Source organism: Populus nigra, chromosome 18 (genome assembly GCF_951802175.1).
Source record: "Populus nigra chromosome 18, ddPopNigr1.1, whole genome shotgun sequence".
Lineage (NCBI taxonomy): Eukaryota > Viridiplantae > Streptophyta > Magnoliopsida > Malpighiales > Salicaceae > Populus > Populus nigra.
Window position 1 is genome coordinate 10,649,476 of NC_084869.1, and position 64,077 is coordinate 10,713,552.

Genomic DNA, 64,077 nt, shown 5'->3' on the forward strand with positions numbered 1-64,077 from the left:
TTTAATCAAATTATATTTTTATCGGTAATATAAATTATCTTAATAGGTTAAAACTTGCATGGTTTGATTTTTTTTTTAACTAGAAGTTAGCAACATTTAAATACATTTTTTTTTTATTATGTTGAAAAGTTTTTGGATCCAACCACAGCAGGCAACGATATTGGAAAACTACTAAATTTGCTTGGTTTCGACACAAGTACAATAGTTAAACATGAAGAAGAATGATTAGTGAAAAAAATTAAAAACTAGAATGCCCCTGGTGAGGTTCGAACTCACGACTTCTTGCTTAAAAGGCAAATGCACTACCACTGTGCTACAGAAGCTTTTCTATTATATCTCTCTAGCAAACATTATATATAATGTTTTTAAACTCAAGCCGTTGAAAAGCACCGCCACCAATATACTTCGGTAAACAAGATCGCCTGGTGGGTGCGTGCATTGAATATCTTAATTCTTTCCTTTTATTTTTCAAGTCCCACCATTTATTTTTCCCCTGCTAACTGAGCACAAGGCAGACACCAGAACAACTGTTCTGTTGAAAGCTAAAATCTTGTAAGATGGAACAAAACATGATCTTTACAAAGTTTTCCCATTAAATTATGTTAATGTATACTTCAATATTAGATTGTTAGAAATTATGGAAATGTATCAGGAAGACAACTACAGAACAATCAGGAATCAGATTCAAAAAATTTCCAGGTGTGTACAGAATCATATGCAGATTTGAATAAAATGAATTTGTAATTTAAACCACTCCCCCCTCCCTCTCACAACCTGCAATATATATATTGCATCATATCAATGAATTCCTCACCAGATTTTTATGCTGAACGATGCAGTCCCAGCGAGTTAAATTTCAGATAAATAGCTGAAATTTCAAATAATTTTTATTCAATAAACTATGTTACCAATAAGAAAACAAAATAGAAAAAAATTAAAAAAATAAGGATCATATTGTGTAAATAAAACAATGAAAAAACGCTTATATAATTTGCTCAAGAGGAGAAAGAAAAGGAGGACAGGAGAAAAAATTCTATTGCAGCCACACCGTCTAAAACAACGCCTATATATCAAAAGACTCAATCACCCTTTAACAATTACAGAAAAGCCAAATAGAAATGAAGAAAACACTCCTAAACCCAAGTAAAAAACAAAATTGCAAGTGTATTTAAATAATCATATTGTTCAAAAAAATTTAAAAAACCAAAAACACCCCTTGCCCTTGTGTTATGTTTTTAGTTTTTAAATGGTAGATTAGTAATTTAACCGTTCAATAAAAATATGAAGAAACCCGTTTACCCCCAAATAGATTGGTAATGTCAATTGAATCCCGTAAAAAAACTATTTTACATTTTTACCCCCCAAAACTCAGCCTTTTCCAGTTTTCCCCACAAACATGTAGGGCAAAATTGGTAGTACATTGTTGCGATCCACTGTATACTTAGTCTTGCTCCGTAGTGAAAGGTTGATGGAATTTAGTTTTCTTTCTTTTTAATTAAGACTTACTTTTCTAATCATAATAAATTTTTCTTTAAAAAACATTATTACTTATAATATAAAATATATTTATGTGAAATACATGAATTATTGGAAGTTTTTATGAATATTTATTTTAATTGTTTTTAATATTTATTCAATAAACTATGTTGCCAATAAAAAAAATAATGTTAAAAAAAAGAGAGCTTTTATAAATAAAATATATTTTTTCTTCAACATTTAAATTATTGTCTTTTTTTAATATTTATTATAATTATCATATAATTAAATAAATAAATAAAAACTCGGAAAGCGCCCCTCAGCATCCCGCAATCGTAACCAGTTCTAACGAAGATATCACGTATCGAAGCAGTATCTATGTCTGAAAGGAAGATGTTATTACCCAGAATGAAAAACAGTATACCATAGGTTCATGAACAATGAACATCAATATTATTATCAGATGTCTGAATTAACAGCATAGTGTCTGCCAAAAAATACCCTGGGGGTGGAACTGTTATTTTACAAGGATGGAAAACCTCATGGGGCCTGAGGTGGGTTCGGACAACATGATATTCAACGAAGAGATCAGCAGACTCCGCCAGAAATCTCCTCAGGTCGAGCCTGGATCTATGACTAGCTGATGATGATTGATCCTAGCTTTGGATAGATTATTAGAATGTTGACCTGTATTTCCCTGCTAGACATCTGGCCTTCATGCAATTATTGTTTTCAATAAATGGATCATAATTTGGACGAAGCACCAGAGAGAGCATGATTGACCAGCTCCCGCCTTAGGATCTTTCCTGCGGGAGATTTTGGAATGGCACTGATGAAGGCCACTCGTCTTATCTTCTTGTATGGTGCAACCTGCAAGAAGAAATGATTAGTTTTGAGCATGACATGGTACCATCATAGGGAATCATCCTTAAATGAGAGAGCATACGTTTGACTGTAATTGTTTGCTATCTGGCTGCTCATTTAAAGGCTGTTAACAGCAAAGTTCTATTTTTGGGGAAAAAGTCACTCAATGGTTATAATTTACTTCTATCAGGTAACCTGGCTAGAAGTGGGGAAGTGATCAGACAACTGAAAAATAAACTGAGAAGGACATCCTACGCCCCAGGGAGGAGAAAATTAAAACATGCCATCTCAAGTCAAATTCAGAATTCAGAATTCTGCAAGTTGTTCTGTAGCCAACCAAGGAAATCAACCAATAGATCTGAATTCCAGAAGCAGAATGTCCTATTCCAAAGGATCTCTATATTTTAATGGGGATATTGTTCTCTCACATGGCAAATACAAAAATAAGTGATCCCACAAGGCATATTATAAGAGACACCACCTAACCAATTTGTCATTTTATGCAACAACAGGGCAAGATTTAATATGGTAGTGATCCATAGATGCGTGCAAGTATCTGCATCTTAAATTAAGAGGTGCCAAATCATCATGGTTTATCCAGAAGCTTACCTGTTTTGCAATGGAATCCATGATTTGAGCCTCAGTAATATTGCTTCCAGGTTTCCTCACCACATAGGCCATAGGTATTTCCCCTGCCTCTTCATCAGGGTACCTGCTCCGAAATAACAACAACCAAATGATAAGTGGATCAGGATCTTCAGTAGAATCAAACATAAATAAATAAATAAATAAGTAGATTCTGAAAGCAAGAAATTCACTGGAAGAATCTGATACTAAATACATTTCCATAAACATTTACCCTTAAAAATAACTAGAACAATACAACTGGTAAGTAAAATGATCACCTTATACATTTTAACGGTATCTGTCAAAAGAAAAAAGTTGGATTTCCCCAAGAAAAAAGCACCAGAAGAGGAAATTCACAGTTTTCATGAATTGAGATATCTTATCTAATCCATGCAGCAAGTTATCAACAAGTACACTCTTTTTGATTGTCATCCTCAACAGAAGAATCTCTCTTGCTTCCTCAATAAATAAAACAAGCTAGGATAAACTTACAAAACCAGCAAAAAGAATTTGAAGCAAGAGCAAAAGTACTATATTGCGAAAAATATACACATAGGATCAAATTTTAAGAAATAGAAAAATAGCATGTGATCCATCATGTTTCAGGAATGAGCTAATGAATCAAAGAGAACTTCAGACTCGTGTCTGTGTGAAATAGCCAGCTGTTTGGTGTTAGAAATTGATGCTGAAATCAATGAAACAAAAGCAACGCCCTGCATACACAAGTATAAATATACCAGCATGACATTGCGGCATGAGTAGCAGATGAAACAGCTAGACAACTTACGGAATCACAGCAGCATCAGCAATTTCAGGATTAGACTGAAGTAACTTTTCCAACTCAGCAGGGGGCACCTGAAAATAATCAATCAGATGGTGAGATAACAACATTCCTGATAGTTCAAATTAGATTTGCAATCCTAATGTCCATTGCAGTCAAGACCATGCTAATATAATCCAATCACCTGAAATGCCTTGTATTTAATCAACTCCTTTAGCCTATCAACAATGTAAAGGAACCCGTCCGAGTCAAAATAACAAAGATCCCCAGTCTTTAACCAACCTTCTGGATGTAAGGTTTCCGCAGTTGCCTTCTCATCTCCTACATAACCTGCACTAACACCATTGCTCTGCTCGTTAAAGAACAAGCTTATTAGAATGGTAATTTATTTGTCTGTCTTTCAATTAACCAGCATATTCAGTGAATACCATGGTGTATATGAACTTCTATCTGTCCCAGATTAGCATCTAAAAAGGGGTAAAATATTTGAACTCTATCCTACACTATGTCCAAAAATTCCACATAAATGCTTGTCAGGTGAGATGCATTTTTCTGTGTCAGGTGGCCTGAAAAAAAGAGTAACAAGGACCGGTTGAAATGCATTAAAAATTAACAGCCAATATGTCCATGATCTCTACCTTTCATGACAGTTGGCCCTCGTAACCAAAGCTCCCCTCTCTGGCCAGGAACCAAGGCCTCTCCAGTTTCAGGATCAACAATTTTAGCTTCCATATTTTCAGACAGGCGACCGACAGAAGCATGCTGGCTAGTCTCTTCAGGTCCTAGAGTCCTTGTTGCCCCTCCTCCAGTCTCAGTCAACCCATATCCCTATAATTCCAAATACAACGCACAATCCTTACTCAACAACATTTTCAAAATGCATTAATCGTCAAACACTCACACGATCATTTTATTAAACAACGTAGTCAAAACGCAATAACTTTTCTAAAAAACACCACATTCAACGTCAGTAACTGCTCCACTTGGCTTACCATTCAAACTAGCCTCAAACGGGGTCAATAGGTGCATGAATTGTAAATGCTGACCAGTACTATTCAACTTCAATGATTCAATAAACTAACAAGATGTTGAAAATTGACCAAATCCACCATCAATAATAGAACAACATAAACATTGTTGATGAGTGTCCCCACTAAATTTAATTTACAGAGTTCTAAAATTATGTGTTAGTTGGTGCCATCGAAAAAGTGCTTTCTCAGGCTGAAAAAGCTTTCATACCAAAAAGCATTGCATTTAAGTAAAGCCATCAACTGCTTTTTTCCACCCATATATTACTTTGCTCAGCACATGAAATGAAAGTAGCAAACACACCGATGACACTAGTGATCAGGACAATAACATATAGACAGTTATTATTAATTTTAGCAAATATAAGGTTTCCCTTTAGCAATTTAAATCAAAATCTATTGATTGAAGTCTCAAAAAGGGATCACCTGTACTATTTCAACGTGTGGAAATTTCTCTTTAAACTTATCAGCAACCTCCTTCCCTAGCGGTGCGCCACCGCAGCCAAGTGATCTTAGCGAACTCAAATCATACTTCTCAGTCAGATCCGATTTCACAAACGCCACAATAAGCGGTGGCGACACCGGCATGTAAGTAACTCTATATTTTTCTACATGCTTCAACATTTGTAAGAAATCAAATCTCTCCATCAAGACCAAAGTCTCCCCTCTCGAGAACGCATTTATTGACATAAAGAACCCAAAAACATGAAACAAAGGCAATATAAACAGAGAAACTGGAGGTTGCTCAGGTTGATTCGGTTCGGGTTCTTTCATGTTGTGATGAAAACCGGAGATTAAAGCGATTAAGTTCCGGTGAGTCAATGCCACTCCTTTGACTCGCCCTGTTGTGCCTGAGGAGTAAAGAATAGCCGCAATGTCAGACTGACTCACTTCAACCCGGGGTTGTTTGGCTTGTGGTTTGGGCTGAGTCAACAAGGAGGTGAACTCGGGGGAGTCAATGAGGATGGTGCCAAGAGGGAGGGAGGGAAGCTTGTGAGCAGTTTGGGAGGTGGCAAAGGCGATCTTGGGTTTACAGAGTTGGATTTGGTGAGCCAATTCGGAGTCTGAACTCAGCGGATTGGCGGGAGAGATGATGACACCGAGGTACATAAGAGATAAATAAAGAACGGGGACGTGGAGGGAAGGTGGGCAGAGGACAAAAGCAACGTCCTTGTTGTTTAAAGAGTAGTGGTTCTTGAGAGATGAAGAAAGAGAGTGAATTTGGTCGATGGCTTGAGAGTAAGTTATAGACTCGCCTGTGGAGGGGATGGTGAGGTAGGTGGTGGTAGTGGTGGGGACGGTGGAGGATTGGAGGAGAGAGAGGATGAAATGGGTGATGGAGAGAGGCTGATGGGGTGGTGGAAATGGAGTAGGTGGCCTGAGACTGTGAAAGGTTTTGGTTTGTTGGCAGAAACCAGTTCTTGGGTTGATTGACTCCATTGCCATCTTGATATGGAAGACGAGCAAAATGGACGAGGAAGAAGAGTTTCAATGCTTGTGTCTCTGTTTCTGTTTCAGTCTGTGCGTGTGTGGTCTTGGTTGAAGGAGAAGAGGGAAACTGTCAGAGATATATTTGGGAGCAGATCTGTCGTTTTCTGTTTTGTATTTGTTTGACTAATGGGTTGATTATTATTATTATTATTACTACTATTCAAATGAAAGATTCTTTTAAGTTTGTAATGAATATTTTAGGTAGAATTTGCTAACGTGACTCAAATGCTATTCAATACAAATTTATACTTTCAAAATTATTTTCATATATTAATATCAAAAATAAATTTTTAAAAAATAATATTTTAAAAAATAATCACTATTTTATATATATATATATATATGTATATTATTTTATTTTTATAACCCGGGATGTCCGTGTCAGTTTACGCGCATCACAATTAATCCCCGGACCCACTGAATACCCTGCAAGCCCAGTAAATAGATAAAACATCATGGGGATGACAAACATATACGCTAAGGCTCAAACCTAACCTCTATCGCTGAGCTACAAGCCTCGATATTATTTTTTTATATATTTTCTTAATAACTTGTATGGTGGCTGCCTTTCAAGGAAGGGAAGACATTTCTTTTTTCTATTATTTTTTTTTTCTTGTCAATGTCATAACTGTTGTTCATGGAGAGTATAAAGGTTTCTTTTTTTAACGTGACTGTGAAAATTAGTTTTCATAAAAATATTTTTAAAAAATAAAATATTTTTTAATATTTAATAATATTATAGAAAATAAATTAAAAAATATTTTTTAGTATTTGATTATATAACAGAAAATAAATAAAAAAATAACTTATTATTTTTTATGTTTATTAAAAAAACATAAATCAAATCTGATAAATAAAAAAATTTAAGAAGAATAAAATTGAAAAAATAATAATCTAGTTTTATAAATTATTTTAAATAAAATAAATAGCACCCAAACAAAGATCAAATCTAACAAATTAAAAAATTAAAAAATGATGAAATTAAAAAAATTATTTTCATAAATTATTTTAAGTAAAATAAATAACAATAAAAAAATAGGAACCAAATCTGATAGATAAATAATTTCAATAAAAAAAATAACAATAAAAAAATTAAAATTAAAATTGATATGATAATCAAATTAAATTAAATTCTAAGAGACAAAATTGAAAAAAAAAATTAACTAAATATATAATAATAAAAAGATTGAGGACCAAATCTGATATAATTAATAAATAATAAGATATTTTTAAATTTTTCATAACTTATAGAAAGTGTTTTCCATTCAAAATTAAAAAATTTTCTTCAAAAACAAGCTTAATTTTCTTTAACTAAAAAATATTTTTCATTTACAAACTTTTCTTTTGATAACAAGCACACAAAAATTTAAAAATAGTTTTCAGGAAATTAATTTTCACTAAACAAATGGGTCTTTAGAGTGTGTTTAACAAATGTAGAGTATTTTTGAAAAAATATTTTTTAAATAAAAATATATTAAAATAATATTTTTTTAATTTTTTATATTAGAAATTCAAAACCATTAAAAAAAAACTAGAAAAGTATTATTTTTATATATCTTTAGACAAAAAAAAAGCAGTTTGAAATTTAAATGTTGCTTTCTCTAAATATTTTTGCAATATTATTGTTTTTTTTTTCAATAATCTCTTGAATGTTTTTATAATAAGATCATATGAATTGGTCCGAGGCTTTTGTGTTTTGTTTTTGATGCATTTTTTGTGTGCAAACATCTCTTTTATTTTGAGTAGTTTTTGATTTCTATCATTTTATTTTTATCCCTGATAGCATGAAGATGTTTTTGTTTTTATAATTTGATAATTTAGTGCTTTTTATAGTTTTTTTAATATTTATTTTGTACTCAGTTTTTCATATATTTTTTAGATTAGGTTTCATAAATTTTTATTTATAGTTTCATACATTTTTATACGTTATATATATTTCATTATTTACAATCATTGTTGTTAGATTTGCATGCATTTTTTCTTCAATAAATATGCCATATTAATTTTTTAGGTTGATTGAGTTGAAACTTATGATGTTTTATGTATTTGTGTGAGTTTACTTTTTGGCAGTTCTATACTTTTACTATTTATTTTGGATTTGTTTTTGCTGTGCATGCAATATTTTGACTATTACTATGCATTTCTTTTTATTTTACTTCATTTAACTTAATTAAAATTATTGTCTTGTGTTTTCGTGTGCTCGTACTTTATAATAGATTTATATTTGAAATATAAAATTTGGCAAAATTTTCATTATAAGTCTATATATACCCAAATTAATTATTGATTAATTTTTTGAAATATTTGTTTATCTTTATTTGGTAAGATAATATTATGTTGATATATTATGTTAAAGACAATCATTTGCATAGTTATTGCTACCTTTTGTTATTCTTTTATATATATATATATATATATATATATATATATATATATATATATATATATATATATAATACGTTTTAGGTTTCAAAATGTTGTAAAAAACGAAAAAAAAAAAAGCCAAACACACTATACATACATTGTATAAAGGAAGAACACATTTTTTTAAATTTTTGTCTAATAACTCTATTGACCGCAATTAATTAAATAAATCTTTTCTTATTAAGTCATCTATATTCATGTATCGTCAAGTTCTTATCACACACGTTAACCAAAATAAAAATATTATTATCAACAATTCATATATCATTCGATATAATAAATTAAATTTAAAAATTTACTAAAATTATTTAAAAATTTTCAAGGTCAAACTAGCTCTAATAGAACTGTGATATCATGTAAAGTAAGTGTTAAGTGAATATAAAAACAAAATAAAAGTATTGTTATGAAACTCAATATAGTTGTTTAAATTTGAAAAATCTTAACTTGATTATTTGCTTGGCCTGAGTTTTAAATTAAATCATATGAGAGTTACTATAATATTATTTTCTTTCACTAGATAGGTTTAAAGAAAGAAATCAACTCAATGCTGGAGAATAAAATTAAATAAATACTCTATATTAAATGATGAAATGAAAAAAAAAAACAATAAATAAAAAAAAGGGTCAAAAAACTCAAAGAAAATAAAAACCCCATAATAAAGGATGAGATTGGAAAAAAAAACCAAAAGATAAAAAAAAAAGCCACAATTTTTTTATTATATTATAAACAATACAAAACCTTATTTACCATCAACCCAATATTAAAATGTAAAATTAAATAAAAACCCTATATCAAAAGATAGAATTAAAAAATATAGGACAAATAACCCAAAGAAAAAAAAACCCACATTAATGGATAAAAAACCCCAAAGATAAAAAAAAAAACCAAAAAAACATAAATAGCCAATATAAAAACTCAGAAAGGCTTGTTACAACATAGCCTAAGCATGTGGGCTGAGGGAGGCCAATAAGCCAAGTTTTTTTTTTTTTTTAAAAAGACAAATAAGCAAAATTAATAATGCTACAATCCAGGGGTTTTGTGTCTTTTCATCATAGTTTTTTTTGTTTTATTTCAACTTAATCTAGAGGAATTTTTGTATTTTAATAATTGTTAAATATTAAAAAGAAAACCTTGCTAGCAGGCGTCATGCATGCACGAAAAGGTAGGCAACTCTCGTGCCATTCAAGAAAGAGTCGTTTGGTCACTAAATACCGTATTTTCACAATGGTATTTGAAATGTCTTGATGCCTTCTATATAATGGGACATGGTGTGTGCTAAACTTACTTTTGGTTTGGTAGCACTTGCCAGACCCAGATGATGCCTGGATCTGACAGGCCAACGGGGTGGACCAACACTAGATGCAACAACTTTTGGGTCTGGCGAGCGCGCCTCTATGGAGGTGTATTTGGTGTAGGCGCATGCCAACCTAACGCATTCAAAAATACGAGAAACTTATATCTATATATTTTTTTCTTGATCCAATATTTTTTAAAATATATATATACAAAAAAAAATAGATACATAAAAATATAATGATAAAATCTGATTCATCAATCACCATGGTCAATTTTCCCAGATATCCCTGGCATTTGACAAACATTTTGAGGAAATCCCCACCAAGCAAAGGATGATCAGTTGACCCATGTTCATAATAGAACTCTACCTTATCTATTAACTTCAACAAACCAACAATGCTAGTGTCATTATGCACTATTATGAAAAGTAAGGTCTTATTACATCATTACAAAGCAAAAGAATCATTATAATACATAAAATACACATCTTTTTTACCAAATTCAACATTAATATTCAGTAATTAAGGTTCTAAAACACAGTAAATCTAAATTAGTATCATGTTCTTCATACATAGCCCCATCCATATACTCAACCAACAGACCCAATTGACCTTTTCACAATTCCACCAATGTGGAATATAAATGTCTTCTTCGACATATATATGCTAGAAAAAACATATTTAAAAAATAAGAAACCTAAGACCAGTCACATGTTTTTGAAGGTCATCAGAATATAATATCTTGTAAAGTTAATAATAACTATTGCTATGCTTATGGAAGATGTGACCTTTCACATTCGAGACCACTGGTTATTTGATAAACAAATGTAAGCAAATTAACAATGGAGGGCGAATTAGATTATCACCTTTTCACGAATATTCATTCATTGTTTCTATTCTCACGATTCACAACATAGTAAATGAGAGTAATGGAGCTCACAACTTTAAGCTAACCTTCATTTCTCGTGTTTCAATTGATATTCTCAAAGTTTTTCTCCCAGGGTTAGGTTTTCTTCTTCATGATCTTGAGTGTGAGACATGAGAGAATGTGAGAAGATTTTGGGTGCTGTGAGTTATATATGATGGTGTAGAGAGAGTAATGAGTTAAACGCTTCCACATCTAATGGAGCTCTCCAGCTATAATTATAGAGAGCATGGATATATATTTTCACCTGGAGCATTCTTTCCTCAAATGCCTCTCTACGTACTCAAGCTTTGTGAACACTACTCGCTATACACATAGCGAATACTATCGCACTATCTGGAATTCATAAAAAATCATGCATCGCAAGGAAGTGAAAGGAAAAACAATTAGTATTGAAGTTCAGTCTTGGCACAACATAGCAAGATGTAACGAGTCTGTAGTTAATGTTCTGGAGATCGAGCAATCTGGAGTAGGTCATGGCCCAAAGTGCTATGCGTGCTTGGCAAGGAATATCATGGGAACAGTGAAGTTGATACTGCAACAGGCCTCGTATGCTAACCAAAACCATATACATAATATGGACAACTCTGCAACTTCAGTCTCTTTGAAAAAGCAGATGACTTACTGAGCTTGCAATATCAATGAAGCTTCTGTTTTATTATTTCCATGCAGACACTTAAGCCAATACAGAGTTTGTGAAGGGTTCATAAATGTGTACCCTAACTATTGTGTAATAAAGACTTCAAAGTATTGAAGTTTTTGTGCCCCAAGTGCACTTTTCATTAAGCTCTATCTCAAAGGTATGGGTTAAAATGATTATAGTTTGATGGTTAGTGAATATGTATTTTGCAAAAACACAATTTTACATATCATCTAAACACATAAAAAGAAAACACGACCGAGCAACTATAGAAGAAATGAAGAAAATATTTTTCTTGTAGAGACATTTATCAATTATCAACAGTAATATGGGTTAAGTATGCCAAAATAAACAAATAAAAAATGTACTAAAAAAAACCTATGACAACTATAATGAAAATAAAAAGAAATTGTATTTGAGCATTCATTAAGTTTAATGCATCTTTGATCAACCATTCAACCGGTGATCAATTAATTTTTAAAATCTTTTTACTAAATAAAATAGTTAATTTTCAATATTCCTTTAAATGCATAGCTTTTTTAATTTCTATTATAATAAAATAATTAATTAAAAAAATAAATTTTAAAAATGATTAAAAGTAATTTATTTTAAAAAAATACATTAAGGACTCTTACTTCAGAGAATATGGATTTTGTTTTTGAGAGTTTAATTTCTAAAATGACTTTCTAGCTATTTTAGTTATATAAAAAATAAAAAACATGAATGTGAATGATCGCAAGGGAGGTTTTATACCTATAAAAAATATTTTCCTTTTCCTGTTTATGATTTATTTTTTTAAGGATTAGTAATTATTTTCTTTAAATTTAGATGAAATCTAAATAAAAAATTCACATGGCAAAATAATTTCCACATGTTAATTAGGTAAGAGACATGGTAATTCTAACAAGATATTATTTTGATAAATTTCTAAGTAAAAAATACTTTGAAAAACAACCACTATTACAACACCAAACGGGCTCTAAATTGACTAGAATCACAATACAATGTTTTTTTTAAATATCCTTTCAAAATATTTTTCACTTGAGAATTGATCAAAATAATTTTTTTTTTAAAAAATTATTTTTAACATAAAAAATCAATATTTTTTAAAAATATTTTTGAAACGCAAAAACAAAATTATATTGTTAATTCATTTATGAAGCCTTAATTTAAACTAATCAATGAAATAAGAAATTAAATCCTTTAAAATCTAGCTTGGAGTTAATCCGGAATAAAACTTAGGTTATAGATTAGAAGAGTTGATCCAGATCATTCGAAGTCGACTTTAATTTTTTTTAAATGATTTAAATGATATTATATCAACTAATTTTCTTTAAAAAAAAAAACCCTCAATGGCTTAAGGGTCAAGTTTTGATTCGTCGATCTTGGATTAACTGTACTACACAGTTAACTCAAGTTTTTCCTTCAATCAACTAGATATTTTTTATATTTTTTATTTATATTAAATCAGTCTGAATTGATCGCAGAACTGGTCAGTACTTCCACTTCCAATTATGCTCACCGATGGTAGTGGCGTCCCAATCCCTAGGTGGCATAATAATGCATTCTTTGATCTATAACTCAACAAATGAGGCATGAGATGTTCATAGCGAAGATTTGATCTTTAAATAAATGAAATGTAAATCACTTAAATTCATCCATTTTTATTTAATTTTTTATTTATTGAAAGTGGTCCACCCACCCTTTCAACAATTGATGTTAAGACTGACTTTATCAGTGTGTGATATTATGCTTTTGAAAATTTAAATTAATTGTTTTTGAATTTTTTTAAATTATTTTAATATGCTGATTTTAAAAGTAAAATTTTAAAAATAAAGAAATTATTTTAATATATTTTTAAATATAAAATATTTTAAAAGTAACCAATTTATCTCACTGTTTTACATATTATTATGTAAGTAACTGTTACGAAATCAACATAGAAAATTTTTTACAGCTCCCAAAAGTAATAACAGAACAACTCATACCCTTTTTTTTAAACAAATAAATTATGATTTACAGAGAGCACCGGAGAGAGCATGATTGATGAGCTCCCGCCTCAAGATCTTTCCGGCGGGAGATCTGGGGATCCCATCGGTAAAAGCCACTCGTCTTATCTTCTTGTATGGTGCAACCTGTGGAAATAAATTACAGGCCTCTAGTGAGTGCATGTTCCTCATGACTAGACAAAATTTGTCATTTTATGCAGCATGAGGACAAGATAAAATTCATATGTGATGCGGTAATCTTCGATTTACTTATTTTTATAAAGATAAAATATTAAATAAAAAGAATTAGTTGATAGAAATTTAATTTTTATTTTATAAGCTATCAAGTTTTTGTTTAGCAAGAATTCTTTAACAATTATTTATCTTGTGTATTTTTCACTATCATGTATGATAAAAAATAATTTTAGACTATTATTTTATTTATTTTTAAACTTTATTTTAATTAATTTATGCTTTATTTAAATTGGGTGCGTGTTTGACCAATTAATATTACAGCTTTATTTTCAAGAGTTGAAATACTTTTTGTAAGAATAAAATATTAAGACTTGATAATATTATTGATGCCGAATTTATTTCGCTTGTGTGAGAGAAATTCTCATATTTTTTAGTTCTCTAACAAGCTAAATTGATTTATCGAAGATTAATTGGCTCCATCACGTTTTCCTTAGACTTCTCGTTTGTAAATTGGTATTCGCATGGTGAAGATTTTTACTTTAATAGTATTGGTGTCTTGAGATATATTTTAATTATATCACACTCCTATCAGATTTATCTCAGTTTTTCTGAATTTGTTATTAATCTTGTTGAGGTGGGTAAATCTCAGTTTTTCTGAATTTGTTATCAATCTTGTTGTGGTGGGGTGCGGGAATACATTATTATAAGTTTGCAATAATCCATGTATTGCCTTAAAGTACATGCTTCTTAAATTAAAACGGGGCTAAATTATTGTTTCTATAATTTTATGCAACGAGAGCAAGATTTTGTGCGGACTTGATCCATAGACCTGCCTTCTAAGTGCATGCATCTTAATATGAAAGAGGGAAAACAATGAAACTTAAAGCTAGAAGCTTGCCTGTTTTGCAATGGAATCCATGATTTGAGCCTCGGTAATGCTGCTTCCTGGTTTCCTCACCACATAGGCCATGGGGATTTGCCCTGCCTCTTCATCAGGATACCTGCTCCAAGATACCAAAACCAATGAAACGAGTGGATCTGTATCTTCAAAAACAAACCAATTATGATGAAACAAACGAAATTGTGAAGGCAGGCTATTCTCTGCAATAACAATGACACTAAATACACCTTTCATCTATCATTAGCACTTAAATTATCGAGCTACAAATTTTACTGCTGCTATCTCCATATCAGTCAAGAAAAGAAAACCTGGACTGATCCACCATTACACGCAGTTCAATGGCCAGAAGAATCTCAGTTTAATTCAGAAATTTCATCAGTCGAAGTGTTTTTGTGTAATACCACCACTAGCAAACTATCCATTAATGATTTCAAAAAGTAAAGTCTCTCATTGTCATTCCTAACAGAAGAATCTCTCTTGCTTCCTCAATAAACGAGCTAAGAATATCTTCTCCCCAGTTCACTAAACTGCCGAAAAGCAACACAAGATCAAGAATACCAGACATGCATGCTGCCTACTTTCTATAATACAGGTATAGTAAAAGGGAAGGAGAGTTTATACAGTGTCTTTACTGTAGCACCATACTCCTTTTATTGTGGACTAGAAGACTAAAATTAATGACTATTTTGTTCCTAAATCAAATAACATTTGGCCCGGCGTAATACATAGACTCCTTTTGCTTTTTAATAAACGCTAAAAATACTAAATTACTCTAAGAGACAAAAAAAAAAAAAGAAAAAAAAAGAATATGGTGCTACAGTACATAAGGTTTTTTTTATTTTTTAATTTTACTCTCACTATTCTTCCAAGATTGAAAAATCAAAACCTAACTCATGAGTTCTGAGAGTTAACTCGGATAGCCTTGTCATTCATTACCTAAATTATATGTTTATCGTACTATTTTGAGTTGAATCGGATCGGGTTTTTTTTTATTTTTTTATCTAACTTCGTATTTACATGTCTATCACACTATCTTAAAAAATAATTATATATTTGCTATTGTCGTCCATTCTTTTTAACATCCATCTAATTAAAACAAAACCAACTTATTAAACTTGATTTGTTTTATTTCTTTGAAATGTGCTTCCAACACTTGCACATCAATTTTTACAGAAAAAAAATACAGACTCACGATATAGCGCGGGCCTTGCCTAGTCTTATACTATCCTCCACACCTCTAAGCAATACTAAAAATAGAACAGGTGGCCTAAAATTCTCTAACAAGTTTCATTTTTGAAACATGTTGGATCTCACATGCTACCCCTCTCCCTCTCCCTCTCCCTCTCTCTCGTGACATATGATTCTATGCGCATCGGTTTCTTGTCTATGCATCAATACAACTTATATCTCAAAGAAACGAAAAAAATGAGCTATTCAATCAAAAGAGAGCTCCGGGGATATGTTTGTTTGAAAGAGAGATTAATTTGTTGTCAGCAACTGCTACAATGCAGAAACATATGACGCGTAATTAAACAACATTTCGCATGCTTATTATACCAACATGAAGTTCTCAGCACGAGATGCAGAAGAGACAACTTACGGAATTACAGCAGCATCGGCAATCTCAGGATTAGACAGCAGCAATTGTTCCAACTCAAAAGGGGGCACCTACAAGTTATCAAAGATGTGACAAGACAACAATATTTCTACCAGTAGATTGAGATTTACGATCCTCACATTTATTGAAGTAAATCCTATACTGGAAAGGGCATCGGATAATTCGATCACCTGATATGCCTTGTACTTTATCAATTCCTTTAGCCTATCAACAATGTAGAGGAAGCCCTCGGAGTCAAATAAACAAAGATCCCCGGTCTTTAACCACCCTTCTGAATCCAAGGTTTCGGCAGTTGCCTTCTCATCTCCTACATAACCTGTACTAAAACCATCCTATTTAGCATCAAGAACAGAATATATATTAGACAATTCTACCAGGAAGAAGATGCATGCTGATCGAGGTATTTATGCGGCCAAACTAAGATTTTCCACAGTATAGCACATTTCAATATTAATACCCTGATGCAAATATGCATTGCGATTTACCTAGAAGGTATCTCTGGTCCATCCCAAACAATGTCAAAGCAGTTGCATACATGTATACATGGCAGGTGGCTTAAGAAAAGCTGAGAAGGGTTGTATGAATGCATGCCAGGTTCCAATTAAAAAATCAAACGACAAAGCAGCAAAGAACCATGAAGGCTGTATGCAATGGTACAAGATGCATATTCTTATTAATTGAGGCAGATTCAAAGTATGTCAGCAAAACTCTGACATATTGCTCTTTGTAGTGTAAAACCACAGCGAAACGCTGTACTGTTGGCGTGCAGTCCAGTATACTACAGCTCTTTTGTTTTCCACACCAAAAGAATAACACTTTGAAACACATTAAAGAAGAAAGGTAACAACCAACAAGTCAATGTTCACTACCTTTCATAATGGATAGCCCTCGCAACCAAAGCTCCCCTCTCTTGCCAGGACCAAAGGCCTCTCCAGTTAGAGGATCAACAATTTTGGCTTCCATATTTCCAAACAACCGACCAACAGAAGCATGCTGCAGGTTACATTCTTCAGGTTCTATTATCCTAGATACAGCTCCAGCCTCCGTTAATCCATACCCCTAAATCTCAAGTATAACACACGATCATTAATTACTCAACAACATTAATGTTGCTATACATTAACTTCGTGAAAAATGAAAATCCTGCATTCAGTTAAAAGCAAGGATAAAAAAAGGCTTGCCTGCATTATTTCAGCCTGTGGAAATTTCCTTTTGAATTTTTCTGCAACCTCTTTACTCAATGGCGCGCCACCGCAACTAAACCTCCGCAATGAACTCAAATTATACTTGTTAGTCAAATCCGATTTCAGTAATGTCAGAATAATGGTTGGCGCCACAGGCATGTCACTCACTCTATATCTCTCTACAACCTTCAACACTTGCTCAAAATCAAACCTCTCCGTCAAAACCAACGTCCTCCCCCACCGAAATTCATTTATCAACAAAAAGAAGCCAAAAACATGAAACAAAGGCAGCGTAAGCAACGAAACCGCATGTGGGTCAAGTTCTACAGAGCTCATTTGAAAAGCCGCGATTGACGCTATTACGTTCCTGTGAGTCAATGACACGCCTTTGACTCTCCCAGTTGTTCCCGATGAATATAGGATCGCTGCCATGTCGGATTGACTCACTTCAACGTGGTTGGTAGCAGTGTCTCGTTTGGAGATTTGAGTCAACAAGGAGATGAACTCAGGGGAGTCAATGAGGATTGTGCCAAGGGGAAAAGAAGGAAGCTTGTGGGCAGTTTGGGATGTAGCAAATGCGATCTTGGGTTTGCTGAGTTGGATTTGGTGAGTCAGCTCGGAGTTCGAACTTAGGGGGTTGGCAGGAGAGATAGTGACACCAAGATAAAGAAGAGAGAGATAAATAATGGGGACGTGGAGAGAGGGCGGGCAGAGGATAAAAGAGACATCGTTCTTGTTTAAATTGTAGAGACTCTTGAGAGATGAAGAAAGAGAGTAAATCTGGTTGATGGCTTCAGAGTAAGTGAGAGATTGACCTGTGGAGGGCATGATAAGGTAGTTTTTTTGGGTGGTTGGGATGGCAGAGGAGTGGAGGAGAGAAAGGATGAATTGGGTTATGGAGAGAGGTTGATGCGGTGGTGGTGGAGTAGCAGGTGGTATCAGACTTTGAAAGGTTTTACTTTCCAAGCAGTAACCACTTTTTGTAATATTGATTGCATGGGTGGTCATGGTGGTTTCTTGTGCCGGCACCGACTTTGTGGCCATAATTGGATGAAGACGGTGGCAACGAGAGGGAAGGAAGGGGATGATGAAAGGTGGGAGTGAATACAGTTATGGAGATGATCAACAATGGGGGAGCATTATTGTGGGTGATTAACATATTTTAACAATTTAAATATTATAGAAAAAAATAATATAGATTATCAGATTGAAAAACCTACACAACTTTTAAATTAAAAAACAGATCTCAAGTATCGCGATACAATTGTAATGAAATGTTCTTCTAGATATTGTTATATCTTTTTGTAAAGGTAAAAATACAAATTTCATTTTTTAAAAACGTATTTATTAGAAAAAATAGTCACAAGTCCCGAATAAAATTCATCTCACCCTTTAAAAACTTTTAAGAATACCCAAATAAAAAAAAAAAACTCCATTTTATCTTGACTAAAATATGTAGACATGTTCCTAGAGAAATAGAGTGCTTCTATTAAATATAGTAAACAACAATTGGTTGGTTGATCTCTCTCTCTCTCTCTCTCTCTCTCTCTCTCTATATATATATATATATATATATATATATATATATATATATATATATTCTGTGTGTATACTATTTATGTAACCTGTGTTTGGTAGGTTATATATTTTTTTTCTATAAAAAAAATTATATATTCAAGTTTTTTTATATATTTTTATAGTTTAAAAAAAATTAATTTCAAATCAAAATTTTTATGCATATATCTAATTAAATAAATTAAAAACTATTTGTATGAATAAATAAATAAAAAGTCATTAATAATACCTAAAAATAAAATTTAAAAAATTAAAAGACAAATATAGATCAAAATATTTAATTTTAAAAAATAAGATATTTGTCTGGTTGTATTTGTTAAATTTTTTTATTAAAATAATTTGTTTATTCAAGCAAACGATAATATAAATAGAGACAAAAATTAAATTGATTGAATAAAATAAAAAGGAGAAATTTTTTTTTTTCACTTGATTAATTTATATTTGAAATTATTTTCTTATGTTTTTGTGTCCTCATACTTTATAATAAATTTATATTTGAAATATATAATTTGGAAAAATTTTCATTATAAGTCTATATCCAGATTCATTATTGATTACTTTTTTGAAATATTTATTTATCTTTACTTGATAAGATAATATTATGTTGATATATTATGTTAAAGACAATCACTTGCACAGATATTGCTACCTTTTGTTATTATTTTTTTTATAATAGAATGTGATATTGATAGTTCCTTTTTTATGATATAATACTATGTTTATATTGTCATTAAATATAAATATTTTAGTAAAATTTAGATTATATTATTTATACCTTTCTATCAATAATTATTGCTTGAAAAATATTTTTTAAGAGTATTGTATGTACATTTATATTATTTATACCTTTCTATCAATAAACTTCAGATTATATTATTTATACCTTTTTATTGATCACAATTAAATAAATAAATCTTTTCTCATTGAATCATCTATATTCTTGTATCATCAAGTTATTATCACACACGTCAACCAAAACAAAAATATTATCATCAACAATTCATATATCATTAGATATAATAATTTAAATTTAAAAATTTACTAAGTTATTTAAAAAATTTCATAGTCAAACTAGCTCTAATCGAACTGTGACATAATGTAAAGCAAGTGTTAAGCGAATATAAAAACAAAACAAAAAAATATTGTTATGAAACTCAATATAGTAGTTTAAATTTGAAAAATCTTGACTTGATTATTTACTTAGTATAAGTTTTAAATTAAATCATATAAGAGTTATTATAATATTATATTTTTTCACTAGGTAGGTCTAAAAAAATGAAATTAACCCAATGCTAGAGAATAAAATTAAATAAACTATCTATATTAAATGATGAAATGAAAAAAAAAACAATAAATAAAAAAAGAAGGTAAAAAAACTTAGAGAAAATAAAAACCCCATAACAAAGGATGGGATTGGAAAAAAAACCAAAAGATAAAAAAAAAGCCAAAAAACTTTTATTATATTATAAACAATACAAAAACTTATTTATCATCAACCCAATATTGAAATATAAAATTAAATAAAAAACCTATATTAAATGATAGAATTGAAAAAAAAAATTAGGCTAAATAACCCGAAGAAAAAAAACCACATTAATGGATAAAAAAACCTCAAAGATAAAAAAGGCCAAAAAAACCTAAATAGCCAATACAAAAACTTAAAGGCCAGTCACAACAAAGCCTAGGCATGTGAGCACGAGAGAGGCCTATGAGCCTAGTTTTTTTTTTAATAAAAAAATAGAGATAGATAAGCAAAATAATACTATCATCTAGGGGTTTTGTGGTCTTTTCATTATAGTTTTTTTTGTTTAATTTCAACTTAATTTAGGGGAATTTTTGTATTTTAATAATTGTTAAATATTAAAAAGAAAACCTTGCTAGCAAGCGTCATGCACGCACCAAAACGTAAGTGGCCCTCGTGCCTTTCAAGAAAGAGTCGTTCGGTCATTAAATACCGTTTTTCATGATGGTGTTTGAAATGTCTTGACGCCTTCTACATAATGGGACATGGCGTGTGCTAAACTCATCTTCGGTTTGGCAACACTTGCCAGATCCAGATGGTGTTTGGATCTGATAGGCCAACGGGGTGGACCAGTGCTAGACGCAACAACTTTTGGGTTTGACTTTGACCAGACCGAGTGCCCTTTAATGGGGGCGTATTTGGTGTAGGCGCGTGCCAACCTAACAAGCCTAAAAATACAAGAAACTTATACCTATATATTTTTTCTTGATCCGGTATTTAATACACACACACACATCAATCACCATGGTCAATTTTCCCAGATATCCCTGGCATTTGACAAACATTTTGAGGAAAATCCCCACCAAGCAAAGGATGATCAGTAGACCCATGTTCATAATAGAACTCTACCTTATCTATTAACTTCAACAAACCAACAATGCTAGTGTCATTATGCACTATTGTGAAAAGTAAGGTCTTATTACATCATTACAAAGCAAAAGAATCATTATAATACATAAAATACACATCTTTTTTTACCAAATTCAACATTAATATTTAGTAATTAAGGTTCTAAAACACAGAAAATCTGAATCAGTATCATGTTTTTCATACACAGCCCCATCCACATACTCACCTAATAGACCCAATTGACCTTTTCACAGTTCCACCCATGTGGAAAATAAATGTCTTCTTCGACATATATATGCTAGAAAAAAACATTTAAAAAATAAGAAACCTAAGACTAGTCACATGTTTTTGAAGGTCATAAGACTATAATATCTTGTAAAGTTAATAATAACTATTGCTATGCATATGGAAGATGTGACCTTTCACATTCGACACCACTGGTTATTTGATAAACAAATATAAGCAAATTAACAATGGAGGGCGAATTAGATTATCACATTTTCACGAATATTCATTCATTGTTTCTCTTCTCACGATTCACAACATAGTAAATGAGAGTAATGGAGCTCACAACTTTAAACTAACCTTCATTTCTCGTGTTTCAACTGATATTCTCAAAGTTTTTCTCCCAGGGTTAGGTTTTTTTCTTCATGATCTTGAGTGTGAGACATGAGAGAATGTGAGAAGATTTTGGGTGTTGTGAGTTATATATGACGGTGTAGAGAGAGTAATGAGTTAAACGCTTCCACATCCAATGGAGCTCTTCAGCTATAATTATAGAGAGCATGGATATATATTTTCACTTGGAGCATTCTTTCCTCAAATGCCTCTCTATGTACTTAAGCTTTGTGAGCACTACTCGCTATACACATAGTGAATACTGTTGCACTATCTGGAATTCATCAAAAATCATGCATCGCAAGGAAGTGAAAGGAAAAACAATTAGCATTGAAGTTCAGTCTTGACACAACATAGCAAGATGTAACGAGTTTATAGTTAATGTCCTAGAGATGGAGCAATTTGGAGCATGTCATAGCCCAAGGTGCCATGCATACATGGCAAGGAATATCATGGGAACAGTAAAGTCGATATTGCAACAGGCCTCGTATGCTAACCAAAACCATATACACAGTATGGACGACTCTGCAAATCCAGTCTCCTTGAAAAAGCAGATGACTTACTGAGCTTGCAATATCAATGAAGCTTCTGTTTTATTATTTCCATGTAGAAACTTGAGCCAATACAGAGTTTGTGAAGGGTTCATAAATGCGTGCCCTATAATCTGTTGTGTAATAAAGACTTCAAACATTGAAGTTTTTGTGCCTAAGTGCAGTTTTCATTAAGCCCTATCTCAAAGGTATTTTTCATTAAGCCCCATCTCAAAGGTATGAGGTTAAAATGACTATAGTTTGATGGTTAGTGAATATGTATTTTACAAACACCATTTTTAGATAGAAATGAAGAAATGAAGAACATATTTATCTTATAGAGACATGTATCAATTATCAACACTAGTATGAGTTCAGTATGCCAAAATAAACAAATAAAAAATGTACTAAAAAGAAACCTAAGACAACTACAATGAAAAAAAAAATTGTATTTGAGCATGCATTAAGTTCTTTAATTTAATGCATCTTTGATCCACATTCAACTAGTGATGAATTAATTTTTAAAAATTTTTTACTAAATAAAATAGTTCATTTTCAATATTCCTTTAAATGTATACCTTTTCAAATTTCTATTATAATAAAATTATTAATTAAAAAATAAATTTAAAAAAAATGATTAAAAGTAATTTATTTTAAAAAAACACATTCAGGATTCTTACTTAAGAGAACATGATTTTTTTTTAGAGAGCTTAATTTCTATGCTAGCTATTTTAGTTATATATAAAAAATAGAGAACATGAATGTGAATGATAGCAAGTAGGTTTTATACCTATAAAAAATATTTTTCTTTTATTGTTTTTGATTTTTTTTTCAAGGACTAGTAATTATTTCTTCAAATTTAGATGAAATCTCAAAAAAAATATTTCACATAGCAAAGTAATTCCCACATGTTAATTCAGTAAGGCATAGTAATTCTAAAAAAATATTATTATAATAGATTTCTAAGTAAAAAATATTTTAAAAAGCAACTACTATCACAACACCAAACAAGTTTTAAATTGACCAGAATCATAATACAATGCTATTTTTTAAATATCTTTTCAAAAACTTTTTCACTTGAGTATTTATCAAAATAATATTTTTTTAAAAAAATTTATTTTTAATATCAACATATCAAAATAATTTAAAAATATCAAAAAATAACTTGAAGTAAATAAAAAAACTCAATATTTTTTTAAAATATTCTTAAAACATAAAAACAAAATTATTATTTATGAAGCCTTAATTTAATCTAATCAATAAAACAAGACATTAAATCTTTTAAAACCTGATTTGGGGTTGATATGGAATAAAACTTAGGTTATAGGTTAGAAAAGTCAATCCAGATTGATCCATGCTGACTTTAATTTTTTTTAAATGATTTAAATGATATTATATAAACCAATTTTCTTTCAAAAACAAAAAAATCTCAATGGCTTAAGGTTCAAGTTTTGATTCCTCAATCTTGGATCAACTGTATTACACAGTTAACTCAAGTTTTTTCTTCAATCAACTAGATATTTTTTATTTAAATTAAATCAGTCTAAGTTGACCACAGAACTAGTCAGTACTTCCAATTATGCTCACCGATGGTAGTGGGGTCCCAATCCCTAGGTGGCATACTGATGCATTCTTTGATAATAAGCCGACAACAAATGAGGCATGAGATGTTCATAGCCAAGATTTGATATTTAAATAAATGAAATGTAAATCACTTAAATTCATCCATTTTTATTTAATTTTTTATTTATTGAGAGTGGGACCCACCATTTTTAGGTACACATGTATATTTACAGGAGAAGAAGAATGTTCTCATGGAGGAGGGATGTTTTTTTAAACAAATAAATTATAATTTACAGAGAGCACCGGAGAGAGCATGGTTGATGAGCTCCCGCCTCAAGATCTTTCCGGCAGGAGATCTGGGGATCCCATCAGTAAAAGCCACTCGTCTTATCTTCTTGTATGGTGCAACCTGTGGGAATAAATTATAGGCCTCTAGTGAGTGCATATTCCACCTAACTTAAATAGACAAACCAACTACTCTCATTTTATGCAACATGGGACAAGATAAAATTGATAAATAATGAGATTAATTAAGTTGCGTGAAAGTTAAATTAAATTAAATATTTATATTAATAATAATAATAATAATAAATTATATGTGATGTGATTCTCACTTCGCTCTTCTATTATTACGTTTTAAATATTTTTACAAGGAGCCCATTACTTTTATAAAGATTTTATATTAAATATAAAGAATTAATTGATAAAAAATTTAATTTTTATTTTATAAGGCATCAAGTTTTTGTTTAGCAAGAACTCTTTAATAATTATTTATTTTGAGTATTTTTCACTATCATGTACAATAGAGAGTGAAAAGTAATTTTAGATTATTGTTTTAATTATTTTTATTATTTTTAAAATTTATTTTAATTAGTTTGTGCTTTATTTAAATTAGATGCATGTTTGACCCACTAGTATTAAAGTTTTATTTTCAAGAGTAGAAATACTCTTTGTAAGAATAAAATATTAAGACTTGATAATATTATTTTTGCCGTATTTATTTAGCTTGTGTGAAAGAGATTCTCATATTTTTTAGTTCTCTAACAAACTAAATTAATTTATCAAAAATTAATTGGTTTCATGACCGTCTTCTTTAACTTCTCGTTTGCAAATTGATATTCGTAGGGTGGGAGTTGTTACTTCAATAGTATTAGTCTCTTGAGACATGTTTTAATTATATCATATTATTATGAGACTTGTCTCGTCTCAGGATTCATTGTCATTCTTGCTTCTTGCTGTGGGTGCACGACCACAAGATCACAAATTTGCAATAATGCATGTATTGCCTTATAAATACTTGCTTCTTAAATTAAAACGTGGCTAAATTATTGTTTCTATCATTTTATGCAACGAGAGCAAGATTTTGTGTGGACTTGATCCATAGATCTGCCTTCTAAGTGCATGCATCTTAATATGAAAGAGGGAAAAATAATGAAACTTAAAGCTAGAAGCTTGCCTGTTTTGCAATGGAATCCATGATTTGAGCCTCGGTAATGCTGCTTCCTGGTTTCCTCACCACATAGGCCATGGGGATTTGCCCTGCCTCTTCATCAGGATACCTGCTCCAAGATACCAAAACCAATGAAACGAGTGGATCTGTATCTTCAAAAACAAACCAATTATGATGAAACAAACGAAATTGTGAAGGCAGGCATTCTCTGCAATAACAATAACACTAAATACACCTTCCATCTATCATTAGCACTTCAATTATCGAGCTACAAATTTTACTGCTGCTATCTCCATATCAGTCAAGAAAAGAAAACCTGGACTGATCCACCATTACACGCAGTTCAATGGCCAGAAGAATCTCAGTTTAATTCAGAAATTTCATCAGTCGAAGTGTTTTTGTGTAATACCACCACTAGCAAACTATCCATTGATTTCAAAAAGTAAAGTCTCTCATTGTCATTCCCAGCAGAAGAATCTCTTTTGCTTCCTCAATAAACGAGCTAAGAATATCTTCTCCCCAGTTCACTAAACTACCAAAAACCAAAGCAAGATCAAGAATACCAAACATGTTGCATCTCACATGCTACCTCTCTCTCTCTCTCTCCATATGATTCAATGCGCATCGGTTTCTTGTCTATGCATCAATACAACTTATATCTCAAAGAAACGAAAAAAATGAGCTATGTATTCAATCAAAAGAGAGCTTAATTTGGGGATATGTTTGTTTGAAAGAGAGAATAAATTGTTGTCAGCAACTGCTACAATGCAGAAACATATGACGCGTAATTAAACAACATTTCGCATGCTTATTATACCATCATGAAGTTCTCAGCACGAGAAGCAGAAGAGACAACTTACGGAATTACAGCAGCATCGGCAATCTCAGGATTAGACAGCAGCAATTGTTCCAACTCAACAGGGGCCACCTACAAGTTATCAAAGATGTGACAAGACAACAATATTTCTAGCATTAGAATGAGATTTACGATCCTGACATTTATTGAAGTCAATATTATACCGGAAAGGGCATCGGATAATTCGATCACCTGATATGCCTTGTACTTTATCAATTCCTTTAGCCTATCAACAATGTAGAGGAAGCCCTCGGAGTCAAAGAAACAAAGATCCCCAGTCTTTAACCACCCTTCTGAATCCAAGGTTTCGGAAGTTGCCTTCTCATCTCCTACATAACCTGTACTAAAACCATCATTTTAAGCATCAAGAACAATATTAGAGACTTCTACTAGGAAGAAAATGCTGAGGTATTTATGCGGCCAAACTAAGATTTTCCACAATATAGACTATTGATTTCCCAGTCATGGAACATTCTTCCCCTTTCAGATAACCTGCAGCACATTTCAATATTAATACCCTGATGCAAATATGCATTGCCATTTGCCTAGAAGGTATCTCTGGTCCATCCCAAACAAGGTCAAAGCAGTTGCATACATGTATACATGGCAGGTGGCTTAAGAAAAGCTAAGGGTTGTATGAATGCATGCCAGGTTCCAATTACAGAATCAAACGACAAAGCAGCAAAGAACCATTAAGGCTATGCAATGGTACAAGATGCATATTCTTATTAATTGAGGCAGATTCAAAATATGTCAGCAAAACGCTGACATATTGCTCTTTGTAGTGTAAAACCACAGCAAAACGCTGTACTGTTGGAGTGCATTCCAGTATACTGCAGCTCTTTTGTTTTCCACACCAAAAGAACTACACTTCGAAACACATTAAAGAAGAAAGGTAACAACCAACAAGTCAATGTTCACTACCTTTCATAATGGATGGCCCTCGCAACCAAAGCTCCCCTCTCTTTCCAGGACCAAAGGCCTCTCCAGTTAGAGGATCAACAATTTTGGCTTCCATATTTCCACACAACCGACCAACAGAAGCATGCTGGTTACATTCTTCAGGTCCTATCATTCTAGATACAGCTCCAGCCTCCGTTAATCCATACCCCTGCATCTCAAGTATAAGACACGATCATTAATTACTCAACAACATTAATGTTGCTATACATTAACTTCGTGAAAAATGAAAATCCTGCATTCAGTTAAAAGGAAGGATAAAAAAGGTTTGCCTGCATTATTTCAGCCTGTGGAAATTTCCTTTTGAATTTTTCTGCAACCTCTTTACTCAATGGCGCGCCACCGCAACTAAACCTCCGCAATGAACTCAAATCATACTTGTTAGTCAAATCCGATTTCAGTAATGTCAGAATAATGGTTGGCGACACAGGCATGTCACTCACTCTATATCTCTCTACAACCTTCAACATTTGCTCAAAATCAAACCTCTCCGTCAAAACCAACGTCCTCCCCCACCGAAATTCATTTATCAACAAAAAGAAGCCAAAAACATGAAACAAAGGCAGCGTAAGCAACGAAACCGCATGTGGGTCAAGTTCTGCAGAGCTCTTTTGAAAAGCCGCGATTGGAGCTATTACGTTCCTGTGAGTCAATGACACGCCTTTGACTCTCCCAGTTGTTCCCGATGAATATAGGATCGCTGCCATGTCGGATTGACTCACTTCAACGTGGGTGGTAGGAGTGTCTCGTTTGGAGATTTGAGTCAACAAGGAGATGAACTCAGGGGAGTCAATGAGGATTGTGCCAAGGGGAAAAGAGGGAAGCTTGTGGGCAGTTTGGGAAGTAGCAAATGCGATCTTGGGTTTGCTGAGTTGGATTTGGTGAGTCAGCTCGGAGTTCGAACTTAGGGGGTTGGCAGGAGAGATGGTGACACCAAGGTAAAGAAGAGAGAGATAAATAATGGGGACGTGGAGAGAGGGCGGGCAGAGGATAAAAGAGACATCGTTCTTGTTTAAATTGTAGAGACTCTTGAGAGATGAAGAAAGAGAGTAAATCTGGTTGATGGCTTCAGAGTAAGTGAGAGATTGACCTGTGGAGGGCATGATAAGGTAGTTTTTTTGGGTGGTTGGGATGGCAGAGGAGTGGAGGAGAGAAAGGATGAATTGGGTTATGGAGAGAGGTTGATGCGGTGGTGGTGGAGTAGCAGGTGGTATCAGACTTTGAAAGGTTTTACTTTCCAAGCAGTAACCACTTTTTGTAATATTGATTGCATGGGTGGTCATGGTGGTTTCTTGTGCCGGCACCGACTTTGTGGCCATAATTGGATGAAGACGGTGGCAACGAGAGGGAAGGAAGGGGATGATGAAAGGTGGGAGTGAATACAGTAATGGAGATGATCAACAATGGGGGAGCATTATTGTGGGTGATTAACATATTTTAACAATTTAATTATTATAGAAAAAAATAAATATAGATTATCGAAAAACCTACCCAACTTTTACATTAAAAAACAAGATCTCAAGGATCGCGATACCTACTCAATGATTGCTATATATATATGGTGTCCCTTCAGGCTCTTAGAACATCATGACGTGCCTGTGAGCGTGTTTGACAGTGTGATTGCAGGTGCTTTTCAAATAATTTTTCGTGTCAAAATGCATGCCAACGATGTTTTTTTATTTTTTAAAAACCATTTTTGACATCAGCACATCAAAACGATCCAAAACGTACAAATCATATTAAATTTTAACAAAAAAAAAAAAAATTCAAATTTTTTAGGAACGCGGCCGCAGCCGCGTTCCCAAACGGTGCCTTAATTTAACACGAAGCAGGTGAAGTGTAGTAACCCGCTAGTATTTGTTCGAGAGCATCTCCAATGCAGATGATAAATGGAAAGCTACTAATAATAATAATATATTTTTTTATTTTTTTAATATTTATTTTATATAAAAGTGCTAATTTACTAATTTTTTTTATAAAAATATTATTTCCACGTATATTTAAAATATTGTTCGTTATTTATTAGTTTTTTCTCCTTTTGATGTTTTTAAATCAATGTTTTTTTGTTAAAAAATTTTTTATAAGATTATTCTAGTTTTATAATTCATGTAATAAATTTAGCAAGTTCATCCAGATTGATTCGAGTTATTTTTTATGTGTTTTTTAATTAATTTTTTTATTTGATCTTTTAATATTAAGTTGATTGGAAATTATCCAGGTTGTTTTTAAACTCGTCAAGTTAATCAGATCATATTGAGTTGTTAAAATAGTTATGTATCAAATATATTAAAATAGAATTACTTTTCAAAATGGATTTTTATTATTAGAGTACGCGCGCGCGCGTGTAAAACATTACATGCTTATTATTAAAGCTAACTTCATTTTAATAGAAAAGCTAAAGAATATGGAGAAATTAATGTTCACCCACTCCCATTATAATCCATAGTGTATTATATTTTTTTCACTTTTTAAAAAAAATTTGTTATTAATTTTTTTAAATTTGTTTTTGTTTGTTTTTTTAATATTGATGTAATTAAAAATTAAGTTTTGTAATTTATTTCTTTTCATTTTGCCTTTTTACAGGGTTAAAATAGTTTATCTATTTGCTAGGGTAACCTAAGTTGTTCCGGTTTACAAGTTTGGTGGGATTTTTTTTTTTTAATTGAACTTTACTTTGTTATCATTAATCCTGTATAATTAAAAACAATAGTTTCAAGAAAAAAAGCCATTATACATAAAGCTAAAATATGTAGGAAAAGTACTGTAACTTTCTTTACATGTTATTGTGGATTGCTATGGTACTTCTCTACTTTTTTTTTTCAAAATTATCTTTGTCAATTTTACTTTTTTAATATTGAGCTGATTTAAAAATTAGCTTTGTAATTTTTTCCATTAAAATATTGTGGATTGTTATAGCGTGAGGAAAGTACTATAGCTTTCCTCACATGTTACTGTGGATTGCTATAGTATTTTTTTTCCTATAGTACTTTTCTCTTTTTTTTTCTTTTTTTTTTCAAAATTATCTTTATCAATTTTATTTTTTTAATATTGAGTTGGTTAAACATTTAACTTTGTAATTTTTTTCCTTTAAAATATTATGGATTGCTACGGTGTTTTCTCGTATGGTTTTTCTATTTTATTTTTTTATTTTTCAAAATTATATTTGTTGATTTTATTTTTTTAATATTGAGCTGATTGAGAATTTAGTTTTGTAATTTTTTTCTTTAAAATATTATGGATTGCTACAGTGTTTCTCCAGAAGGTTTTTTTTTCTTTTTGTTTTTTTATGATTTTTTTTCTAAAATTATCTTTGTCAATTTTATTTTTTAATATTGAGCTGGTTAAGAATTACAGTTACAATATGTGGGGAAAACACTGTAACTTTCCTTGCAAATTACTATGGATTATTACAGTGTTTTTTTCCACATGGTTTTTCTTTTTTTTTTTTTTTAAATTGTGTTTGTTAATTTTATTTTTTAAATATTAAGCTGGTTAAGAATTATAATTACAAGTAAATATAATTTTTTTCTATCATGAAATACTGGCTCTATCATACCTTTAATTTTTATTATTTATTTAGCATTGGTTTATAATTATAACACTATCAAATATATTTGTTTTATAAATCTGCGACAACACCCGGACATGTAATCTTATCTTGACTAAAATATGTAGACATATATACATCTGCTGTAGGTAATTAGTTACATTGCCAAAACAGGGAGGAGGGGGCCTTGGAATTAAAAAGTTGAAAGAGTGGAGTTGTGCTTGTGCAATGAGAAATCTATGGTGTCTCCCTCTAAAATCTGGTTCATTATGGGTTGCTTATTGTTGGGAATATTTAATTAAGAATAGGAGTTTATGGAGCTTAAATGCCCCAAATGACTGCACCTGGAACTGGAGGAAGATGCTGAAACTTAGAATTATGATGTGGGACTCTGTTGATTACTCTATTGGAAATTGGAAGCTCACCTATCTATGGTGGGATAAATGGCATCCTCATGGTGCTCTGATTAAGAGATATGGGCAGGAAATTACTGTTGGAACTGGACTCCCTTTAAATGCTACTGTTGCAAATGTGATAGGTGATTACTGGCTTTGGCCTCCTTCAAGGTCAAATGTAATGGCTGATATTCATAGTGCCATCTGTGGCACTATTTTTCTAAGTCAAGATGTTGAGGATTGCATTACATGCAGAGAAGCTGTTGATGGGGGATTTTCATGTCGAAGTGCCTGAATCTGGTGAGAAAGAAAAGAAATAATGTTGCTTGGCATGAGCTCCTTTGGGGACCATTGCCTGTTCCCAGACGTAGCTTAATTTATCGCTTGGCTCTCTATCTCGAACAGTTTATCCACAAAATCAAGACAGCTGAAACGGGGAAGGAATATAGACACAAATTGCTCTCTATTTCAACAAGCTCCAAAAGATAGGGATCACTTATTCTTCTCTTGTAGTTTCACCAAGAAAATATGGCAGTGTATTTTAAAGAAAAGTGGAATTTGCAGGCTGGCGATCGGCAGGAAGAGTTGGATTGTGCCATTTCTTTGGAATTCTCTGGTGCTCCTGCGTTTATCAAATTTGGAAAGAAAGGAACATGAGAGCGCATGGTTTTGATGGGACTGTTGCCAGTGTCATTGTGGATAGAATTTCCAGCTTTGATAAGCGTAGACTTTAGAAAACAAAAATCTACAGGAAGCTATCGTAAATCTCAAATATGATGGCTCCATGCAAGACCTGGAACTTCCAGTAGCTTGCTTTTGATCGTATTGTGGTGTTTGTATATACAGTACAAACCTTCAGTAATTTGTTTTTGGTTGTATTGTGGAGCTTGTTTATCGTACAAACCTTGGAAGCAATCTGCTTTGGTTGATTATAATTAATGAAAATTCATTCAATAAAAAAAAATCCACTTATCCATTCTTTGTTTATGTTTTTCAACACATAGCTAAAATTTTAAATAATTTTTTTTTTGAAACTAAACAGCTCGTGTAACTAGAGTTTTTAAACAGGTTTAGTGATTAACCCGGTCCAAGACTTAGGTTACGAGTTTTGTCTAGATCACTGAATCAACCCCAATTATTTTTATAAATCAAAACAACATGATTTTGGTTAAAAAAATAAATAGTCAACGGGTTGCAACCGGATCATCTAATTTTTTACTTTCCTTATTTTTTTTAAACCCTGCTCGGTTCTAGCTCCGGGTCTGCCGGGTCCCAGGTTGACCCACTAGACCAAGCGGGGTTTTAAAACTGCACGTTTAACTAGTACTATTATATTTTAAATATATTCTTTTATGTATGAATTTAAAATTTAAATTATAAATATGATTTATAAAATTTTATATTATTGTAGTTTATTCTACTATTTTAAAACTTGACCCGACCCAGAAAGTTTAGCAATAATTCAAAATTTAGGCCAAACAACAAAAATAGAAGGAGAATTAACCTAGTTTAACCTAATTAAAATTTTAGATTGACCCATAACCTTATTAACTAGAAAAAAATCAAGTGAAAATCCATTAGATATTATTTCATTTTAATTTTTTTATTAAATAAAAAAATTGAGTTGACTCCAATTCTAAATTATGAGTTGATATTTACTTCCGTTGAACTTGAATCCGATTATTTATGAATTTTTTTTTAATTTTTATGTTATAATTCTTTAGAATGTGAATATTTGTGATTTTTAATGATATATATTTTTTTTTTTAAAAAAAACAACCTTAGTATTCTAGATTGGAGGCGGTACAGACAAAAGTCATCCCGTTCGGATTCATCGCCATACGATGACAACAAATCAACATGAAAATTAAGGGACTGATTTGAAAGTTAAGGAAAGTAAAGGGGTACTAAAACCAAAATATTCAGACAAAATAAGAACCAGGGGTTTAGGGTTTTGTATCCTCTGTATCTCCCTCTCTCCCTGTCTCTGTTTTTATTGACAAGTGAAACTGAATATTGCAAAACAATGCCGCGAACTACGACACTAGAGTGCCCAGGTTGCCCTCCACTTCGAGCTCTAACTTTTGATTCTCTAGGTCTTATCAAAGGTAAATACATTATCAATTCTCTTTAACAACCCAATGAAGCAAATCGCTGTTTGCGTTTCTTATTGTTTTGATATTTGGTTTTGATTGTAGTGATTGAGTCTCGTGGTGAAAGAGGAACACCTCAGGTTGTAGAGAGATGGGGTGATCCTGTTTCCTCCAAATGCGTGCTTGCTGCTTCCTTTGATGACCGTAAAAAAGACCCTGTATGTGTTGCTCTTCCTTTCTTTCTTTCTCTATTACTTTTTTGATCTGAAACTTGTAAATCTATGCCATTTTCTATGTTTTGATTTCTGGGTTTTTCTTTTCTTTTTCTTTTTTTGCGGAGTTAAAGTGTCATAGACTCGTAGCCATGCTTGTAATACATATGTGGTGGACATACTGATGTTGCATGCATTTATTAAACGTGGTATAAACACTGTCTTACTAGGGTGTAATTTTGTTTCTTGCAGTTATTGGCTGTTGCAAGAAAAAATAGAGAGGTGAGTTAATTGTATTACATTCTGAATGTTGACGATGGAGTGCAGTTTAGTTTTTGGTTCTTGATGGTAGTTCTGGTGTCACTTGAGCGTTGCTTAGTTATGCTATAGTTAATGTAATACAGGTTGAAGTAGTCAACCCGCTTAATGGGGAAATTCATGTCATGTTATCTAATGTTGGTGAGGATGGTGTTCAACCAGAAGATGATGCTATTTCTGGTTTGCATTTATTCAGGAGAGAGAGGTCATCTGGGTAAGCTCTACCGTTTCTTTTTTCAGAGTAATAATTTGAAGTTTATGGTTATTTCTACTTATGACTACCAGCAGTTACTGAGCTTCGTTGTGTTGGTTATGTGCAGGTCATGTACTTTGCTTACATGTACATCAAAAGGAAATGCAAGCGTGAGGTCTATTGGGGTTGATAAATCGACTGCTGATAGTGCCAGTATTAGTGTAACAAAGACATGGAAAGTTTGTGGTTCTGGTAATGTCTTATGTTCTAAAGTGGATGGAAGTGAAAACTATGCGGTGTTTGGAGGGTGAGTACACCCATCTGTGTGACCATACCATATAGGATTTAGACTTGGAAACTTATGTTCATTAGTGGCATGGTGGCTTTTTTGTTTTCCAAAGCAGGAAAGGTGTTGATGTTAATCTATGGGACCTTGAGAATTCTACTAAAATTTGGACTGCCAAACCTGTGAGCCATGTTACTAGTTAACTATTCTAAATCGAGATGAAAAAATATTTTTCTATTTACAAGTAATTTTGTACTTGGCCTTAGGTCAATTTCATTGTTTTTGCTTTGTGCAGCCTCCTAAAAATAGCCTTGGGATATTTACCCCTGCTTGGTTTACATGCACGACATTCCTGAGTAATGATGATCACCATAAATTTGTGGCTGGCACCAATAGTCATCAGGTAATCCTTCCATAGAAAATACTCTCACGGGAAAATTTATTGCAGCATGGAAGAGTTTGTAGTTAAGTATTTTATCTAGATATCCACAATGCACACCTAGTAGCTGCTCCAGGAAAATGCTTGCTTCTAAAATAGTCAATACCCATCCTTTCTTTCGTTTGCAACTTTGCTTGCTTATGTGGAACCAATGTTGGTTGTTGGCTGTGATTACTGCAAAAACTGGTGATATAGTTAGAAATGGAGTGGTTTAGAGATAGCTTTCCATGAATTGATAGTTTCTGTTTTTCCAGAATCATATGATGTGGAATTGCAGTCGCACGTAATCACAGGCATTTGCTAACAGCTGAAGAGGTTTCCAGATGGCCTTAAATTTATATAACTTGATAATTGCTGTTTACCTAACAGGTCCATTTGTATGATATTTCTGCTCAGCGCAGACCTGTTCTATCATTTGATTTCAGAGAGACTGCTATTAAGGCCGTTACTGAAGATCAAGATGGCCATACTATATATATAGGAAATGGATCTGGTGACCTTGCTTCATTCGACATGCGAACTGGTACATGCATCTATTTTGACTAGAATATGCAATAAATACTTTACACTCTAATTCCTGTTTAATTTTGTTCTGCATTCTGCATGTGAATTGTAATATAAAAATATCACTTGAGTAGGTATTAGCTCTATTAAGATTATCCTATAGTTTCTTGTGAATGGACCAAATTTCTGTTCAGATGAAATATGTACTTTGTTTACTGGTGGCAATTATTTTTTGGTGTAGTCCAGTTTTTGAATTTGTAAGTCAAAGGATCTAAATAGGAGGTTCGCATTTCAATAAGGGCTGTGATTCAAATAATTTGATCTGACTTGGCAACAAAGTGAGTAAGGCCTTTGCAATGGACTGTGTTTGCCTGACCTTAAGCTTTGCAATGTGTCTGTGTTGGAGTCAGTGGCCTGAAGTAGGCTTAGAGAGATAAATTTACAATTATCTTTTAGTGTGATAAATTTACAATTATTTTTTTTCCTTGTCCCATCCTTTTTAATTCTATGAAACACATATGGATCAAATGGTCAGAGGATAAGTATATAAGTTAAGATTTAGAATCTGACTTGCCCTTTCCAGCATTGTGGAAATTATTTTTGAACTGAGCAGTGTGGAAATTATGGTATTTAATGGAGTTATTTTTTAGTGATATGTTAGCTGGGAATATTTTCTTTATTGAGCTCATACATAACTTGGCATTTCCTCATGAAATGTGGAAATCTGACTCCAGACACTATGTAGTTCATACAAACTGGCATTATTTAAATCAAGTTTCTGCTGCATATAGCAAGAGAATTTTCTGTTAGGTTAATATTTAAGCTTCTTATGTGTTGGTTCCATCTGTTTGTTTGGAGGGTTTTACAGCTGTCTTTACCATGTTTGCTAGCATAAAAATCACACATAAGGAGGATACATAATCATGCTTAGATCCATAGTTGATGATTTTGTACAGATATTTTATTTACTTTAAAAAATGAGGAACCTCTGAATGAATGCCATAATATGGTTCTTTTATATAATTATTCTTAATATAATCTGAAAGTATCAGTGGAATTCCATCTTAGACGAGTTTGCTCAGCACCTTCAAATTGCTCCCCAATGCATCATTATCAAATCAAGCAGTCTTGAACCATTTCATGAGTTACATATCGCACTATTTTTGGCTAATGACTAATTAGGAACCGGGCTAACCCAGGAGCATGCAGGTCCTCCATCCTGTATACAGCAGTCAAATGATCAGGCTGTTTCAATTTATTGTTTTAGTATGTTCACTTGTCTTCTTATGGCTGAAATCCACTAATCAGATCATCTTATTCTCTGTTTTGATACATCTGTATACAATGTTAACTATTTAGTAGTTGTGAATTGGGCTAAATTTTGTTGCTTGGCAATCCAATATCAGTGCCTACCTGCTGCTCCTGTCCTTGATTTTTTTATCTTCTGAATGTTCTCTTCTTCCCTATAATTCTTTTAACATTGGATCTATCCTTTTCTTCCAGGAAAGCTGTTAGGATGTTTTATAGGGAAGTGTTCTGGAAGTATTAGATCCATTGCCAGGCACCCAGAGCTCCCTGTGATAGCATCATGCGGTGAGTATATAGAACAATTTTGCTTTATCTTTGTCAGACATATATTTGACTTGGTTCTCTGTGCCATTAAATTAGCAGCTTCCTGGTTCTGGGGCCAAACTGTTCTCTTGACTTATTGCCTTCTTTTTCTTAGGTTTGGATAGCTATTTGCGGCTGTGGGATATAAAGACTCGTCAACTCCTTTCAGCGGTATTTTCTTGGACTTCATTTCTGTGAAGATATCGAGTCTAATTTACTTTACACTTCTTTATTTATTTATTTATTTCCTTTTTTCAACCTGGAATGACATTATATTAGACTTAATGCTGGTTTTTTCAATTCCTTCTTATCTCAGTGTCGTTCCTAATGGTGGAACTACAGAAGTTGGAAATATTCCAATGACACTGAGGATAAGAGTGTTGCTTACAGCTTAATTTGTTAGAAGTACTTGATTTATTACTGATTAATATTGCTGTAGTTATGCAATATTATCTTTTTCAATACCTCACTGGGAATCAGGGTACATTTTTTCAACCTAATAACTTACAATACATGAATGCTCTAATTGGAGTTGACTTGTCAGTTTTTCATGTCTCTTTAACATTTTATCAACTGACATGATGTCATCACAACTACTGTTAGTTGATTGAATGTTCTATAAAGTGAGTTTCATTAGATGAAAGTTGAAACTCCCATGTATGCTGAAATGATGCTTTGGGGTATTTGATTCAAAAATAAATCCTGCCAGTGTAAGATTGCGTGTGGTGCTGTCATAAGTTTTGATGTCTGGGTGATGGAGGTTTATTTTTGAATGAGCATGTGGGAATTATGATAATATTTATTGTGGATATTCCAGTCATTTAATCAAACTATAATTATGTGGTGCAGGTTTTCTTGAAGCAGCACCTTACAAATGTTGTTTTTGATTCAAACTTTGTTGACAAAGGTTGGTTTTCCCTTTCTTTGCACAGCTTCGGGTAGTATTTTTTATGCCACCCCATAGTACTTGAATATCAAGACCCTCGGTAAACTTGAGTGTTTGGACAAAAACTAGTCTGGATGGTAACTGTGATAAGCGATAAATTATTGGCCCAAAATAACTAAATGTGTTGATGGCTTTCATTTTCTTCCAGCAGTTTTAGGTTTTCACGTATGGTGCTGGTCGAAATTCTTTATGAATCCAATGGATGAGTGCGATGCTTAAAAAAAAAACAAGAGAGCCTATGTTGCTTGTTCAGTGGCTTCAATTTAATGATTTCTAATAATTGATGTTGCTCTGCAAAAGAATGAAGGTAATAATTGTCAAGGCTTTCTTGGGAATGCCATTAAGATGAGCTTCTTGATTCTCGAGAGAGTCTCTAGGAATATGATAAGCTTTTTCACGGTGGTCATTTGGGACCCTTGGTGCTAAGAGATCACAGTTCTCCCTTGGAGACGACGGATGGATACTTGAAACGAGTATGCCGTATAAACTAGATTGATCCCAACATCAGGCTAGAGCTTTGTCTTTCTAATAGTGCTATGATATGTTTTTCTTTATTGCTAAATGCTAACATCAGGTAAAGGTTAGAGCTTTGTCTGCATCAATGATTTTTCTTGTGTAGATTTTCTACTGATTATCGCCGTCCCTATTGTGCTTGCAGAAGTTGCAGCAACAGCACAGAATGCCAATGAGATCCAAACTACCGAGGTCCAAACTGAAGATGAGATGAGAACATTGCCTGTAAAAAGAAAGAAGGCATCTAAAGAAAAAAGGGAGAAAGAGAAGAAATCTGAAGAAAGTAAAGAAACCATCGTGTTAAAATCCAAGAAAAAGAGCCGGAAGCACAAAAGAGAGATTTGTGATGACTCCTGAGATTAGAATAAAGAGCTGGGATTTTATGTTTAGGAGATCTTTGAGATTGCAGTTGTACTGTCGTTTTTATTTGTTTTAGCTTCAAATTAATTAATAAAAAAATTAATTGTTTTTAATGTATTGATGTGAAAAATATAATTTTTTTAAAAAATAATATACTTTTAAATAAAATAAACTTTAAAAAATAATTGTGATTCACATTCTCAACATGACGCTTGAAAAAGACTGGCAGCAGCTCATAGCAGGCTGCATGGCATCTCACGAGTGAAATGGCTATACAAAACCCTTGTAATCTTTGCTAAAGACTTTTTATAGCATGAATTCTCACTCGTTATTCTTTATGTAGAGGATTCATTATGATTAATTAATTTTTTAAGCGATTTTTTTTTCCCAACCCATTGCAGTTTGTATGATCTTTTCTAAAAAAAAAAAAAAAAAAACATTCTCAAGTGTTATTGGAGTTCCAGTTAATTTTTAAAATATTTTTAATTTAAAAATATATTAAAATAATATTTTTTATTTTTTTAAAATTATTTTTAACATTAACATATCAAAATAATAAAAAAACATAAAAAAAATATTAATTTAAAATAAAAAAAATTGATTTAGTGCCATGATAGAAGACTGAGCATTTGTTAAGAAAAGAAAAGCGCACCAAGAGTTATACTCTGCCCTTAGCACTCTGTAAAACCTGGCACGGATCCAATTTGGTGAGACATCGTAAGGAACTTGGTTTTCTATGGACTGCCTTGACATCAAATGTTCGGAGGGAGGGATGATACAATCTGTACATCAGCTCGTAAAACTCTCTTGAAATGCTCAGCATTGAAAATCTCCAAGAACTCACCGAGATCTTGGAAAACATACAGGATCATAGGAAAACTCAAACATTTTTTATTCGTAAGAGTTCATTCCATTGACAGACATAACTGGCAGGCCTAGAACTTAATACCCAAATAGCTCTGATAGCCATTAATTGTTACAGATGCCAAATCATTATTTATCACGGAAATACATTCACAGGGATATAGAGAATCTTTTGAAGAAAAGAAAACACAGCCCATATACTTGATTTTTGATAGAATTCCATAAGAACGTGCTCCAGTGAAAAAACTTCAAGAAATGACAGTCACATAATCAACAAAGAAAGCAGGAGATCATTAATTTCTCATTAAAGTCAGCAATTATCAACGTCCTAAGGACCTATATAACACAGAGAAATCTTGAACATTCTTTGAAGTTACCTCTCATCACCCCAAATTGGATTAACCTTCAAAACGGGCGCAACCAAAGCTGCTTCAAGATTTCTTGCAATAACAACAGCATGAACAATCTGATTCCTCTGATGGTTCAGTCCCCCTGAGGCTACCACCACCAAGAACAACCTCCTCTCCTTCGCAATTCTCGCAGATGCCTTTCGATACTTGAGACTAAAATGCAAGTATGGCTTGTACCCTTCTCCATCTGGTTGCCCCCAGAAACCTCTCTCCTCTTTTGACACATTGCCAGTAACTGGCAGCAGTGGTAATGGCGCCATTAAACTCTTTGCCATACTTGGCTCGTCCTCCACATTCTTGGGAACAAAAGAAGGAAGGGAGATCTAAAGCATTGATGAAATGGACATAGAAGGGAATGAAAGTGAATCTTGAGAAATGGGTGTGAAGCAAAAAATGGAAACTCCTAAGAGAGTGAAGGAAACAAGAAGTGAAATTAAGCATAGAATTGGTGGTGCTAAGAGTCTGTTATAGTTACTTGGGTCTTTTTTAGGGGAGAAAAGAATAGGGGTGAATGGAGAGGCAGATAGCGAGTGATAAACTGGTGATGGGGTCAATGTACAGAATGGATTCCTGATGTTTCTTGATTTCCCCATTCAAGCTTTAATTTTCTTGTGTTTCTTTGCAACTTGGAATTTTTCTTCTTTGTGTGAGTTCTTTCTTTAATTCTTGAATCAGACACTGGCGAGGGAAAACTGAGGTGAGAAGACTAAGTTGCCTCCTGTTTATTGCGGGATTGAGGATACCAGGAAAGGGTCTTTTGGGCATTCTATTATTGGGTGGTTAGATTCAGTTGATTTTCGCGGGCAAATTAGGGCTACAGCAGTAGAGTCTATTAGATTTTTCTACACGCAGCCGAAACACTTTAAGAAAAAACTTAAATGATTACACGTTCAACGATTTATTTATTTTTTAAAATGATAATATTTCAGATTTATTCGGGTCAATCATAATTAATTGATAAATTCAGGTTAATTTTCTAAACTTAGATTAATATTTTAAAATTATAACCCGTGAAATCTCATACTCGAAATTAAGTAAGAAGGTCAATTTTCAACCAATTTAATATTGAAAGATAAAATTAAAAATAATAATCAATCTAAAAAAGCTTGTCAAAGTAGAAAAATAACAATAAAAAAATAGAGATCAAACTTGAATTGAAAAAATAAAGGAGAATAAAATCAAAAAAATTAATTTTATAAATCAAAGAAAAAAATAAGGATTAAATTTGAGAAATAAAAAAAAATTAAAAATAATTTCCAGTTTGAAATAATGTTTTCAAATAAAAAAACTGCAATTAAGCAGACAAGGACTGAATTTGAAGGGAAAAGAAATTGAAGGGTTTATGTAATTTTTTCAAGGGATAACATGAAAATCAAGATGAAGGAAATAAAAAAAAAAGGAAAAAAAAAAGTAATTCAGCACTAAACCGAATGGAATCACCGTACACGTGCCATTTAGGAAGGAAAGGGACGCCATTATACATATAACTAAAGGGTGTGGGGAAATCACTGTTTCCCCACACCCAAAAGCACTGTGGATTACAACAGTAATCCACAGTGCTTTTTTTTTTATTTTTTATTTTTTGCTAACTTTTCCCTTTTCTCTTTTTTTTTTTTTTTTCAAAATTACTTTTTTTTTCAGCTTTTCTATTTTTTTTTATTTGTTTTTTCCAAAACTATTTTTGTTGATTTTACTTTTTAAATATTGACCTGGTTAAAATTTTTGCTTTGTAATTTTTTTCTTTAAAATATTGTGAATTGCTGCGATGTTTTTCCACATAATTTTTTTATTTTATTTTTTTATTTTTTAAAATTATATTTGTCGATATTTTTTAATATGGAGCTGATTGAGAATTTAGTTTTGTAATTTTTTTTCTTTAAAACATTGTTGATTGCTACAGTATTTCTCCGCATGGTTTTTTTAATGGTTTTCTCAGAAATTATCTTTTGTTATTTTATTTTTTTAATATTGATCTGGTTAAAAATTACAGTTACAATATGTGAGGAAAGCACTGTAACTTTCCTCGAAAATTACTGTTGATCGCTATAGTGTTTTTTCCCACATTGTTTTTTTTCTTTTTTTGTTATGTTTTTCCTTAAAATTATCTTTTTTAATTTTATTAAGCTGGTTAAAATTTGTAATTGTTATTTTATTTTTTTAATATTGATCTGGTTAAAAATTACAGTTACAATATGTGAGGAAAGCACTGTAACTTTTCTCGAAAATTACTGTTGATCGCTATAGTGTTTTTTCCCACATTGTTTTTTTTCTTTTTTTGTTATGTTTTTCCTTAAAATTATCTTTTTTAATTTTATTAAGCTGGTTAAAATTTGTAATTACAAGTAAATACAAGTTTTTCCTCACATAACACTATGGATTGATACAGTTTTTCCTCACATGGTTTTTTTCCAGTTTCTTTTGTGTTTTCTTTTTTTGTAATATTTTTTTCTAAAATTATCTTCGTCGATTTTTTTTTTAATATTGAGTTGGTTAAAATTTAACTTTGTAATAAAGCTTAGTCATGTGGGGAAAGCATTGTAGCTTTGTTCATAAAACACTGTGGATTGCTATAGTGTCTTTCTGAATAGTTTTTTTTGTTATAATTTTTTTCAAATTATCTTTTTTAATTTTATTTTTTTAATACTAAGTTGTTTGTGAATCAAAATTACAAGTAATTACAAATAAGGCTAAATCATGCGGGGAAGCACTGTAGCTTTCATCACAAAACACTGTGAATTGCTACAGTGTTTCCAACATGATTTTTTCTCTTTTTTTGGTGTTTGTTTTGTTATTTTTTTCTCTAAAATTGTCTCTGTCGATTTTGTTTTTTAATATAGAGCTGATTAACAATTTAGCTTTGTATTTTTTTTCTTTAAAACACTGTGAATTATTGCAGTGTTTTTCCATGTGATTTTTTTATGATTTTTTCCAAAATTATCTTTGTCGATTTTTTTTTGAATATTGAGTTGGTTAAGAATTATAATTACAATAAAGCTAAATCATATGAAAAAAGCATTGTAGTTTTTCTCACAAAACACTGTGGATTGCTACAATATTTCTCTAAATAGTTTTTTATTTTATTTTATTAGGAAAAGCACTATAGTTTTCCTCACAAAACATTGTCAATTGCTGCAACGTTTTTTCTCATGGGTTTTTTTCCTTCCAAAATTATCTTTGTTGGTTTTTTTTTTAATATTAAGTTGGTAGAGAATTTAGCTTTGTAATTTTTTTTGTTTTTTATTAACTAAAAAGCTAAATCATATGGCGAAAACACTATATCTTTCCTCACAAAACATTGTAGATTGCTACTAATCATTTTGTTCAGTCTCTAAGTTTTTTATCACCAACATAATTTTTTTTCCGTCATAAAATATTTGCTCCATCATACCTTTAATTTCTATTAGTTATCTAGAGCTGATTCACAATTATAACACTATTAAGTGCATTTGTTTTATAAGCACGCGGCAGCGCGCGGGCATGTTATCTCGTGATGAATTAAATGATACTGCAATAGCACTGTTTCGACCATTGGAGTTTGCCCAAAGACAATAGAGTGAACGCACATGTCAACATTGTTTTTCTTTTATATTTTATTTTGAAAAAGACAGAAGTTCCCCAGGATTAAATGATAATAACAAAAAAAAAACATTTTAAAATTACTTATAAGACCTTAAAGTCAAAGTTAATTTTTTTTATGATAAGAATAATTGAGTCATTACATTATTTATAGAATTTATTTTTAACTTTTAAGCCAATATAATAATTTTACTGTTATAAAAATTAAAAAATACAATGCTTCCCTCGAATAAACAAAGAATGATAATTTAACCTCGTGAAAAATCCTTTTACCTATTAAATCTAATTCATCTGGTTTTTTTATCAAGGGAAAAACTATAATTTTATTATTATAATTCACAATAAATATGACATATCTAAAATGTTTTCCCCGCATATTTCAGGTTTTGTAATAAAAGAAGCTAAATACGAATAGGAAGCCAAACTGCTTGTCAATTCCTCCAAGCTGTGCATATGTAACGGTTGCTAAGTCTATAGTTCATACTCGATTTGAACCTGATTCTTTTTTCTTTTTTTTTCAATAATTAGGTTATATAACATGGATAATTCTCTTCTTCATTCCACTTATTTTACATACTGAATAGATTATTAAATATATTTAAGATACGGTATCGTTTCATTATTACTTTTGATGAAGGGTAATGGAAAAATAGGTGCTGTAATTACAAAATATAGGCTATGTATTTTACTATAGCAATCCATATTCATCATGAGTTTTTTTTATTATTTTCAATTGCAGTCTTCTATATCCAAATTAAAGGTAAATTTCTTTAAAATAATTAAAAAAAGAAAAAAGAATATTAAAAGAGAACTAAAGTTAAAATAAAAAGAAAAACATATGTAAAATAGATGGCGGCCCTGCAATTGTCCCGTCTTTTTAAGTTACTAGGTTAACCGGTTCCTATAATTTTTAAAAAATATATTTTGATACCGAACTTCATTTTCTTCTCTATTTAATCCTTTTTTGTGTGGAGAAGAGAGAGTGAGTCTCTGGATTCGAACTTAGAGAGATAAAATTGTCGTTGAGAAAGATTTTGGAGGCCAAAACAAATAATTTTGTGTCAAATAGTTCTATATGATAAGGAGAGTTGAGATTATATTTTTCTTTTTTACCTTGAAAATACTTAAAAAAATATATCTAAACTCTAGAAAATTTTGGTTTTAGAGAGGTTTTTCGTGTTTTTTTGTGTGGAGAAGAGAGAGTGAGTCTCTGGATTCGAACTTAGAGAGATAAAATTGTCGTTGAGAAAGATTTTGGAGGCCAAAACAAATAATTTTGTGTCAAATAGTTCTATATGATAAGGAGAGTTGAGATTATATTTTTCTTTTTTACCTTGAAAATACCTAAAAAAATATATCTAAACTCTAGAAAATTTTGGTTTTAGAGAGGTTTTTCGTGCTTGGAGACCATTGATTGATTTAACACGATTCCTTAGGTGTTTACTAGGAGTTTTGGGTCAAAATGAATTGACAATAGATTTTTGAGTAAAAAACAAGAACCCTTGTTTTTCTAGCCATTAACTGTTGAATGACGCGCCATTTGTTTTTTGTCAAAGCATTAAGGCAGACAATATGTTGTCCACCCCATAAACTAAAAAAAATTAAAGCCGATCCTTTTATGAGTGGGCCAAGTGCTAGGCCCGGCATGCCAGTCCCGACAACGCTTGATCTCATTCATTTCTTCTTCTGTTTTTTGTTTTTTTATTAATACCTTTTTTATATGTCATTTGTAAAATAATTTCTAAATTTATGTTTTAATTAATAGTAATTATTTTTTAATTATTTCCAGCATGTTTAATTTTTTTAAAGGTTAGTATAATTCATCTATAATGTGTTTTTTTATATTTTATATAGATTAAATATGTATTTTTTATATTATTTTTTATATATGCAGTCTTGTATAGTATTTTGTTTCTTTTATTTTATTTAATAAATTTTTTGTGTGTCAATTTATATTACAAATTGATTTTAATAAACAAATTCATTAAAAATAACCAGATAAATTACCCGTATTGTGATATTAAATATTTTGATCTATACTGATTTCTCAGATTTTTTGAATTACATTTTTATTTATTGTTCATGATTTTTTTATAAAATTTATTTATGAAATTATTTATGATCTATTTTATTGGACAAGTGCATAAATTTTTTGATTTATATTTATTGTTTTTTCATGTAGAAAAGCGTGTTGAAAAATTCTACACGAGAACGTTTTTATCTTCGTGTGAAAGCAAAGCAAATATTATTCGCTTATTTGGTTAAAGCGAATAATATTTGGTTAAAGGCATAGAATATATTCCTTCCCTCCTTCCTTCCTAAGTATATTATTCTCATCTTTTCACAAACCTTTGTTCATTCACTCATGTCGCTCATGACGTTTGGGTCGTGACAGTTTTGATTCCACAAGCCCATACCACAACTACACACACACACACACACACACACACACAAACCGCTCAGCACTCAGCACAAACATTAAGAAAAAGCAATCTGAAATGCAAAAAATGCAGGAGAACTCCGTTGCTTCTGAACTCATCAACTTCTTAAACGCTTCTCCAACCGCTTTTCACGCCGTCGGTAACTATCTTAACAACTAACTAACACTATCAGTTTTCTTTTTCATATATGTATGTATGTATGTATGTATGTATGTATGTATGATTGATGGATGGATATTGATAGAGGAGGCGAAGAGGAGACTGAGGAATGCGGGATACGAGCAAGTTTCAGAGAGACAAGATTGGGATTTAGAAGCTGGAAAGCGTTATTTCTTCACTAGGAATCACTCTACTGTCGTTGCTTTCGCTGTTGGTAACAAGTATGCCTTCTTCAACGATTTTTAATCATAGTAAATTTAATCATTTTGCATCAGCAGCAACTTCATTTGGTTGTTTAGAAATTAAATATTGCTGATATTTTGGAATCATGCTTGTTAGATTTGAAGCTGGGAATGGATTTTATATAGTTGGTGCCCATACAGATAGTCCTTGTCTCAAGTTGAAGCCAGTTTCCAAGGTGATTTTTTTACTGATTCTTTTTTTTTTTTTGAGTTGTTTAAGTGTTGAGAAAGAAATATTGGGTTTTGTGTGATTCTTCGGTTTAAGTTTTTTGGGAATGGATGCACTTGTCAGGTTACGAAAGGTGGGTATTTGAAGGTTGGAGTCCAAACATATGGAAGTGGTTTGTGGCATACATGGTTCGATCGTGACTTGACAGTAGCAGGAAGGGTGATTGTAAAAGAAGAAAAGGATGGTTCAGTTTCCTACTCCCATCGGCTAGTTAGAATTGAGGAACCCATTTTGCGTGTCCCTACCATCGCAATTCACTTAGACAGGTTTTGTTGCATGATAAATTGTTTTGTTTACTTGTTTCTTGTTGTTTTGTCGATGCTATTAATGCATGGGATTCTCATAGTTTTTGGATTTGGTAGTCTCATTTTTATCGTGCTTGGTGTTATGACATTTAATTTTTGCTATGTGCTGAACAGCAATGTTAACAGTGATGGATTCAAGGTGAACACAGAGACTCAACTTCTTCCTGTCTTGGCAACATCAATTAAGGTAATCTTTGAATCTCACACACTTGACATCATTTGGTTGTTTGCACACTTGTATTTATGGGTTTATTCTAGTTGCTATGATTGCCTTTTATGTTATGTTTCTCGCTGTTAAGAAAAATAAGGATGAAACAAATTTCTTAGTTCTAAGCATAATGATTCTATAAAATAGGTGTTGACCATGATCTTGCAGAATCCTTTGGACTTATCAAATCTTAGAAAAAGATGGGCTGCAACTTATCATAAAGAATCTTAGCACCAACCTTAAAAATAAACTGTGTCCTACACTACAAAGGATGTTTTTGCTTAAGTTAGTGGCTAGAAATAAATTATTTTCAACCAATTTTTTCTTCGTGTCTTTGAAGAACTATCGATTTCTGAGGCACTCTAGAATGTGTCTTTGTGTATTCTTAATATGGACCAGATCTAAATTATACAGATTTAACCGGGACTTGAAGCTACATGTGCATTTAAAGAGTAGACAGTAAGAGAGACTTCATTTACTTTTTGTGCACAAAGATTACTGCTTGACAACTATTTCTGCCTTACAAACAGAAGTTATCTGTGTGCTCAGTTTTCAGATTCCAAGTATTAATGCTAGAGCACTACTAAGCGTGCAATATCTGATAACTTTATTGTGAGAAAGTAGATATTTCTCTAGAATACTAGTGTATGGGATGAAGTCTTGATATTGTACCAATGTATTCCATTGTCTATTAACAAACTTCTTTTCACAGACAGAGCTCAATAAAGCAGTTGCTGAAAGTGGTCCAGTTAAGAGTGAAGAAATTCAAGTTGATGGGAAGAAATCTGATATAGGAATGATTAAATCAAAGCATCACTCACTTGTACTTGAGGTTAGTAAGTTCTGATGCAAGAATATATTTTCTCCTTCATCTTTTCTTTTATTTTTGTGTTTTATATATATTTTTTTTTTTGGCAATTTTAATTTGCATCATCGGTTGTTCTGTTATTTTCTTTCTTGTCTTCTAGATGATTGCTAATCAGATTGGGTGCAAAGTAGACGATATATGTGACTTTGAATTACAAGTATGTGATACTCAACCAAGTGTAATAGCTGGAGCTGCAAAGGAATTTATTTTCTCTGGAAGGCTCGATAACCTCTGCAGCTCATTCTGCTCTCTGAAGGTATTACGTGTTATGGATTTCTTAGATCTGAAATCTTGTTGGTTTGTATGATACCTGGTCCTGTACACCAGTCCCATTATCACCGCATTGTCTTTCTGTTACCTGACTACAAGGTTTGCTGTTGTTCTATTGAACACACAATGCCATCTCATGTCAGATATAAGATATCATGTTGGTTTATGTAATATCATGTCCCAAGCCCCAGGTTTTCTATCTTCTGACTATAAATTTTTCTGATGCCATCTGTTCTACTAAACACACAACTTATTGTGTTCTCTCTTGTGTCGTGAGTGAATCAAATTCAAAGTTGTCATTTTGATGATCCTCGTTTGTGCTGAGAATTAGGCATTGGTTTGAATTCATTGTTGGACAAAGCCAAGTGATTGTGTGGAGTTTCATTTTTCATTTGAAGTTTGGAAACTAGGTTTGTCGTATTTGAGTTTAAGCTTCTTTTCTATTCTGGAAATTAATTTCGGTTCACAGTGAAAATAAGGATTTTCACTTAAGATAGTGTGATTAAGTTTGAATTTGATGTTCAAAGTTCTTTGAGTTTAAGTTATGTTGTATTTATATTGGTGGAAATAATTTTTTCCACTACCATTTTCTTTCCTAGGGTGGGTGAGATAATGAAGTAAAATTTTGGTTAAGATCAGAACTGGAAATTGTCTGAACCATTTGGATCATTTACCAGTCATGTTGACAACCTACTTTAGTTTCATGTCATCCAGCAGCAAAATAACTCCAATTATCCCATGCACTTCATTTATGTTTATTTTCACTTTTGCACAAGAGAAAAACTGGTCTTGACACTCCAACAGAAACTTATTGTCATTTCTGCTATTTCAATTTAATTACAGGCACTGATAGATGCAACATCTACTGAAAGTGACCTTAAGGAAGAGAGTGGTGTTAGGATGGTGGCGTTGTTTGACCATGAAGAGGTAGGATCTCATTCAGCACAAGGAGCCGGGTCTCCTGTCATGCTAGATGCTCTATCACGAATCACAAGCTCCTTTGATTCAGATTCCAAGGTGCGTTATTATCTGATTATGACTTCTTCTTCAGGAATGAAATTAGTTATAGTTTCAATTTTGGTCAAGCTATGAACCTGAGTTTATCTTCTAAATGATATAGGCTTATAAGAAACAGTTTTAGTTTCTATTTTGTTGGAACTTGTTTTATTCATGCATCTTAATTAGGAGTTTAAGACACAAAGTTGAGCATGATCGCCAGCATATTAGTGTTTATTTCGTGTTTCACTTGTCTGATAAATTTAGATAAGTTTGCAATAGTAAAATGATAATTGTAAATTTCTCACCTAACATTGGTGAGTTACGAGGATGTTAGTCCATTCCCATAGGGAAGGGCTATTACATCAGCCGGGCTTATGGGTTTGACCCGCATGGGTATGTGGAGGAGCAAAAACTGGGGATGCATGGTCTGAGGGAGTGGGATAATTGTCTTGAAATTAAATCATAGTTCCATTCATGAACATAATTGTTTCTTTTCTTTGATTTCTTTTCAGCTGCTTCCAAAGGCTATTCAGAAGAGTTACCTTGTATCTGCTGACATGGCACATGCTCTCCATCCTAATTATATGGTACTTTGCCTTATTGTTCATTCAGGTGGTTTATTCTTTCAGACTGTTCTAATATGGGATATGTCGTTTCTAGGACAAACATGAAGATAATCATCAGCCCAAGCTGCATGGTGGGCTTGTAATCAAACACAACGCGAATCAGCGCTACGCAACAAATGCAGTCACTTCCTTTTTATTTAGGGAGATAGCGACAAAGCATAACCTTCCCACCCAGGTCAGTTCTCTCCCGACTTGAATATTATGATTGTTACATGTATAACAAACAGAATTCCTGGTAAAGTAATGTTATCATTTGATTGAGTTGAATTATTTTAATTTCTATAAGAACTGGACAAGCATAATACTGTCCAATTTGTTCTCCATCATTTCTCCTTTCAAAACAATGTGATTTCAAGCATTGATGACGATTTGATACTCAAAGTGACGGGACCAGATGCATTCCACGCTGATTTTTTAGAACAAATAATTGTTTCCTGAATATTTGGGCACTCAGGGAATGAGATACTGTTACAAATCAAAACACAACATATTGTAGCTTTGACTTGATCTATCATTCTTCTCTTGGCATTTTGAATCTTCCAATCTTCGTCACCATTGACACAGAAGACATAGCGAGTGAAATGGAGATTATATGTTGCAGCATAGGTAGTAGCAGTTCAGTATTGGGTAGATGAATTGATTATCATGAAATCACTGTAAATGCAGGATTTTGTGGTCCGCAATGACATGGTCTGTGGTTCAACTATTGGTCCAATCCTAGCAAGCGGTGTTGGGATTCGTACTGTTGATGTTGGTGCTCCACAACTATCGATGCACAGTATAAGAGAGATGTGTGCTGTTGATGATGTCATGCACACCTATGAGCATTTCAAGGCATTTTTCCAAGAGTTCTCTGATCTGGATGCTAAGATTACAGTAGATATGTAGGTCACCGCACCTCATCTTTGCTGGACTTTACCATCTTTAAATTCATAAAATAACTGTTGTGCCTAAATGCTAAAGTCTACTTCCATGTGTAGTAAATGATAAATAAATCGCTGGATCAGATTGCGTTTTCCCCCCCATGTTTGTGACTGGCAGGGGTGTCGTACTTTCAGTTAACGATTGGAATATCTACTCGTTGTGTGTTTTGATACAGGATTTATCATTTGAAAGAGTATGCTTCTGCATGTGGTAGCTTTAAGAGGAAAGTATCATGCAGAAGCTTTAGGAGCACTTTCAGGCTGAGCAAACCCATTTGGCTTTATCTCGGTAAATAACTAATTTAGGGTTTCACCTCCTAAACCCAAACACTCATCCCAACTCTGAAGGCTACTTGTATTTATTAACCTTTTCGGCAAGGGTGATTACAAAAGCTTGAACAATACTTGGAGAAGTACAGGGCCAAAAAGACTGGAAGCAGGGTGGTGGCAAGTGGCAGCGTTTTCAGGGAATGGGAGGCAGCAAAAGAGGCGGCCAAAATTGACAACGATGAATCCACTGTTTTGCCGCAACAAAAAACCCAGCTGCATAAAAGCATCTCCACTGATAAAACCAACAGTAATAAAGGAGAGAAAAACATAAGCCAACCCTGTAGCATCTTTTATTTTGTATGTGTACTCGGTTATTTCCTCAGTGACAAAAGGCTGCCGGCAATTCGCAAATAAAATAAAAGGAAAGCAAAATGATCAGCGTATGTGACAACATGTTTGATACATATGAAAACAAAATTCGCTGAATTCCCAAGGGAAATAATATGTTACGAGTCCAAAGGGCCCCAATTTCATGAGGAAAGCACTTTCTGAACCTCGGCTGTAACCTCCTTTGGCGGTTTCTCTGCATGAAGCTCTGCAACAGCACCCTTATTCTTATAATAACCAATAACCTGCATTCCAAGCATCCAGAGCACCATCAGATTTCAGTAGGGCACCAACTAAGAGGACAATAATATACAGTGAGCGGCAAGACACAGCCAGGATTAACAATGGAGAAGAAATCTAGGAGCTAAAACCAAAGAGGTGATTCAAGTGGGCTACATAACCATCCAGAGACTTGGTGATCATCGTTACTCAATGACTTAATATAAGCAGCCATACTATAGGGTAATATTTCCATGAAAGCTAATTGAAATCCGGCAGGACTTGTGTTATTCTAATGGCAAGATTCATGTCCATAAGAGAACTTTATACTATCACAATACAACGTGTAAGAGAGGAGGCCCTGGGATGAATGGCCACAAGCACAAGTTGCTGTGAAAAACACAACGGCATATTACCATGTGATGCCTGGAGACTTGACACTTGATAGAATTGAGTGAGAACACTTTTTATCGTGTTCATAAAAGATAGCTTGTGAACAGACCAGCCAAGAAGACCTTTCTGTGCTTATAAATTAAATATAATACCGAAGGCCCAAGAAGATAGTTGTCCTAAGTAGGGAGAAGTAAACCCTGGTTCGAGTACTCTCACGTCCATGGCTTAAAGGCATTTTTCTCTTGCCCCCTACCGACATGTAGTGCCACCACCTAAATACTATAACAGGAGTTGGATCCTTGTCCATTTTTCCATGGGTGACTAGATAATTGAATCCAACACTGTGGTGTCACCAAAGGTAATGAAATAAAGCTTACTAGATAGGAATAGATTCCTTTTTGACTAGGCTTCTTGTAATCAGCTAGGAATCAATCGTTTTACTTTAAAAATCTACATCTCCACAAGCCATTCTTTCCTTACCCAAAGCAGGGACTTCTTTAGCAAGAAATGCATCATTTTCACATGGATAAAAAGCAAAAAGCATACCGGTTCAGTTTGCCTGTGAAATGCCTCTAGCCTTGACTTAAGAACAGCTGCAGTATCATCTTTGCGTTGAATCAAAGGTTCTCCAGTTACCTTCAAGAAACCAAAAGAAAGAAGCAAGTCCGTGAACATATATTGCAACAGCAGTGATGCAGCAAGCACAGTTTGTAGATTAATAATCTATCCACAAAAACAACACAACCCAAATATGTGGTGCCAAATAGCTTCCCTGCAAACAATTTTCAATTGGCTCTCAAAAAGTACCCAATCCCACAATTTTGGTTGAGATGGATAACCAATGGCTAGATCACCTCCTCTTAACATAATCAACTCCTTATCAAACTTAGAATGAAAATTAACAGTTTTAAAAACTGCAGTTGATTTTCAAATATTCTGTTGTTTAAATATATTTTTTTTGAATAACCTGTCCAATGGCAGTCTACAAATATACAACCAGAACACTGCCACTCAGCCCAAGTATTGACAATCGGTAATATGTAAGAATAACATCAAGTGCAGGAGATCACAATTACCGAGGACTGTTCACAATTGATGTTACAGACTAGCATATTTGGAATATGCACTCATTAACCAGTTTATTTGTCGCTACATTCTCCCAACATCAATATATGCACTTCAAAATCCAATTAAATAAAATGTGAAAACAAAAACATGTAAAAGAAGGATCATTCATGTTTCCTTACATCATCAACACCAGGAACCTTGGGAGGTGCAAATTTTGTATGGTAGGTTCTGCCACTGGAAGGATGGATCCACCGGCCAGTGATCCTCTCCTCCAAAATTGCATCATCAATTGCAAAATTAAGCACCTTGTCAATTTTAGCTCCCTGCTTTTGAAGCATTTCATCAAGCTGCACATAAAAAGTAAGCAATTCATGGTTAGAAGCATTTACAAAAAAGAATCAATTGAAAATATCCAATGCTAGAAACATATAAACACACCCATTGTTGATGAATATATTTATTCACATTCATACAAGCACACAATTAGATATTGATAGTTTGGCACCTTCTCTGCTTGGACCACAGTCCTAGGAAATCCATCTAGAATGAAACCTTTCTGACATGAAGGTTTCTTCATTGCTTCATCTATGATCCCCACAACCAAGTCGTCGGAAACAAGTTCCCCCTGAGAAAACCATATGAAACTCTTCCATTAGCTAAATCCAGTAGAAACTATGAAAAAGAAAGAACACCAAAGAAGAACCAGGGAACATAAAAATAGTTGAAATTTCAACCTTGTCCATTGCCTCCTTAGCCTTAATCCCAAGAGGGGTTTTAGCGGCAACAGCAGCTCGCAACATGTCACCAGTAGCCAAGTGGCATAGACAGTACTCGTCCTTAATGATTGGTGATTGAGTACCTTTTCCTGATCCAGGAGGGCCTGCCAATCACAAAACTAAGAGATTACTTGCAGTGATGGAAGCTTTCTGACAGAAGCTATGGTTTAATTGACTGATTGGTTGCTAACAAAAATACTGAAATCAGTAGAAAGTTTTCACCAAATAATATGAATAAGCAAACATGCATTTGTTACAAAATGAGAATGTATTGAGGTGGTCAATTACAGGGGTATTAAGCAGTACCGACAGTATTCTCCAATATAAACATCTTGGATCTGAAATTATCAGTCTAACCATAAAATCAAGGTAGAATATTAATCCTAGCAAAACCGCAACAGCAGAGTAGCATGCTAAAGGGGCTGAAACGAAAAATAAAAAGTGAAAACCATCGTACATATTGAACTCAAAAACCAAATATTCCAGCCAAGAAAACATTCCTTTACCTGATTAAAAGGTAAACAATCAGGCAATACAATGAATACATATATATTTGTGTTCGGTGTGTTTTGCATTGGTGAACTCCGAAAATTCAAAAAGAAATATTTCGATATACTTTTTTGGAAACAGCCCCCTTTTAACAAGAAATGTCAAATTCCATCTAGTGGGTCTCAGAGCATGAACTGTTTAAAACACAAATGGCCCTAAACGCTGTGGATTTTCTTCCTATCATGTAACGTTATCATCCTTGAATTCAAATTTGAAAACAGCAGTCAGATTGCCAAAACCTGCTTGACGAAACAAAGCGGGCACAAAGTAATTTAATAAAACTAATTTCTAGTTGTGCATTCTCCAAACACTGCATCTCGATATAACTAAAAGCACAAAAGCCTCAACAATCACTCTCACGTTTAAAATTGCCACCGTGAAGTAGATTTCCTTTACTTTCTTCTCAAATTCCCAGCTCTGTGAACAAGCAAAAACCAAAACCCACTTCTCAACTAAAGCCACAGAAACAAAAGCTCTTTTCTTTTTTTCTTTTTCCTCAATTACCTCAACAACCAAGCAAAACATACAAACAGAAAAATTGAAACATCTTAACAAAAAAGAAAAAAAAAGAATTCCCGGATCTGAATGCCCCACGAAATTAAAAACCAAAAAAGACCAAAACTTTAGGCATTGCAGTTCATGCCACATAAACAAAACAGAGTATTGTGTGGAGAGAGGGGGGGGGGACGAAGAGAAGTGTAGAAAATGATACAAACCGATGAGAATGAGACGCTTGTCGGGTTTGGAGGAGCACTTCATGCGACGGAGGAGCTCAGTCATGAGATTCACTGATGGAACATCTTCCAAGTTCGCAGCTGCACTGCTTGCCATTATTTTCTTCCTCTAGCAGGGAGAGAGCAGGGTTTTTTTTTTTTAATTTTAATGAAACAGAGAGCGGGGAGAACCGGGCGAGAAGGATTTATTTATAGCCAGACGTGTGCCGGTGCGGGTGCGGGTGCGGGTGCGGGTGCGGGTGTGAAAGCGTGAAAGCGTGAAAGGTAGGTAACCGTTCGGACCTTCCAATGCTTCAAATTCAAGCAGTTCTGGTCTGTGCTTACCACCTCCTTAATTACTCTTATACCCCTTTAAGAAAAAAAAAACCTCAATTTAGTCCTTTAACATATTACCTCATGAATTTCAAGCATTTTGATTTTATTAATTTTGCCTAATTAATATTAGACTGTACTATCCCTCTTTTCATCGGTTGTTTACGTTTGCCTATGATACTTATAGGCTGGATTAAAAAAGATAACTCAAAAAAAATATTTAGGTATTATTAATGTATTTTAAAAAGAAAAAAAAATTATAGCTCAAGTTATAGACGTAATTGAGTTCAATAAATTATTTTTATTTAATTATATGATAGAAAATATAATAACAATAAATGAACTAATTTAAAAAAAATTGATTATAACGACCTCAACAAAAAGAACACTTGTCAAGATAAAAAAAAAATTACAAAACTCATTCTCAAAAAACCTAGTGCTGGATGATAAAATTAGAAAAAAAAATTAAAAATAATATAAAAATTGATTCGTGTCAATTTAAGATAGCATGTCAAACTCATGACTTGACCATCTTTATTGGAAAAAAAACAATGAGGATCGATTCCAACAATCCAAATGTAAAAAAGTAAAAAATAAATCAATTAACAAAAATAAACACTAGTAAGTCTAGGCAAGTCCACTAAGATTCGTGGGTTGGATTATATGGACGAGATAATTTAATAAAAAAAAAATATGAAGCCTAATTTTCAAAAACTAACCAAGTGTTGCAGGATAGAACCAACAAAAAATATTTAAATTATGACCCTAAAAACATCAAGTCAACCTTGGCCAATCCCAAACCCAAGATCTAAATCATAACATCAAGTTAACCCTGCATAAAGGAAAGAAAAGAAAATCACAAAGCTCAATTTGTAACCAAAATTAAAAAAAAAAAGGATCTGAAAGAAATATCAATGTCAATTAGGATTAACTTTTCAAAGTCATGATCTATGTCATGAGACTGGGATTACCCCACATAAAAACAAGTCACAAAACCTAATTTTGAACCAACTAAATATTGAAGGATAAATTGAAAGACAAAAAACCAATTTAAAAAAAGAACCCAAAGTTAAAAAAATAACAATAAAAAAAATAAAAACTAAAATTGATATAAATACAAAACGACAGTACAACTTTAATTTTTAGTTGGACCAACACGAATTAGAAAGAGAAAGAATAGTTGAGAAGAAGGAAAAAATATTTTCACCGCCTAACTACCAACTAACTACTAACACATGTCTCCCCGGGGGTAAAAAAGTGAAAGTGACATGACACTTCAACTGACAAATGAATTACTGTTTTTTAACACCAAAAAGGCCACACGCTCTACTTGATCACGACGGGTCTCCTCCATATACTGGTGTGTATGGTCAACATGCCACTTTAGTTGGCTTACTCATCTACTAGTCCAATTTATTTTTTTAGTTTCAATTTTGGTTCCAAAAAGCCTAGTAGTTTTACATCAACACATTTTTATTTTATTTTATCAAGCCAAGCATCAATCGAAATCCAAAATTTTCCTGAGATATTGTGAAAACCACATATCTAGTTAAACAAAACAAACTGCAAAGTCAAATATCAAATAAAGTGTTGAGTGACTAAAAACATACAAACTCTTCCCCTGACCGAATAAATTAGTCCATGATATTAGCAAAAAGAAAATGGACTAAATATTTTTCTAGGCCTCAAATTTGACCCTCGAAACTCTAATTCTTTTAAATCAGTGAAATTGAGTTTTATTTTGCAAAACCGAGTATCAATTGAGCGACAAAATGTTTTTCCAACACCCCTAACGTAACAAATTAGTCTTTGATATTCACACAAAAAAGGGATTGGATATTTTTCTAAGCCTCAAACTCAATCCTCTAAATTCTAATTATTTTAAATTAATAAAATTAAATTTTAATTTACAAAATTGAGTATCAACCATACCGACGATGAAACATTTCTTCAATACCCCAAGATACTTTTACACAAGCATGAAATATAAATCACCAAGATCAATAGCAAATCAAAGCAATGTTAAAGAATTAAGTAAGAATAATAAAAATTGAGAAACCAAAGTGTAAAAAATCCTTGGAACAGAAAAGAAAAATAATGTTTCTTCTCAAATGCTATGATGTAAAAAATCCAACCGTGGTGGCCCAGTGGTAAGAGCTTGGGACTAAGAGGTTTACTCTCTCTGTGGTTTCAGGTTCGAGCTCTCTAGTGGCTCATATGATGACCACTGAAGGTTTACATGGTCGTTAACTTCAAGGCTCGTGAGATTAGTCAAGGTGCGCGCAAGCTAACTCTAACACCTACATTAAACGAAAAAAGAAATCCCTTTTAGATTTTTGTTAATATTGATGTTAAAATATTTTATCAAATTGACTTGTGATTTGCACATGTTCATTAAATATTTCGATCCAAAGTATCAAAATAAATCTTAATATGCCATCATGATATATTTTATTCTACTTTAATGAATTGTATAAAAGAAGACGAGGAGGTAAATTATTATAATTTTAAAAAATATAAAGTAGATTGAGTCTTATTTTTACACATTAAATGAAAGTATGTAAAGTCCACATGCAAATTGATATAAAGTCACTAATCTCGTATTTATGGAGAAGTGCAATTGTCTAATTTCAAGTCCAATTGGAGCAAAATTGACAATGGAGCAATAAATTATTAAGGGCTAAAGTGAGGCTTTCCTTTTTCTTTTTAATATCGTCCATTTTTTTTATTTTCTTAAATACATTTTGTGTTTAATAAGAGAATTCTTCCAGTTTTAACATAAAAATATTGATACGGTAATTTAAATATCTTCTGTCCATAGAAATGTTGACCGTTTGCGCGATGCAAGATTTTTTAAAAATATAAATATTTTTTTAGTTATTTTTACTTGTTCTTGTTTGGTTTAGAAATCTTATTTTATTTATTTAAAAACAATTTTTTTCTGTTTTTATTTTTCACTCAACATTATTAAGGTTTTTTATTTTTTATATAAAGGATTGTAATAGGTTTAGGATAAGTGAAACTGAGATGAATAAAATTCGAATCTTTTAGGTGTTTTTCTATAATTACAGTGTTCTTGATTTTTTAAAATTTAGATTTGTAATAAACCTTATTAGTTTTATTAGTCTTGGAGAGTTTTAATTTATAATAAATCTCATTAATCTTTTACTAAATTATGTATTATTTTTAACATTCTAAAATCATGCAATGTCTTATTACTTGTATTAAAAATATGTGATGTTTTTTCATTCGTTCAATAAAATTAACTAATCTTAACTTAAGTTAAAGAATCAATAATCTCAACAATTTTTAAAAAAAAAAGAGAGGAGGAGAATTCACTATTTATCTTTTTCACAAAGTTTTGTTCATTTGTTTTTTGTTTAATTTCACCATTCAATATTGAATTTATTGTAAATTGAGTATTATAATTTATTTTTATTTTTTTAATAAGAATAACTTATTTTTATGATTAAGATCACAAGTTTGACACGTTAACTGAGGTTAACTCAAGTTATTTTTTTATTATTTTTTTAATTTCATCATACAACATTAGATTGATTGAGAATTGAACTTTATAATTTATTTTAATTAGCTTTCTACAGTCTCACGACCCAGGTTACTGGTTTGGCAGATTATCTCGTTTTTTTTTGTAATTAAATTATTTTTTATTTTCATCAGTTAATTAAAAATTAAACCTTATAATTTGTATCAATTTAATTTATATGCAAGGTTGCACATATCACAAAAAAAATATTAATGTAAAAACTTTGATTTTCATTATAAATATGATTAAGCCAAACCTGAAATATTTTGTATGCAATTAAATAAAAAAAATGATTAATCTAAAAAAATAATGTAAAAACTTTATAATAAAAAATAAATTGTATTTTCATTAAATATTCATGTTCACAATTAAAAAAAAAATTGCATGTTAGGTTCATATATAGTAATTAAAGAAATCATTGCTTATATTACCATAAAAAGCTATAATTGTATTTGAAAATAAAGGCAAAATTGAATGACATTTTACTTAAAATTTCAAACAAAAAAAAAACTAAAACATTGCATAAAATAAGTAAAGTTAAGCAACCTAGGTGTGTGGGGCTTAACCACCACCACCCACCCACCCCCCTGGTGAATAATACGTTGCCAACTCTATTTTTATAAAAAAATAATAAAATAAATGATATATTATATACTAGTAAAGATTTCAATTCCAGTGTGAGATAAATTCAAAAACTTATTTTATTTTATTTTTACTTGAAAACACCTTAAAAATCTCAACAAATCTATGCGGCTTGGCAAATTTAAACACCATTTAATACTAAAAATATCAAAATTAAACAAAAAAAACTCATGAGTGTAATTTACTTTTCTCAATAAGATGAAAGTTTTAAAAAACTTCAATGATATTTTTCTTGTTAAAATGAACCTAATGATATCAAGATCTTTTCTTCTTTCCTTTTGTTGTAAGAATGTGGTTATGTAGAAATGTTTTATTCTCTCAGACTCAGACTCAGACTAAAATGTAAAAAAAAAAAAATTAGAATCTAAACATAAAATTCTAAAACTAAAGGGAACAAAATTAAGTAAAGGAAGAACTTTTGAACAAATTTGCAAAATTCATGTTGTTTTTTCTTTGTTTTTTTTTCTTTAATTATTTTTTTTATTACAAATGTAAATTTTATTACATTAAGTTGGCCTCCAGTTATATTTTAAAATCTGATGAAATACCTTGATTTTTAAAAACTATATACAAAGAAGAAATCTTGACACATAAAATATCACAAACATTACATAAAAGGATGAAGTTATAAAACAATAAAGCTTGATGATCAAAACTTTTTTAAAAAAATTGTTCAATGCACAATGAACTATCAGAAAATTTTATGATGCTCTAGCTGTAATTAGTAACATTATATTAATTATTTAAATGGGTATTTTTGTAGAAAAAAACATGCACAAATAGAAAAAAAAAATTCGTGATTCACAAACAATAATAAAAATATCCCCACCTAATATTTTACTTTCTTATTTGTATTTATCAATTTTTATAAAATAAACACTAATTACAGCTTAATTAAATAAAATATCTTTGAAACATCATTGTCTTTTAGTTTTGTTGTGTAATGTGTGATATTATCCACCAACTTTTGCAATCAAACCATCTCTCTCTCTCTCTCTCTCTCTCTCTTCTATTCATCTCAAATTCAATATCATCTCCTAAATTTTGCAATCAAATCAATTTCTTACTGAAAATAATAACTTCACATCATGTTTGTGAAATGAATTATCGCCTCACTCTATGTTATGTAGTCCCTTTTGTCTCGCTTGAGGGTTCTTTCTTTGCCGTGGTTTCGAAGAAACAATCGTGCCCATGTTATCGGGTTATAAGTTTTTTCAAATTTATCATTCTTTTATTTTATTTTTTCATATAGTCATGCAAAAAATATTAACATGATTTTTTTTAAAAAAAAAATGGACTACTTGACATCCACGTAGACAAATAACATGTCATCCAATCTTCCATGACTGAAAAATCAAGGTCCAACCGAAATTCAATTCTCAACATTGTTTCACCTATGGTAAACCTTCAAGGTAAGCATGGAGTTGATAAGCCCTCTCACCTTAATGCTATTGAAATATATCTCCAAGGCCGCAACATATTGGCTGATCATGATATCATCATCCTACACCAACAATACAGATCTTCAAAGGACTAAAAACCAATATGACCCGGATTAGTAAACACAACCAAAACTAGGGCTATAATTCCATATTTCTTGAAATTCAAGACTTGATCTTAACACAATTTGTGGAGAGATCAATGAAAAATGGGCCACTTCCAGACAATTAACGGCAACTTATCATGAACAGTCAGCAAGCTCACTACACTTCACCTTTTGACTTCTTTTTTTTCTTTTTCATGCCACTAGCATCTTGCAGCTCCTCTGTATCTTGGTCTTTACTCTTCTTCGTCTTCTTCTTCTTGGCAGTACCATCCTGCTCTTCGGCATCAACCCTGTCAGTACCATTTGACTTCTCGACAGCCTGCTCCTGTTCCAATTTTCTCTTCTCCTTTTTCCTTTTCTTCTCTGATTTAGCATCCTCTGCAGCACCTCCATTTACCGTTGGTTTGTCCTCAGCCTCACCATTCTCTGCAGTGTCAGATTTTGATTTCTTTTTCTTGCTTTTCTTTGCTGAAGCAACAGCAGGTGCCTCTTCAACTTCCATGGCAGTATCTAGAGAATCCAAGACAACCAATTAAAAAAAAAATTTAAACCATTGGCATTAAGAACTGAAAACTGTAAAAGCAAAAACAGCGAGAACACAATGAGTTAAACCAGCCGCTTTAAGAAAACCATCATGCAGGAAGACACAAGGGTTGCTCATCAAATAATGTTAGCATGTTAACAAAGCAACTGAAGATGCTAAAATATAACTTCCAGCAGAAACTAAAAAACTTGAATGTATAAAAAAATTACAAAACAAAATCGATTTCACTCGGGCGCACACCTTTATTTTCAGCACTTCCAATTGCAGCTTTCATCACATCAATGTTTTTACGTGGTGCAACACCCTTGTCATAGAAATCCAATCTCTCTTCAACTTGTTCTCTTAGTTTCTCCCCAAAAACAGTTGTACTACTCTCTGCAACACAACAAGATGCAAAAATAAGTTAATTATAGAGTTGAGTGTTGAAAATAATTAAACAATTTATCAAGAAGTTTGAAATTTACCAGCAAAACAATCAATGCGAGATGCGATAGAACATTTATTTGCAAGATAGCGAGCCATGCGTCCCTTGTTGCGAGCAGATGCTCGACCAATAAAAGATGAATGGAAAATCAAACCATATTTTGGTGTGTTTCCTCGGGTTTTCAGTGCCCTAAAGAACAAAACAAAAAAGGTTAAGGTTGGAACTCATGATATATATATGGAAGAATCTATTAGGGGAAACAAAAAAGGTAGAACAAAGATCTTCTAGATGAGATACTCAATAGGACATGAGTACCAGAGGGAGACAGTCTATGTATTCTCAGAATTATATGATGCAGTGATGGAAAAACACCTGAATAGTGCCTTTTCTGCACCAAGGATCTGAAGGGTGGAAGAAGGGCACTTGGCCAGATTTGTGAGACTGCCAGCATGAGATATCAGACGAGCACCAACCATTTCACCAATCAAGGAAGCCAAATTGGGTGCAATATCATTCATTTTAGTAACTAGATACTCATGGAGCTTCTTCCTGTACTCAGAGAGGTCCATTACCCTCTGAGCAAATTGCTGGACATTAATCAAGTCAATGGGAGACAAATCTTGACCTGCAAAGGGGAAAGAAAAATTTGAGCGGAATAAAAAGACAAGATTAAAATTTGGTCAACATAAGAAATACAAATAGAAATTCTACCCATTGATGCTTTGGCAGCTTCTACAACCTCCTTTGCTTTATCTTCATCTCCAAGTATGTCGGTTAGTGCTGGGAGTTTGTCTTCAGACAACTTGGACTTGTCATCAATGAACTTTGCAAGTTTGGCATAGATATAGTTGTCATTGACGATCTTCACTAATTCAGGGAAATGCCAAGAATACCATTCTCTGTGGAAAGTTAAAGTATTAAAGGAGCTGCAGCTAGGTAGATGCAAATTCCAAGTAATGCAGGCAACACGTTAGTGTACAAATGAATCACAAACCTGACTCTCATTGCGAATGAATTGACATCCTTATCAAGAGTATCAAGAAGGAAGATTGCTTGAATAACCATATTGTCAACTCGGTTGACATTGAACTTCACTTTTGCTCTGCTGTAACTGTGTCCCAGACCAAGTTGGGCTTTCTCCAAGTCACCAGGCTGTAGAAAGGGATTTGAGAGGGAGAGAATAAATTTGTGAGAAACATACCTCATGGAAACAAACAACAGGAAAACTTGAAACGAAGAAAAGAAAAGCATGCATCAGAAAAAATGCAAACCTTCAAGTCCTTGATGAACCTTTCAAAATGTAACCTTACACCACGAAGAAGCTCATGTACGAACTCATTACTTTGGCAAGGAATTTTAGTCACCTCAAAGATATGTGACCCAATCTTAGGCTCAGCAACTCCCAAACTAAACTTCGCCTTCTTTCCCTCCTTGACTTTTGGGAGGTTAAGCTCCAAAAAGTTCCTCAGTTCATCAGTCATGATCCCTGCATACAAAAACCAATAACAAACCAGGCATGAGTTAACAACAAACATTTAGAGAGAGAACCAGATAGAGCTAATCCCATCTCTAATATCTGCCGCTTTATATCTTGGATAACATAAAACGAGCAATTCATCCAACACAACAGCAACAAAGTTAATTACTCTTACTAATGACTACCGAACAGGTCATTTTCTACGACATGCATTGATTTCTTTCTTTAACACAGTCTCGCCAACCCCCCAACCAACCAAGACAGACGGGACCTTTGCAGAAGTTTAGCACACTAT

The 64,077-nt window shown here is 32.4% G+C and overlaps 7 protein-coding genes and 1 non-coding gene across 12 annotated transcripts in view; 2 read left to right on the forward strand and 6 right to left on the reverse strand.

Moving 5' to 3' along the window:
- Window positions 1-251: 251 nt before the first annotated feature.
- On the reverse strand, window positions 252-323 carry TRNAK-UUU (transfer RNA lysine (anticodon UUU)). Its single transcript has one exon. It is a non-coding gene; the product is annotated as a tRNA-Lys (tRNA).
- Window positions 324-1,906: 1,583 nt separating this feature from the next.
- LOC133678603 (4-coumarate--CoA ligase-like 9) lies at window positions 1,907-6,331 on the reverse strand. Its single transcript, XM_062100979.1, has 6 exons — window positions 5,203-6,331; window positions 4,387-4,576; window positions 3,933-4,078; window positions 3,755-3,822; window positions 2,950-3,052; window positions 1,907-2,346 (listed from the first exon to the last, which is right to left on the reverse strand). The coding sequence occupies exons 1-6, from the start codon at window positions 6,220-6,222 to the stop codon at window positions 2,221-2,223; spliced, it is 1,653 nt and encodes a 550-aa protein (XP_061956963.1). The 5' UTR covers window positions 6,223-6,331; the 3' UTR covers window positions 1,907-2,220.
- A 7,107-nt stretch (window positions 6,332-13,438) lies between these two features.
- LOC133678671 (4-coumarate--CoA ligase-like 9) lies at window positions 13,439-18,594 on the reverse strand. Of its 2 annotated transcripts, none has more exons than XM_062101103.1 (6): window positions 17,435-18,594; window positions 17,123-17,312; window positions 16,373-16,569; window positions 16,236-16,303; window positions 14,633-14,735; window positions 13,439-13,686 (listed from the first exon to the last, which is right to left on the reverse strand). In XM_062101103.1, exons 1-6 carry the CDS (start codon window positions 18,479-18,481, stop codon window positions 13,561-13,563), a joined length of 1,731 nt encoding a protein of 576 aa, XP_061957087.1. In that variant the 5' UTR covers window positions 18,482-18,594; the 3' UTR covers window positions 13,439-13,560. The 2 variants fall into 2 exon arrangements, with proteins under 2 accessions (XP_061957087.1, XP_061957088.1); XM_062101104.1 differs by having other exon boundaries at window positions 16,424-16,569; window positions 17,435-18,593.
- A 5,644-nt stretch (window positions 18,595-24,238) lies between these two features.
- LOC133678672 (4-coumarate--CoA ligase-like 9) lies at window positions 24,239-28,774 on the reverse strand. Its single transcript, XM_062101105.1, has 6 exons — window positions 27,633-28,774; window positions 27,325-27,511; window positions 26,593-26,738; window positions 26,405-26,472; window positions 25,551-25,653; window positions 24,239-24,503 (listed from the first exon to the last, which is right to left on the reverse strand). Exons 1-6 carry the CDS (start codon window positions 28,677-28,679, stop codon window positions 24,378-24,380), a joined length of 1,677 nt encoding a protein of 558 aa, XP_061957089.1. The 5' UTR covers window positions 28,680-28,774; the 3' UTR covers window positions 24,239-24,377.
- Window positions 28,775-33,096: 4,322 nt separating this feature from the next.
- On the forward strand, window positions 33,097-38,962 carry LOC133678305 (uncharacterized). 3 transcript variants are annotated; one of them, XM_062100588.1, is made up of 12 exons: window positions 33,097-33,410; window positions 33,501-33,613; window positions 33,860-33,889; window positions 34,012-34,139; window positions 34,246-34,425; window positions 34,520-34,586; window positions 34,700-34,807; window positions 35,213-35,366; window positions 36,851-36,940; window positions 37,074-37,129; window positions 37,808-37,865; window positions 38,563-38,962. In XM_062100588.1, the coding sequence occupies exons 1-12, from the start codon at window positions 33,329-33,331 to the stop codon at window positions 38,772-38,774; spliced, it is 1,278 nt and encodes a 425-aa protein (XP_061956572.1). In that variant the 5' UTR covers window positions 33,097-33,328; the 3' UTR covers window positions 38,775-38,962. The 3 variants fall into 3 exon arrangements, with proteins under 3 accessions (XP_061956572.1, XP_061956574.1, XP_061956573.1); XM_062100589.1 differs by having other exon boundaries at window positions 33,098-33,410; window positions 34,523-34,586; XM_062100590.1 differs by lacking the exon at window positions 38,563-38,962 and having other exon boundaries at window positions 34,523-34,586; window positions 37,808-38,544.
- A 6,984-nt stretch (window positions 38,963-45,946) lies between these two features.
- Window positions 45,947-50,991, forward strand: LOC133678593 (probable aspartyl aminopeptidase). Its single transcript, XM_062100964.1, has 11 exons — window positions 45,947-46,207; window positions 46,313-46,448; window positions 46,567-46,645; window positions 46,762-46,964; window positions 47,118-47,190; window positions 47,924-48,043; window positions 48,180-48,335; window positions 49,193-49,366; window positions 49,861-49,935; window positions 50,009-50,149; window positions 50,641-50,991. The coding sequence occupies exons 1-11, from the start codon at window positions 46,126-46,128 to the stop codon at window positions 50,860-50,862; spliced, it is 1,461 nt and encodes a 486-aa protein (XP_061956948.1). The 5' UTR covers window positions 45,947-46,125; the 3' UTR covers window positions 50,863-50,991.
- A 504-nt stretch (window positions 50,992-51,495) lies between these two features.
- LOC133678594 (adenylate kinase 4) lies at window positions 51,496-55,463 on the reverse strand. Its single transcript, XM_062100965.1, has 6 exons — window positions 55,276-55,463; window positions 53,969-54,114; window positions 53,740-53,859; window positions 53,414-53,581; window positions 52,713-52,802; window positions 51,496-51,799 (listed from the first exon to the last, which is right to left on the reverse strand). The coding sequence occupies exons 1-6, from the start codon at window positions 55,388-55,390 to the stop codon at window positions 51,698-51,700; spliced, it is 741 nt and encodes a 246-aa protein (XP_061956949.1). The 5' UTR covers window positions 55,391-55,463; the 3' UTR covers window positions 51,496-51,697.
- Window positions 55,464-61,104: 5,641 nt separating this feature from the next.
- LOC133678683 (nucleolar protein 56-like) overlaps window positions 61,105-64,077 on the reverse strand; it is a 3,714-nt gene continuing 741 nt past the window's right edge. The window contains exons 1-8 of one of the 2 annotated variants that reach the window (XM_062101123.1): window positions 63,958-63,994; window positions 63,577-63,791; window positions 63,300-63,457; window positions 63,017-63,204; window positions 62,678-62,930; window positions 62,346-62,494; window positions 62,122-62,256; window positions 61,105-61,847 (exon numbers count right to left, since the gene is read on the reverse strand). In XM_062101123.1, the coding sequence (XP_061957107.1) occupies window positions 61,495-61,847; window positions 62,122-62,256; window positions 62,346-62,494; window positions 62,678-62,930; window positions 63,017-63,204; window positions 63,300-63,457; window positions 63,577-63,791; window positions 63,958-63,979 (1,473 nt within the window). In that variant the 5' untranslated portion in view covers window positions 63,980-63,994 and the 3' untranslated portion in view covers window positions 61,105-61,494. Of the gene's footprint in view, window positions 61,848-62,121; window positions 62,257-62,345; window positions 62,495-62,677; window positions 62,931-63,016; window positions 63,205-63,299; window positions 63,458-63,576; window positions 63,792-63,957; window positions 63,995-64,077 lie in introns of those variants that run through there. The other variant, XM_062101122.1, reaches the window with a different exon arrangement.

What these genes read in the sequence shown, in the direction of transcription:
- LOC133678603 (XM_062100979.1), bottom strand. Translation starts at nt 6,222, where the DNA reads ATGGCAATGGAGTCAATCAACCCAAGAACTGGTTTCTGCCAACAAACC. An exon ending in GCTGATGCTGCTGTGATTCC is followed by an intron (nt 3,053 to 3,754) that starts GTAAGTTGTCTA and finishes ATTTCGGAGCAG; the next exon opens with GTACCCTGATGAAGAGGCAG. An exon ending in TGGATTCCATTGCAAAACAG is followed by an intron (nt 2,347 to 2,949) that starts GTAAGCTTCTGG and finishes TTCTTCTTGCAG; the next exon opens with GTTGCACCATACAAGAAGAT.
- LOC133678671 (XM_062101103.1), bottom strand. Translation starts at nt 18,481, where the DNA reads ATGGCCACAAAGTCGGTGCCGGCACAAGAAACCACCATGACCACCCAT. An exon ending in GCCGATGCTGCTGTAATTCC is followed by an intron (nt 14,736 to 16,235) that starts GTAAGTTGTCTC and finishes ATCTTGGAGCAG; the next exon opens with GTATCCTGATGAAGAGGCAG. An exon ending in TGGATTCCATTGCAAAACAG is followed by an intron (nt 13,687 to 14,632) that starts GCAAGCTTCTAG and finishes TTATTTCCACAG; the next exon opens with GTTGCACCATACAAGAAGAT.
- LOC133678672 (XM_062101105.1), bottom strand. Translation starts at nt 28,679, where the DNA reads ATGGCCACAAAGTCGGTGCCGGCACAAGAAACCACCATGACCACCCAT. An exon ending in AGGGCCATCCATTATGAAAG is followed by an intron (nt 26,739 to 27,324) that starts GTAGTGAACATT and finishes GTTTTAGTACAG; the next exon opens with GTTATGTAGGAGATGAGAAG. An exon ending in TAAAGTACAAGGCATATCAG is followed by an intron (nt 26,473 to 26,592) that starts GTGATCGAATTA and finishes GATAACTTGTAG; the next exon opens with GTGGCCCCTGTTGAGTTGGA.
- LOC133678305 (XM_062100588.1), top strand. Translation starts at nt 33,329, where the DNA reads ATGCCGCGAACTACGACACTAGAGTGCCCAGGTTGCCCTCCACTTCGA. An exon ending in AACTATGCGGTGTTTGGAGG is followed by an intron (nt 34,426 to 34,519) that starts GTGAGTACACCC and finishes TGTTTTCCAAAG; the next exon opens with CAGGAAAGGTGTTGATGTTA. An exon ending in CCCTGTGATAGCATCATGCG is followed by an intron (nt 36,941 to 37,073) that starts GTGAGTATATAG and finishes TCTTTTTCTTAG; the next exon opens with GTTTGGATAGCTATTTGCGG.
- LOC133678593 (XM_062100964.1), top strand. Translation starts at nt 46,126, where the DNA reads ATGCAAAAAATGCAGGAGAACTCCGTTGCTTCTGAACTCATCAACTTC. An exon ending in AACCGCTTTTCACGCCGTCG is followed by an intron (nt 46,208 to 46,312) that starts GTAACTATCTTA and finishes GGATATTGATAG; the next exon opens with AGGAGGCGAAGAGGAGACTG. An exon ending in CCTTTGATTCAGATTCCAAG is followed by an intron (nt 49,367 to 49,860) that starts GTGCGTTATTAT and finishes ATTTCTTTTCAG; the next exon opens with CTGCTTCCAAAGGCTATTCA.
- LOC133678594 (XM_062100965.1), bottom strand. Translation starts at nt 55,390, where the DNA reads ATGGCAAGCAGTGCAGCTGCGAACTTGGAAGATGTTCCATCAGTGAAT. An exon ending in CAAGCGTCTCATTCTCATCG is followed by an intron (nt 54,115 to 55,275) that starts GTTTGTATCATT and finishes TGTGATTGGCAG; the next exon opens with GCCCTCCTGGATCAGGAAAA. An exon ending in TTCACAGGCAAACTGAACCG is followed by an intron (nt 51,800 to 52,712) that starts GTATGCTTTTTG and finishes CTTGGAATGCAG; the next exon opens with GTTATTGGTTATTATAAGAA.